The sequence below is a fragment of the Helianthus annuus genome, chromosome 17 (genome assembly GCF_002127325.2).
Source record: "Helianthus annuus cultivar XRQ/B chromosome 17, HanXRQr2.0-SUNRISE, whole genome shotgun sequence".
Lineage (NCBI taxonomy): Eukaryota > Viridiplantae > Streptophyta > Magnoliopsida > Asterales > Asteraceae > Helianthus > Helianthus annuus.
The window spans coordinates 16,385,511-16,457,599 of NC_035449.2; the positions used below are offsets into that span (position 1 = coordinate 16,385,511).

General features: G+C 38.1%; 5 protein-coding genes, 1 long non-coding RNA gene and 1 other non-coding gene across 7 annotated transcripts; 3 read left to right on the forward strand and 4 right to left on the reverse strand.

Annotated features, from left to right (window-relative positions):
• Nucleotides 1-6,725: 6,725 nt before the first annotated feature.
• Nucleotides 6,726-11,553, forward strand: LOC110923435 (protein NRT1/ PTR FAMILY 5.4). Its single transcript, XM_022167527.2, has 4 exons — nucleotides 6,726-6,846; nucleotides 6,942-7,159; nucleotides 9,992-10,500; nucleotides 10,578-11,553. The coding sequence occupies exons 1-4, from the start codon at nucleotides 6,756-6,758 to the stop codon at nucleotides 11,419-11,421; spliced, it is 1,662 nt and encodes a 553-aa protein (XP_022023219.1). The 5' UTR covers nucleotides 6,726-6,755; the 3' UTR covers nucleotides 11,422-11,553.
• A 4,205-nt stretch (nucleotides 11,554-15,758) lies between these two features.
• Nucleotides 15,759-20,148, forward strand: LOC110923009 (protein SIEVE ELEMENT OCCLUSION C). Its single transcript, XM_022167206.2, has 7 exons — nucleotides 15,759-16,018; nucleotides 16,130-16,216; nucleotides 16,306-16,757; nucleotides 17,316-17,428; nucleotides 17,533-17,663; nucleotides 18,591-19,079; nucleotides 19,383-20,148. The coding sequence occupies exons 1-7, from the start codon at nucleotides 15,836-15,838 to the stop codon at nucleotides 20,007-20,009; spliced, it is 2,082 nt and encodes a 693-aa protein (XP_022022898.1). The 5' UTR covers nucleotides 15,759-15,835; the 3' UTR covers nucleotides 20,010-20,148.
• A 479-nt stretch (nucleotides 20,149-20,627) lies between these two features.
• On the forward strand, nucleotides 20,628-20,699 carry TRNAT-UGU. The gene has a single exon. It is a non-coding gene; the product is annotated as a tRNA-Thr (tRNA).
• A 4,176-nt stretch (nucleotides 20,700-24,875) lies between these two features.
• Nucleotides 24,876-27,472, reverse strand: LOC110921914 (protein terminal ear1 homolog). The gene is made up of 5 exons (XM_022166240.2): nucleotides 26,819-27,472; nucleotides 25,667-26,075; nucleotides 25,457-25,585; nucleotides 25,230-25,371; nucleotides 24,876-25,156 (listed from the first exon to the last, which is right to left on the reverse strand). Exons 1-5 carry the CDS (start codon nucleotides 27,384-27,386, stop codon nucleotides 24,914-24,916), a joined length of 1,491 nt encoding a protein of 496 aa, XP_022021932.1. The 5' UTR covers nucleotides 27,387-27,472; the 3' UTR covers nucleotides 24,876-24,913.
• A 4,218-nt stretch (nucleotides 27,473-31,690) lies between these two features.
• LOC110923777 (uncharacterized mitochondrial protein AtMg00810-like) lies at nucleotides 31,691-32,863 on the reverse strand. The gene has a single exon (XM_022167837.1). The coding sequence runs from the start codon at nucleotides 32,861-32,863 to the stop codon at nucleotides 31,691-31,693; it is 1,173 nt and encodes a 390-aa protein (XP_022023529.1).
• A 2,175-nt stretch (nucleotides 32,864-35,038) lies between these two features.
• On the reverse strand, nucleotides 35,039-36,474 carry LOC110922640. Its single transcript, XR_002583324.2, has 3 exons — nucleotides 36,314-36,474; nucleotides 35,725-35,778; nucleotides 35,039-35,362 (listed from the first exon to the last, which is right to left on the reverse strand). It is a non-coding gene; the product is annotated as an uncharacterized LOC110922640 (long non-coding RNA).
• A 23,942-nt stretch (nucleotides 36,475-60,416) lies between these two features.
• On the reverse strand, nucleotides 60,417-61,363 carry LOC110921533 (photosystem II core complex proteins psbY, chloroplastic). Its single transcript, XM_022165869.2, has one exon. The coding sequence runs from the start codon at nucleotides 61,237-61,239 to the stop codon at nucleotides 60,559-60,561; it is 681 nt and encodes a 226-aa protein (XP_022021561.1). The 5' UTR covers nucleotides 61,240-61,363; the 3' UTR covers nucleotides 60,417-60,558.
• Between the last annotated feature and the right edge of the window lie 10,726 nt (nucleotides 61,364-72,089).

Here is a 72,089-nt window from a genome sequence, read left to right on the forward strand (position 1 = left end):
TAGTTGGGTTTTGAAACCCTGAAAGGATTATTGTATAGGAATGACGTGCGTGATTATAACGAATCACATCTGCCATGAATGTTAACATGCGTACAGAGGTTAACAGGGAATCAGAATCTTTTCAGTTAGGTCGTACCATCTTGACTAGATCTTAACAGACCCCAAGCTAGGTTTCACCTTTTAAGATTCTTTATTTAGGCAGATCAATATAAAAGGAATGGTTTTGATTTATTTTTATATATTAAAACAAAACTCATAACATACACTCCAAAATCTCAAATACAATTACATATTGCCCTAAACGGGTCTTTCAAATAATACATATCTCCATAGAGGTTTTAAAATAAGTGACAAGTCCACGCAGGGACTAATATAAGATAAGTGTCCATGCAAGGACTAAAGATAAGTCCACGTAGGGACTGAAATATGATAAGTTGTCCACACAGGGACTTATTTCAAAATAGAAATTACATTCGTACTACTATTAAGGGCTAGTGGTCACGTTTCTTCTTTTTGCCCTTTAGTAGATTCGCCAAGCCCTTGAGAAATCCTCGGTGGCTTTTCTTTTCTTCCTCGAACTCTCTCTCCACACGATCTAGTCGATGGAGTATTTCTTCCTGTTCAGGAGGGGAAAAACGTGGTTGCGGCGCTTGATGCGGAACTGGGGGTCTGGGAGGTATTGGATACCCATGAGCTGAGTAGTCCGGTGGTCCCATGTTTCCATGTGCTCCGTCAGGGTAGCGCGCATTATATCTAGCCGACACCACATATGGGTCGCGCTCATAGCCGTAGTTGTATTGTGCTTGTGACGGTTCAAACGGGTTGTAAGCCGTTGGACCTGTGTAAGCTGGTATAGGTTGGTCATACCCAAATGGTGGCGAATTTCGTGCAGTAGGTGCGGAGTTCGCTTCTTGTATAGGACTTGAAGGTCCTTCTTCATGTAGTGGCGGATAGTGGCTACTACTAGAATGTCGAGGAGTGCTGAAGTGGTTACCCCCTCCTCCTCGTGTAGACATACGAGCATTGGTCCTCCTACGCCTCGGCGGATCAGGTATTACTGGTTGTGCCGGTGGCGGAGGTGGTGGCGTAACTGCCTCAAAGCGTGAATCCTCAGAGGGATCCTGTGGATGTCTCGGTTGTTGTGTCTGATGAGATGGTGTGTTGTACCACTCATGTCGGTCAAACAAGGCCATAAAGCTATCTGGGCCTTGATACTGCGGACCATGATATGAAGATCCATCAGATACTTCTATCGGATGCGTGGGCGTACCACGAGCTGGTTCAGTTGGATCCTCATCTTCCTCCATGGGATCTTCAGAAAAATGGTCTTGTGGTCCTAGTGGAACAAAACCTGAAGGTTCCTGTATGTAGTCAGCCGGATTAAACTGAGCTACGTAGTATGGAGTAGGGTCGTCATAATTCCGGTGCGAAACCGAACGTTGCAGAGGTATGAAGGAAGGTTGTGGGTTGTTGGGATTATTTTCTGAATCTGGCCCAAAGGAGTGTCGGTAGGATGGCGTCGAGCTGTGCGAAGTGGAATGCCTTGCGGGTTCGTAAAGATCTCTTCGTCGTTGTGGCTCTTCGCTCCTTGTCATCGAAGGATGTCTTGTACCAGATGGTCCAGCTTCTTGATCGTGATGTGTCACGATTTCTCCTCGGCCTCTACGTCCCCTTCCTCTTCCTCGGAATATAACAGGTGGCATTTTCCTGCTCCAAAACTTATTAAAAATCAAATCGAAAATAAAGACAAAAAGGAGTATCAATCCGAATTTGTCCTAAGTTCTTGTCTAGACTCAAGTATGTGCAATTGTGTCATTGAGATTAAACACAATAGGATAGTGTTTAATTCACTCAATGTTGGCTCTGATACCAACCTGTCACACCCCGATTTCCACGTGTCTCACCGGTGGGCCCGGTGGGGGATTACCGTGACGATGTTGGCAACAATATAGTCAAACCACACAATTATATAATGCACAGCGGAAGCATAAGATAAATATATAAATTTCAACCTCTGATCGTAATATCAAAAAGTATTACAGGGGTTGAATATATCCACAGTGGATCGTAAATAAAAGTAAAGTATTGTTCCATTAGATACTGCCATCAAGCTTGCGAGGCTTATCCCGACGCTAGGGAGCTAATACCAGCCAATTACGTTTAGGTACCTGCACTTAATCTTTTTGGGGAAAATACGTCAGTTTACACTGGTAAATACATTCAACTGACACATTTGAAAATGTTTATTAAAATTGATTTGAATGCACAAGGCACAAACTCTTTTATAACTTGGGAAATTCATAATGATCTTGTGAACGTTTTACATGTTCTTTTATGCGTTCAGTAGCCCGGGTCGTGCCGGGTTAAAGATTTATAGACACACCACGTTTGCGTAAAACCGTAGTACAGAAACCAACGGCTACGTCTTTTAGTTTTATTGTCGACACTTTATACCGGGTGTACGCCTACACCGGGATGTCGATGGTCGTGGCCATTTCGTAAAATGATGCCAAGGATATCCGGGACAACGGTCATTAAACCCCCCAAAGGCTTTTAAGCAACAAAACTGTTTAAATGAGCCAATCATATTTAATCAATTAACCACCTAAGCGATGGAATTATATAATGCTCAATCAAGCGGTATTAATATACCGTAACCCAAGCCCATATAGGGGAAATAAGTTAAAGTATTTACCTTTGCAAGTATTAATCCTTAATTTAGATCAAGTCACCGATAGCTTTTACTGGGGCTCCTAATCTGGAACGAAGGTTTTAATTAACCTCTTAGAATCCTAACGGGTCGTTATATTGGCCGTAGCCTAGACCGGTTGATTCCGATATTTAGATATGGTTAATTCGCACGAAAAGGCGAAAACCGAGAATGGAGTATGATTTGGACCCAACAAGTTCAGAGACTTGTTTTATATGGGTTTATAGTTCATACTCTGGATTTTGGGGTTCAAATAGTATACTTTGACCCATATCGGCTATTGCACGAAAACTAGTTCCGTGGGCCGTACCGTGTGCGCAAATAGGCGAAACGGTTAACCATAAGAGTCGTACGCTTATTTCCTAAGTCAATATGCCTTAAAGGTATTTTGGTATCAGTAGGATACCTTCCGTAATGCCCGTAACGAGTTTAAGTTTATATTATGCCCCGTAGGGGCTTTTCGGTCATTTTAAAGACTTTAAAAGGGATTTTCGAGTTCTACAGGAAATCTGAGTTTCCCGAACAGTTTATAAAGCTTAAAATACTTTATTTATTATTTAAAACCAGTAGCAACTGGAATCGGGTCAAGAGGCCTTGTAGAACTCCCGTTTTGGCCAAAAAGGGCATATTCGGTATTTACCGAACCGTAGCCATAACCGCAGGTTATGAGCAAGGTAAAAATTATTAAAAATCTTTAAAATTCCCAAAATATTATTTTACCACAGTGGGTAAGAGTTTTGGTGACGAAAACTTGGGTTAGATGGGCGTTATGCTAATTGCGCCGTTAATTACAAAAACTTTCTTAAAAGTGCGCCTTTTAGCATAACTCTCATTCTAGACCTCGGATTGACGTGAAACTTCAGGGACATGCTTATAATTTAACAAGCAGGGTTTTGGTCCGTTCACGTGTTCGAAATACTCGTTTTAATTTTAAAAGTCCGTTACGGTCAACTTTTAGGCGAATGACGGAAATACATAAAAGACTCGGGTAACTCATGAACCGACCACAGAGGCGTATACCAACATGTGACCTGGTCCTAAAAGAGTCCTAAGGTATATTTATACCTCACTAAAACGGGTCAGAACTGAAGTCAAAGCAAAAGTCAAACTTTTGCGATATTCGGCTCCGAACCGGTTCTATATAGTAAATGATCGATTCAAACGAGCGCAAACATGTTTATATACTTATTATCATGTTTTATGATTGTCAAAACAGGTTCCATAACATATACATTACAGATTATGCTTAAATCGCTAAAATAGCTTTCTGTTGACTTTTTAACCGCACGTTTGACTCGATAATTGACATAGTTAGAGTGGTGAGCAGGGGGAACCATTTTAGAGGTTTAATACCCACATAAATACCAACTCATAACCATTTTTGATTCGTCATAAGACTGAACCATTTGCAAGATATTGCAATGACAACCGTTAGTTACGACGGTTGCGTTTATGAGCTATAACTATGGAAATGCAAGACCAAATTGATTGTGAACGACTTACAGAAGTGTGTTCTTGTTTATAGAGCAGAAGAGAATGCTTGGGAGCACTTAGAATGATCAGAGAAGTGAGTTTTGATGTTGTGAATGTTATGAGCACAATGGTGCTATTTATAGCCAAGATCAAGGCCTAAAATCATTACACAACATGCTACTACTGATCATGATGATGGGTAGATGTCCCCTGAGTGATATGGGTCAATGGTAGGGTGCCCATGCCTCTTTGATTAAGGTTTGATCGTTCAAATGGTCCAAAAGCCAAGTAGTTACAAAGTTTCTGCATCTGGGCACTTTACGCGGCCCGCATGGACATTCCATGCTTCTTTTACGCGGGTCGCCTAAAGTTCATATAACAGACGCGTTATTTAAGAGGCTCGCGGCCCGCCTCAACTAATGCTTTAAACTTCACGCGGGTCGCCTAAGGTTAAGATTTCAGGATTTTAAATCTTTTTGTAATGATTACTGAATCTGGCCATTAATAACGAAATCTTTCGTAATGATTCACCTGACCTTTCGGTTTTGAAGGGGTAACTTTTGCGGTTTGGCCCTCGGTTATTTACCGATAGGGGCCTCGTGTTAATTACCCGCATTATTAAGTCCCCGGTTTATTTATTAATTATATTGGAAAGCCTTAACTTTCACTGTTGGCGCTTTTAACCCTTCTTCTACGAATTCGATCGTAACTTTCTCGTCTCATATCGAAACTTCGCGAAATTCATATATATTATTTTAGTGAGGGTATAATACCGTTACAAAGTCTTTGGGACGTTAAAGGGTCACTCAGAGGTATTATTAAACATGTTGACACAGTTAACCCCTGTAGTTTGTAATTTCTCACTTTCTTCCGCGTTTTGTTTTTGTACAATCTATAATTTATTCGTTTGAAGGTTTAAGCATTATTTAGGGATACTATACAGTATATTTACCCTTGTTGACATTTATAACCCTCGAATTTATATAATTTCAAGGTTTGTCAAAATTAGTCCTTTATTTATTATAGATGCCATGTGTAAACAAATGACACGTGTTAACACATCATTGGACACAAAAATTCGAGGTGTTACAGGAATGCTATGTCTGGAGGGGAATCTAAGGGGAATGTTGTGTCTGGAGGGGATGCGTAGAAGGGGAAGGGGAGCTAGGGTTTTGGTCGAGTAAGAGAGTATGTTAGGGAAGGAATGGGTTTATGTTTGTTTTTTTTTTCTAAGTTAATTGTTATCATAACAGTACGTATGTTAGAAATTGATTTTAAGACGGGGTTATTAAAATAACACCGTCTAAACCATGAGTATATAAGATGGTGTTCAAAGGGAACACCGTCTAAAGGGTGCGTATATAAACATAAGACGGGTTTGAGCATAAGACGGTGTTGTATGAATTTTGTTGAATATTTTAATTGGATTTGCACAATGGTCATGTGAGGAATTGATTTTAAGACGGGGTTATTAAAATAACACCGTCTAAACCATATATTGAACACCGTCTAATGCTTGATATTGTAGTAGTGAAAATGTCCGCAGTCTGCGGATCACATCTGTAGACATCTGTAGAAGAAGAGGTGAACCAAACATTTGCAGTATTCAAGAAGAAGACAATTTGTTTTTTTTAACGTATGTAGACTTCTAAAATAAACTGGTGTTGGTGGACGGTGGTGGTGGGTGGTGGACGGTGGTGGTGATGGACGATGGTGGTGGACGGTGGTGGTAATGGACGATGATGGTGGAGGGTGGTGTTGGTAGATGGTGGTGGTGATGGAAGGTGGTGGGTGGTGGACGATGGTGGTGTTTAACCCTTTGCAGACCTTAGAAGATCTTAAAAGTGGTTTGGCCAAGTTTGCACCAAGAAAAGCTCATGCAGACTTTTTTAATGAAACGTCTTCGAAAAAACAAACAGTTTAGAGATGACAATGTTTGCGCGACCCAGAAAAAAGAGTCTTCAAATATCTTTTTTAAAAAAACAATCTGACCAATCTCTTTCTATGAGTGTCTTAGGGATCAGCTAAGACCTATGAGTGTTCATAGTCAGCTCAATATTTATTTTATGAATATTATGGGTCTTGCACTTCAAAAAGTGGAGACAATTTATTATCACAAGTTTTTGTCCACCTCAATAAATAAAAGGACATGGAACAAATTCATATTACGATATATGTAGACAAGGGATGCGTCTCCGTGCTAATTAATACGTACATAGATTTATCTAATTGTAAAGCAGTACATAGATTTATAAAGCTGTACAACCACTATATCACAATTATATGAAAATTTAAAAAAAAAAAAAAACTAGCATTTAAGCAGTACAACCACTATATCACAATTATATGAAAATTTAAAATAAAAAAAAACTAGCATTTATAAAGAAATACATTTTAAAAAGAAGTGTATACATGAGATATATCTACAAAATATCAGTTAGAAATTGTACAGTGCTATATACAAGAGGAATCATAAAAGCTTTTAATTTCCCTCTATATATATGTGTATATATATTATATATGTGTGTATATATATTAAAGCTTGAGATTGAATCTTAAAAGCTTTTCCCATATGGAGACTTCCGTGGTTTTCACCAAACGTGATGTCACTTGCTCCAAAAAAGCAATGAAGGGTGGTTGGAAATCAGCCATTTTTATCATTTGTAAGCTCTATATATAATTTTCTCTTCATCATATGTATATATCCATCCATACACACATATAATAAGAATAATAATAAGTAATTTGAAGCATGCAGTTGTGGAATTTGGAGAGCGATTTGCATACTATGGAGTGTCAGGAAATCTGATCACGTATCTGACGGTGGTTCTGAAGCAGCCTTTGTCCACCGCAGCCAAAAATGTGAATTTGTGGCACGGCGTTTCCGCCATCTTCCCCATCCTTGGTGGTTTCCTTGCCGACTCTTTTTTTGGACGATTCAATACCATTGTGTTCTCATCCCTCACGTATCTCTTGGTAATCTTATCAAACTACTTACTTCTTACTTTTTTTTTTTTTTTCCCAAAGGTGTCTCCACCTCATCTCAACTTAATTTGCTTCTTTATCTTAACACGGTTCTACATATTTATTTATTTTTTATAATTTTCATATGTTATAATACATATATCTTCATTTTCTATTATAATTAAGCTTTATAAAAACAAATGATAGGCTCATTTAAAGTATTTTAGGATCAACTTTAAATAGCTATTGATGTATACGTCATTAGTTTGTCCAATTTAGAATTTACTAAATTAAGTTCACCTTGTTTACGTGAATACTTTTTTTCATATATATATATATATATATATATATATATATATATATATATATATATATATATATATATAGGGTAATGCTAGACAAAAAACCCTAAAAATTTTAGGAAACTCTGTAAACTCAAAGCTCCCGACTTTTTTTTTTGAAAAAAATAACACATGTAATATACATGTTTTTAAGAGTTTTGGGCAAAAAAAAAGCGCCGGGTACTTTTTTTAAAAAAAAATAAACAAGTTTCAAAAACTTCGTTGACTAACATGTGTTAGACAAAAAATGCTGAAAGTTGCTGAAATTTGTTTTTTTTTTAAAAAAAACCCTTCGTCGCTTTTTTTGATTTTTTTGGCCCAAAACTCTTAAAAACATGTATATTACATGTGTTATTTTTTTCAAAAAAAAAAAAAAGTCGGGAGCTTTGAGTTTCCCGGGTTTCCTAAATATTTAGGGTTTTCTATATAGCCCAACCCTATATATATATATATATATATATATATATATATATATATATATATATATATATGTATATAGGGTAATGCTAGACAGAAAACCCTTAAATTCTTCGGAAACTCTGGAAACTCAAAGCTCCCGACTTTTTTTTTTTTTGAAAAAAATAACACATGTAATATACATGTTTTTAAGAGTTTTGGGCCAAAAAAATCAAAAAAGTGCCGAGTACTTTTTTTTTTAAAAATAAACAAGTTCCAAAAACTTCGTTGTCTAACATGTGTTAGACAAAAAATGCTGAAAGTTGCTGAAATTTGTTTTTTTTTTAAAACAAACCCTTCGGCGTTTTTTTGGCCCAAAACTCTTAAAAACATGTATATTACATGTGTTATTTTTTTCAAAAAAAAAAAAAGTCGGGAGCTTTGAGTTTCCCGGGTTTCCTAAATATTTAGGGTTTTCTATATAGCCCAACCTATATATATATATATATATATATATATATATATATGTATGTATTTAGGGAAAAGTTATAATGAGAACCATCTTGAGTTGTAAGAACCATAAGAACTAGGTCTTTCAAAAAAATTTCTAATTTTTTTCTCATAAATCTTAAAAAAAATCACTTGTTTCAACAAAAAATAAAAAATAAAAATAAATGTTGCATGCAAAATTTTACTTCAGGTGTGAAAAAAATTTCACGCCGTAACAAAATTTACATCAGGTGTAAACAAAAATTACATCAGATGTAACTAACGACTCGACAATTTTTTTGCAGATGTGTTTATAATATTTTCATCTACATTTGTGCAAAAAATTATGGCAATATTCGCAAATCTCCTTACATTCAAATAAATAAAGTTTACACAGTAATTTCTAAACATTGGCAAATTGTACCGTAAAATCACATATCTAAAATTCTGAAAAGGCCCAACAACGTTTTTGATTAAAAAATACAGACCCTTTAAATTTTTTTCGAGCCCTATACCTGACACTTGCTCTGGGCCGGCCCTAATATATAAATGTAAAACATGATGATTCATTACCGAATTTTTTATGTAATCATCAAATAATTTAAATAAAATTCACTAACCACCAAATCTTTTTTTTTTTATAAATTAATTGGGATTCATTAACCACCAAATCTTTTTTTAATACAATACATTTTATGTTATTATTATTATTTTCCAAAATAAAATTCATGTCTTCTAATAGTAATAATTCAAAGTGCTACACTATGTATAAAAGAGATCGAGATCCAAGTAGAGTAGCTGAGGAAGAAAATATAACATGATACATGCTTAATGTTTTAATGGAAAGATATATGAATAAAGTCCAGAAAATTTGTTAAGTTACAGCAAAACAGAAGATAGACGGGCAACAAGCTGCGCCGTCAATCATTAACAGACATGAGGAAGAAAATATAACATGATACATACATACATACATATAACTTAATGTTTTGATTGCAGTATATAATAGTTTTTTCAAGTATCTTTTGTTAAAATTCATTGACAGTACTCAAATTTATGTTACGTGGGCCATCAGTACGTGCCATGATATTTTCAGTATCATTTGTTACTTTCTTATTTAGCCAAGTTGGGTGACCAAAGTATATTTTTAAAATGAACATCACGATGATAATTGATAATCACTTTATCATTGTAACATCACAAATAATAGATATAAAATATGTAAAGTGCTTTAAAATATGTACAAGTGAAAACATTAGATTACTAACTAACAATAATAACTTAGAATTTACATAACTTTATTTGAATCGTCATGGAAGTACACAAGTTCATAGAAATATATTGACAAATGTGGTTTTTAGATGTATTTATGACAAATGTTATCATATTTAATTTATTTGATACCTTCACAAAATTGAAAATTTAATTATTAAAAATATTTTGATCTATTTATGTAAACCACTAGTTATCAAATTTAGATATAGTAAATTCTAGACTTGAAATAAAACTAACTACAGTGTTATAGACTATAGTAACACATATAAATAGTTTTACAACCGTAGTTGAACAATAGCGTATTCATTCATGGATTACTTATTATGGTAATTTTTTATAACAGGGATTGGTATTGTTAGTCATATCTGTAGAAGCAATACCTTTGAACCATCGCATGCTACCCTTTTTTGTGGCACTTTACGTTATCAACATCGGGGAAGGTGGTCACCGTCCCTGCATCCAGACCTTCGCCGCCGACCAATTCGACAACAGTCACTCTGAGGAGAAAGCAGCCAAGAGTTCGTTTTTCAACTGGTGGTACTTGGGCATTGTGATCGGAGCCACTACCTCCACACTTATTGTCATTTACGTTCAAGACAATGTCGGATGGGGTTGGGGGTTTGCGATTCCTGCCATAGTGGTGGCGTTGGCGCTGGGAGTGTTTCTTTTTAGAAAAAATACCTATCGCCGTGAGGATCCAGTTGGTAGCCCATTTACAAAGGTGGCTCATGTGATGGTGGCGGCGTTTAGGAAGCGACGCTTGTTGCCGGAAAACAGTCAGGGTATGTGTGTCAATGAAGAAGAAAGCGGTGACACAACGATTCATCCCTTGACTCATACCAACCAATTCAGGTATTATTATGACATTGTTCATTATCCTGCTTAGTGCTGTTAATTACCCACCATTAACACTTGAAAACAATCGACAGGTTTTTGGACAAGGCAGCTATTATAACTGAAACCGATGTATCGTCAGGAAAACGCAACCACTGGAGACTTTGCACTGTGAACCAGGTGGAACAGGTGAAGCTCCTCTTGCGGCTGGTCCCAATATGGCTATCTTGCTTGATGTTTGCGGTAGTCATAGCGCAACTTAGCACCTTCTACACAAAACAAGGCAGCACCTTAGTCCGCACAATCGGTTCCACCAACTTCCAACTCCCACCCGCATCTCTTCAAGTCCTCCCAGGCCTAACCATCCTAACCGCTGTCCCCCTTTATGAGCGCCTCCTCATCCCCACTGCCAGGCGCCTCACCGGCCACCCCTCTGGAATTACAATGCTCCAACGAATCGGATTTGGGATTCTCTTCTCAATCTTGACCATGATCGTATCAGCCTTGGTTGAATCAAAAAGGGTTAGAATCGCCACAGAGCATGGATTACTCGATAATCCAAATATAACAGTTCCAATGAGCGTATGGTGGCTGGTACCACAATATGTATTGATGGGTATCTCAGACATGTTTACGATCGTGGGGTTGCAGGAGTTGTTCTACGATCAAGTGCCGGACGAGATGAGGAGCATGGGGGCTGCTGCTTATTTAAGTATTCTCGGTGTCGGAAGCTTTATGAGCAGCGCATTGATATCTATGATACAAGGAATTACAGCCGGGCACGGTGATGAATGGCTAAAGGGGGATAATTTGAACAGGGCGCACCTTGATTGCTTTTACTGGGTTTTGGCATGTTTAAGTGGGTTAAGTTTGATTTTGTATGTGGTTTTGGCAAAGGGTTATGTTTATAAGGAGGCTCAGAGGGATGGTGAGGTTTAGTGTGAGTGGTGGACTGTAATAGCTGGTCTAATATTTGTCGGAAACTGTTACTCCGACAAATAATAGTTAGTTGCCAGATTTTATAACGTTCATACAAAAAATAAAATTGTTTGATAATCGTTTTTCTTAAAACATTCTCAAAACATTAATTCCACAATAGACAAATAATAGTTAGTCGTGAGACTTAACGTTAATACAAAAAATAAAATTGTTTGATAATGAATTTTCTCAAAACATTAAGTCCATAAAAGACAAATAATAGTTAGTCGGTTTTTCTTAGTAAAAGAAGTTGCCGAAATTCAGAAACGGCGAAAACAACTAAGGAGGGGAAAAGATCAAATAGGAAGTTAATTTTCGCTAGAAAGGATAGGAAGCTATAGGACTATGACATGTGACAAATTTTAAAATAAAGAGAAAGGGTATTTTAGTCAATCCAACTCCTTCTTCTTCCTTTTTCAAAACCCAGTAACTTCAAAACCCACCATCTTCAACCATTTCTTCACTTTCTATCTCAATAATCACTACATTATAGTGCGATTTTCATCACCAATCAATGATTCAAAACCCGATCAACGTGTTCTTCAGCTTTTTTGAAGAAAACCCAGTTTAATTTAATAAAAAAAATCTCGTTTTTTCCGGTGATTTTGGAGATAATCACTCGATTCGTTCGATTCGAGCGTTAATAAGTGTTTCTATCATTCAAATTTTGTCAATTGATGAAGAAACCGGCGCTCGATCCATGTAAGAAATTCTTTAATTTCATTTTCACGATCTGGGTTTTTGATTTAGTCATTGCGTTTTACGATATTTGCGGGGGTCCGGGGGCGGCAGCCCCTGGTAGCGAGGTCCCAGGGGCGGCAGCCCCTGGCGGGGTCCAAGGGGCAGAGCCCCTGGCTGGGGTTGACAGTGACAGACAGTTTTATGTGTCTATTGCGTTTTAGAAATAAGAGTTTTATGTGGTTTCTGGCTATTGCGTTTTAGAAAAAAACACATTTTTAAGTGTTTTTAGTCATTGCGTTTTAGGTAAAACACATTTTTTAGGTGTTTTCACTCCATTGCGTTTTAGAATGAGTCATTTTTAAGTGTTTTCTGGCCATTGCGTTTTACATATAAGGCATTTCTTTGTGTTTTTGGTGCATTGCGTTTTAGGTAAAACACTTTTTTATGTGTTTTCTGGTCATTGCGTTTTACAAATAAGACATTTCTTTTTGTTTTTGGTGCATTGCGTTTTAGGTAAAACACATTTTTATGTGTTTTCTGGCCATTGCGTTTTACAAATAAGACATTTCTGTGTGTTTTCTGGCCATTGCGTTTTACAAATAAGTCATTTCTTTGTGTTTTTTGTGCATTGCGTTTTAGAAAAATGTCATTTTTTAGGTTTTTTTTCATTGCATTTTACGTAACTGGTGGTTTTTTTATTGCGTTTTACACAACTGGGTTTTAATTTTTTTTTTAAAATATAGCAATAGTATACTCGTTTTAAAGATAAAAAAACGCTCGTTTTTTTCGTGCAATTTTTATAAAAAAATAATGTCGTATGAAAGAGTTATTAACGTTTAAAAAATGGGGGGGAATTGGAGGAGAGAGAAACTATTGGCTTTGATTGACTAGAATGCCCTTGAAAAAACTCACGCGCCTCTTTTCTTCCTTTCAGTTTCCCTGATTTAATCTTAGCCCTTGATTAACTTAATGGATGATCAAGATCACTTCCTAGCCTTTCTAGCCAAATAAACTTCCTATTGTATCTCCACCCACAACTAGGAATAACAAAACAATTTTTAAGGGCAAGCGGGGCACAATCGGTGACCCCATGCGGGGACCGATTTTGCCGAGAGGGAAGGTGCCGCCATTCAGGCGGGGAGTGAAATAGGGGACCAATTTCGGGGAGGAGGCACCGAATAGGGGAGGAGAGAGAAGGTGGGCCCCCCATTCAATCAACCAATGAAAACTTTTTTTTTTTAATAAAAAAACAAGTCACCTAAGAGAGGAGTGCCGCCATCAAATTGAGGTGTGAGGGGAGTTTAAGATGGGAGTTGACGTGACACTAGCTGATTGGTGGTGCGTAAGAGAGGGAACTCCCATCTTAAGGGAGTGCCCCTCTCACCCTAAGATTTGAGTTTGGTGGGTAATTGTCCTTTCACCTTATCATTTGATCAAGTAGGCAAAGAATGCTCAGTTGGTAGATGCAATTAATTAATCATTCAAGAAAAGACAATCACAACGGTTAAACATTTGATTTTATATGATTGATATAAATTGATAATCACGACAAAGGTTGATTGAGCAATTTTGCAAGAATTATTTACAATCAAGCTTGTCACAAGGATATGGGGTACCAACAACAATACAATACGATACAATTTCAGTTCACTAATCACTAGATAGGTTTGTTTACCGTTGATGACAGAATTTCATGTTGACTGTTTATGGCTGAATTCAAAGTTGAACGTCCATTTTTTTCATTGTTAAATTGATTGTTCGTACTATTAACTCACTAAATGTAATGTATGTATTGATTGTATATTTGTTTCAACTCTTAGATAAAAATAAGTATTATAGTTACCCCTTCCCGTCCTAAGTCTAGGAAAATGGTGGGTCAAGGTCGTGCAATGTGTTAAAATAGGTAGGGGTCAAACCGAATTCTATGTAAAAAATAGTTTGGGTCAAAAGACTCAAAACGATTATAACAAATTTGGATCAAAATTGACTCGGGTTGAAATCAATTTTTAGATTAAAAAAACTATCAAAATGGGTTTAACCTATTTTTTTTATGGCGGATGACAATGGGGAGGTGACGATCTAGGTAGCGGAGAAAGAGGTCCATTCCATTCTTAACAAAACAAGTCCGGTACAAGATCAATTTTTATTTCCAAACATAAATCCTTGCAGGAACGTGTAGACATTCCCACTAGCATAAATATATAATTACTAATAACTTATGAAAGAAATTTATATATAATCAACCTACCTACGGTACTTAAACTTAAACGAGAAATTTTGTTTGGGACCCCTTTAGAATATGGGCCCCATACAGTTACTCACCCTTTGAGATGTCCCCAGGAAATTTCATATGCTTTACCCATTTGAACATGCAAGGTGGATTTTATCATGATGTTTTCAAGGGGTATTTAGGATTTTTTTTTATTACAACTATTTATACGTTTATCACATTTTAATATAACAATAAGTAGTAGTAAGAGTGTTTGTAATTGTTTTTATGAACATAAATTAGTAAAATAAGTGGTTTGAATCTACTTCTCGAGCCATTTTTGGGAAGACAAGATTGTTAGTGCTCACCTTAGGGTGGGCATTGCTCGCCTATGGATACTGGCATGCTTAATTTACCCATTTTGATCTATACGCGTATAACTGCATCGATCATCATGTCTTTATACAACCATAATATGTAAGATAGGCACGATTTTTTGAAAGACCATGTATGCATCAATATATTAGTTACTTTGAATCTTTGATATGGTCTCATGAAATTTCTTTACAAAAAGAAGTGGGGAAAGAAAGTGTTTAATATATTTAATTTTTTCTGTTCACAGGAATAAAGAAGAAATGACTTCTTTTGCCCCCCTTTTTTTCTTTCTTATCTTGTTTCATTTCATGTGGTTTGAATTTTCTTTAGCCTTACAATTTGATTACAGAGTTATGTAAAAGTTATTCCACAAGTGTTGTATATTTTAGTTAAGTTTAACTATTAAATTCAATTCAACATTTTTATACTTTTTTAATAACCAACATTTTTAATAACTTATAATTTTTAAAATTTAATAGTTTAATATTTGAAGTGTAAAATGTATAAATACATATATTTGGACATTTCCATTATAGTTTACTTATAAAAACATGTCTTTATCCCTTTTGCCTTTGATACTTTTGGCTCCCTAGCGCCAGAAGCTATCTTCAACGGGTTATCCACAACAATTGTTCGACCCCAGGGGGGCAGGGGTTTGTGTTCGGGAGGTTGGGGTTTGCAATTCAGAAAGGATTGGCGGCGCAGCTTGTTGCCCGTCTACCTTCTGTTTTGATGTAACTTAACAAGTTTTCTGGACTTAAAAAAAATTGTAAAAACAAATTTAATGGTTAAGGGTTTAAGATGAGGTATATATTTTCTTAGATTTTTTTTGTCTAGTTCAAACTTCAAAGGACATTTATTTTACTATTCATGCCTTAGTTTGCTTTTTGAATGTCTTCCTAGTTCAAACTATTACATGCTTACAAGAAGGTTTAAGAACCTCCACCTGCTTTTCCTTTTTCTTTATATGCATCACATTTTGCTTTTTGGAATATCTCCCATGTATAAAAATGGACCACAGTCAAGTGCACATGGAGATGTTGTACCCATGCAATATTATAATTCATAAAGAGAAATGTAGGAGTTGAGTTCATTTGAATTAATTCAACAATGGAGTTAAGTGGAAATGACAGTTTCACCCCTCAGTCTTCTTCTACACAACTATCTATTGAACAAGAATTCATCATAAGCAAGACTCTACTCACTCATGAATCCGACATGATTCGTGTGGATTGCAAGATTTTGTTTCAAGCCATGGAAAATGTCATGTCATATGCGTCTAATTCAAACAACGTATATATATATATCACCCCTTGATTCATTCGGTCATCTTCACTAATATTGTTGTCTTGATTCATTTGATCATCTTTATAACAAAAGTGTCATTTTTTTTTATCTTTTCAGACTGTTGAAGTGCATACTCTTGATAGTATTGAGAGCTTCGCAACAAAAGAAACTTTGGAGCATGCCATTTATAAGTTGTCACGCGCGGTATTCTATGAAGAACTCACAAACGCAAATGTTTATTGCCGATTTGATCTTTTTTATTATCCTAATACAATGCTAGTGTCTTGTTGCAGATACTGTGTGAGTGTCATAACACGACAGATATGCACGCTCAAACTATAGTTTTACTAGAGATGTTAGGGAACTACAGATGGGATGCAAAAGTGGTTTTGATACTCACGGCATTTGCAATAAGTTATGGCGAATTTCGGCTCATTCTTGAGGTTTATTCACACAATGCATTAGCAGCGTCACTTGCGGTACTCAAGAACTTGTGTTGGAGAAATTCCGAAGCGTTGAGACCCCAGTTTAAGGCTATGGAAATGCTAATAAAGGAAATGGTGGAACTCGCTAAGTGTGTAGTGAGATTCGAAGGGCTGCCTCTACAACTTGTACTTCATGATGATCACGCTTGTACGCTTATGGCCGGTGCGAAGTCTAAGATCTATTTGGCCACTTATTGGATCTTTAGAAGCACACTCACATCTGCTTCTCAGATCACAGACTTGATTGCCATGAATCAGGAGCAAGTGCCTTTTCTTTTCTTTTCTTTTTTTTTTTTTTTTTCCTTTTTCACTTTTATTATTTATTGATTAATTCATCAAGATTAAGTCCATGGTTGTAAAAATCACGCCTAGCCTCCGATTAGTCGCCGATTAATCGCTAGTCTTAGGTTCCCGAGCAATTTTCATCTAATCGACCAATTAATCGCTAGGTGGTTAACAGTGGTCAACTCCGGTCCTAATCGGTGGCAATCTAGCAATTCCGGCCAGATTCCGGCCAAAACCAGTAAATTCTGGCAATTAATCCTATCTACTTCAAAATATGGGTCGAAGATGATGTTAAAACATGTCTACTTAGAAAAATGACATATGAAGATGTGTGTATGTACTTACAAAACTCAAAATTACATATAAAATTCTAATTCGATTAATCCCTACTAATCCTGATTAATCGCTAGTTGGTACCCCGCCGTCCAACTCGCGTCAAGCTATTCTTATAACACTGAGATTAACTATTTGAACTTATGTGTATTTATTTTTGAATTTATTATCGATGATTAAAGATTGAAACTTTTATGCAGGAATTCGAATACAACCGTGAATGCAGCATGGGGTTTGTCTAGTTTGGCTCTTAGGTTGAGCAGATTATGCAGTAGCCTCAGAATGCAGGTTGATGCATATCAAGAACAGATAGGTAGAACCTCTAGGTTATAACGAGATAGAGTATACGACTATACCCACCAAATCGAACCTTGAATCTTCTCATCAAGGATAGATTTTTCTATTTATTGTTTGCAGAGCCGAAGTTGTATGAAAAGCTGACGGTTCTTCTTGAGGATCACACAAAAGTTGATAATCAAGAATTGCTTCACTTATTCTTTTCTTTGAATGATGATTTGCCGCTAAAAGATTCTTCTTCTCAAGAAAAGGTAAGTTTTTACTTTACAAAAATCATCTATAGCTAGATAGAGGCACAATGCATTAAAGAGTACCTACACATACATATACATGCACTTATAAATTATTAGACTATAGGCCCACGGGCTCAGTTAGGTTTGGTATCAGAGCCAACCTAGGCTCTATATCGTTTCCGCCGCGTCACATACAAATAACAAAACCCTAGCCGTCACCACTTGAGAAAAAAAACCCTAGACAGGGCGGCGTGCCGCCACTGCCGCCCTGTCCGGTCCCTGTTCATTTTCCGTTTCCGTTTTTTTTTTCAGTTTTGTCTTCAAATAAAGCTTCGTCTTCGGTTCTAGATTCACCGGTCTTCTTACGGTTTCTTACCACACAGATGATGCTACGGCTCATCTTGTTGATTTCGCATCTCCATCAAGCCGCCCCTTGTCGCCGTGCCGCCGCCGCTCATCAGACTACGGTCTTCCGCCGCGCCGCCTGCAGGATTACGATCCACCGCCGCTGCACTGTCGTATTGGTTGCCTCTTATAGGATTACGAGATCATTCAAAATTGTGGATCGAAGATTATGGATTGAAGATTGCAAGATTATGGAATTTTGACCGAAATCGAAGACAATTTTTTAGGGTTTATTATTGTTTTTGTTTTCAGTCTAAGCTTCTAGTTCCATCCGCTACGACTGCGGGGGAGTATTAGACTATAGGCTCACGGGCTCAGTTAGGTTTCTAGGGTTACTCGTAGTCCCTATATATTGTAACCTACTCATTCAATAATGATCAATCAGTCTTTAATAATCTTACATAAATAAGGATATGAACTTTTTTTTTTTGAAGGGTGACTTTCAATATGTATATAGACCATTGATCACTCATAACAAACTGTTGCTCTTCTATATTTTAGTGAAACTAAAAACTAAAAAAACTTGTTATTGTAAAACAGGTTGGTATATCAACATTGAAACACAAGGTAGTTATGCTTTTGGTTTCAAAGCCAGATCTTTTGCCGATCGAACAAACTCTATTGCTACTACACCAAACTCATGAGCATCCCGACAACAAGAACATAGAACATGATTATGAAATCATGTGGGTCCCAATCTCGTCTTCAGAAACATGGACTCTTGATGAACACATAAGTTTTGATTACTTATCAAACTCGTTACCGTGGTTGTCAATCAGGCAACCATGGTTGCTAAACTCAGCAATAGTCAAAATGATTAGACACGAATGGAAGTTTGAAGAGAGGCCTTTGTTGGTAGTATTAGATCCGCTTGGATCGGTTTCAAATTATAATGCGATTGATATGGTGTTGATTTGGGGACCGAAAGCTTTTCCATTTTCGGATTCACGAGAGAAAGAACTTTGGGAGGAAGAAAACTGGAATCTGAAGCTTATGTTAGGTGGAACAGATCACTTCCTAACCAAGATGGTAAGATTCTTGAAATTGGTAAGCTTATATTGTAGTTTTGATGTTTCTTTAAATGTATTTTATATTTGATCTTTTATTAAATAAAAATAAATAATTGAATAATTATTGTTAAATGATTGCAGTGTAGTTAACCCACGACACCTAGTTAACGGACAGTTTAGTTAATGGCACTTTGCTGAGATGGCGCTGATGTGGCAACACTTTTTGTTAGTTAATGGAAAACTTAGTTAACCCACAATACATAGTCTAAAGGCTGCTGCGTTTTCGGGTTTGGACATGCTTACTCATTAGTCTTGTTTTCAGGTGGAAGGAGGCGAAAATATTTGCATATGTGGAAGTGGTAACCTAGAATGGATCAACGAATTTGATTCGAGAATCAAGAAACTAAAAAACGCACGGTTGCAGCTTCAAGTGATCTACGTTGGAAGCAGAAACTCGGTTGAAAATGAAAGCATGAGGACAACATTAGCCGATATCAACAAAGACAGTTTGTTCACTCCGATAAAAGTTCAGTTTTTCTGGCTAAGGTTAGAGAAGATTAAAGATTCAATTCTTCGGGCCGGCCAAATTCAAACGTTTGCAAACTATGAAACCATGTTGGAACGAGTCTCGGAGTTGCTAGACACCGATGATGATAACACCAATTGGGCGGTTTTTGGATGTGGGAATTCTAGTGATTTTGTGATGTTAAAAGGAAACAAAATCGCGGAGTTCTTTGACCGGGTTCCTGACTGGGCCAAAAAGGTTGCAACATTGGGGTTTGTGGGTGCGATCAGAAGCGTTGATGATGAAGTTAACGGTGCGGTCGCTTGTGATCACACAACCGAGGTTCCTTATGATGAAGGAATGGTTCAAGGAACTGTGGTTTGTGAGAAATGTAAGCGTGTGATGAGGCGTTCTATAGTTTATAAATGTGATGGATCCAAGTAGAATGTCATAAGGTTAGAAAAGATGATTTTATTTTCTTGAAAAGCATAAAAAATAAGTTTAGTTTTTGTATAACAATATCAATAATGGGGTCCAAATATTTTGGATTTTGAAGACAAACACTTGGATGAGATTTCAATTCGATTTGACCTACATTCAGGGCTGCAAGGGTAATTCTTTTATTGCTCTACCTCATTCATGAGAAATTAAAAAATATAAGACCAGGATAATAACTTAGCGCACAAGATAAGATAAATGGGTCTAAATAAAAGAATTAGGGCCAACTCCAAAACCTCCTTACCGATCTTCATTAAGCGTGTTGCCTTGTCTTTTTATTAAACCGAGCCCAATCAAGACTCCACTAACCCAACAACACGTGTATAAAGAACAAACAATACAAATAGCAAAGTAAACAGCAACAACAACTACAACTACAACCATACGCAATTATGAACTAACACCGAAAACATAAATACAAATAAGACAATCATATAACATTACATTACATTTTGGTTTTAAAGCTATAAGTGCTTATTTCTAAAGATGTAACATAATCATATTTTTAGATAATTTTTCATTTGTTTAAGATTATTTGATTTACAGTTGTTGCTTGTTCAAAAAGCCCCTATAGCTCAGTGGTAGAGCGCCAGTCTTGTAAACTGGAGGTCTGTAGTTCGATCCTGCATGGGGGCAACATTCTCAGTTTTTAACATTTTCTTAACCTTTTTGCCCTCACCAATCTCAAACCCATCTCCTTTTTATCTTTGTTTCTCCCAAAACACCCACAAAATAAAAAAAATGTCTCTACTTTTTCATAAGATCCTACGCAAACCCATCAATGGAAACACAATTCGAGCTTTAATTACCCATCAAAACCCAACACAATCATCAATTCCTCATCTTGTTCATCAACCCCAACCCAACACCCAAAACCCTTTTCTTGAATCTTTTTCTGATGACAAATCGACCCTTTTCAATCGGCTCCATATTTACCCTAGTTTTTCATTTGGGTATTTCTTGAATCCGATTTCTTCAACTGGGTCACCGGATTTTAAGACCGAGGAGGGTCCGGACACTGATGGGTTGGGTTCGAGTACTGGGATGATCTGGGCGGATAGTGTGAAGAAGAAAAGAAAGAAGAAGATGAATAAGCATAAGTTAAAGAAGCTGAAAAAGCGTCTTCGTCACTGCTCTTAAACTAAGGTGGTTCTTTTGGGCAATAAAGATTTTATTTTTCTTGATCTGGTATTGACGATTGAGATGATTCTAGCAATTTATTTCATAAGAAAATTGAGATGTTTGATGCTGTTTTTTGATACATGTGACTGAAATTATGCAATTGAATAATTGCTCAACTGTGAAATTTATGATTATTGCTACTGATTTATTAATCAGGTTGTTCTTTCAGTGAACTGTTTATTCAACTTTACATTATATTGCTTAGTGAAATGCAAGGTTTTGAGTAACTAGTGATAATCCGCGTAGGACTCAGGTTTTTGCTTTGTTTATAGGTTGAGCCCAGTTCAATGGAATTAGTTTGTTGGAGGTTATGATCAGTTGATCATGTATAATTCTTAACCATGTAGGTTCGATTTACCGAACAGCCTCGGGCTTCTGTGTCAAGTTCCTTACCAAATTCAACGATGATTCATTCCTTTCCTACTTGAATGATTTACCAACCAACCTCTAGTTTATCGACAGTGGTATCGATATGCATGTAGATGGGCTGGATTGATCCGGTCGTATTATCTTATTTGATCCATGGTTTAGTCAAATTGATAGTGTTTGATCATTTAGGTGAATGTTTAGATCCATAGTATGTTGTTATTCACCTTTTTGTAATTATGTTGTTGAAGTTGTAGTGTAAAAAGTGTATGTATCATATCATATTATGTTTACAGATTTGCATGGTTCCAAATGTCACGCATAAGAAAATTAAGGTTTATTTGAATTTTGAAGTGTTGTATTGTTTTGTTTAATTGACCTGATACAAACGGGTGTTGGTCGTTCCAAAACATGTAGGAGGTTGTATGCATTTTAATACCTTTTGAAGATATATAACCGATTAACCGGTTTGAACAATTTGATGGTTTTATTTTTAGCTATTTTTTAGTTTGCCCCGTAAAAGATAAAACATATTTGGCAATGGGCTTTTTTTTTTTTTTTTTTTTTTTTTGTAATTTATGGATTGATATGTTAATTCCGGTATTTGTTTCTTTGTAAATCTGACACTCATCCAACTATGCAAATTATTCTCTGACATTTGGCATTAGCTTCCCTATTGGTTAGATTTATTGAATGATCGTTGGTTTAGTTAGTCTCAAATAACCGCAGTTAGGATTGTGCAGTTCACGGATTGGACCCATGAGAAGTTCAGAACCGCATAACCGACCCGTGTGCTGTTATAAGGGTCGGTCCTGCTTCCTGCTTTTGTAGCTATCTGGTTTCATTGTGGTTCTTAATATGTATGTTGAGATATGCATAGATTCGGATTGTACTTTTCAATCTTCATCCTCTTGACCTCTTCATAGTTCATCATCTGCCTAAAGTCCTAAACCATGGACCCATGGAACCAGACCGTGAAAACCTGCATCTAATCGACCTGTGTATATGTGATAAGGGTCGGTCCTAGTTTTGACTACACGCTCAATACAGTTTCGGTCCTGGGTCCGGTTTGATGGGTTTGAACAGATGATCACCCCTGACCGCTGTAATCAAGTCTGTTCAATCCCAGACGATATCAAGTTTGTTTGAGACCGTATAACAAATCCGTATGAGATACGATCCTTCAAATAACTCCTTTAGTAAGTTCGTTCAAGTCAGCGTATTACTTCTCTTTAACAAATTGACAGATTCCAAGAAGTCCGTTTGTTTCTCACATGTCAGCAAACTTGTAAACAACTCCAAACATACCTGTAGACCAAGTCGCTAATCAAGTTCGTCCGGCACAACCCCATACGAATTTTAGACCAAGTTGCTCATCAAGTTCGTATGACATTAATGTCGTTCCACACTAACTCCGCTGATAGAAGTCCGTTCACAAACTCCGTTCCAAACGAAGTTAATGTCTGTTCAATATGATAAGTTCCACAGTTGACACACAAGTCCGTTGATGTAAGTTCGTTCAAAGTATAAGAGTGTGGAAACAAATAAGTCCGTACTGAAGTCCGTGTACTTATCAATCTATCAAGATTGATAATACGGAGTTATTAGATGTACGGATTCTATAACAATCTCAAATAGGTCCATTCATAAACGAAAAACTAAATGTCTTAAAGGACTACAAAGCAAATAAGTAGGAACACTACTAAAGAACATGAGTAGTGTGGCATCCCTTTGTTAAGCCACTCATTAACTTAAAACAAACGCATGGGCATATATGTATACATCAATCCACCCCGCTTCAATTTACCTTGTCCTCAAGGTGAGAATTAGGATACTCCCGCATTTGTTTCCCATGTTGCATACTTCCGAGGGTGACCGACCCATTTCACCAAAGGCAACTCGGGTGAAGTAGGCACTGATACGGCATTGTCTTTGGTAAACTGGCGTGAAGAACATCGTGGACAAGAGCCTCGGGTGGTAATTCCGACCGGTAAGCCACATATTGTAAAAGCTTTGTAATCATTTAATGTTTTTTTATAGTTTACACCCAAAAATTGGGTTTTGGTGATTTTTTTTAATGGAAATCAGTAAGGTTTTCGTTCTATTGTGAAGAAAAAATCGGCTATGTACAACGTGAACCACATTTACAAATTGAACCAGATGGACACACCGTACAAGCTGAGCTGATTCATTTATAGTATGACTAGACAAAGGTTATCACTTGGCAATTTTATATTTTATTGTACATTTTAACACTTAAAACACTTTAGTTGATTCCTTTATATGTTACTTTAAGAATATATTACAAATATTTTCATCGAAACTCATTGCTACAATCTGAGAATAATAATGATAACCGTCCACGTGTCAAAACCCCAGACAAAGCACCAAAAGGGTTTACCAGAAAGCAAAATGCACTCCTACTGGCCCCCTCTTTCGCCTGTTCTCATGTAATAAAATGACAAAGAGGGATCTCAGTAGACTGTACGGCACAAAGTCAAACCCCTTTATTTTGTCATCTCCCTCCAAATTATAATTAATATTTTTTTTAACATGAATAAATCAAGATTTCAAACATTTGACACTCATGCTAAAATCATAACGAAACCTTTTTAATTATCAAACAAAGTTCATATTTAAAACAATGAAATCACTTATTATTTCTTTTAAATGGCTAAGATTCTATGATTATAGAATAGGGTAGTATATGCTCTAAAAACCCGACAAAGTACAAGTAAAAAGAAAATTACAACAAAACTTTATGTTTACATCTCTTATATTAAAGTCGCTCCATCTCTCCCCCTCCAAGCTTTGCATCTTACTTCTACATTTAATCCAAAGAAACGAATCTTAGTCTTGATATCTTCCATCATTCTGTCATCCAGTTTGTTTATTCCGTTGAACTTTATCATTCCGTGCTCTCCAGATATGCCACATTGTAGTTTGATAAACCGCTCCTATTACTTTCTTCCAGCCTCTCGAACCCGCCAACGTGTCTATACTTGCCATGATTTCTTTACATGAATTGAAAGATGTTACTGAAAGTTTTCGCCACACTTTAACAAGATAAATATTATACCAAATTATCATATTTCTTTCTACATGTCAAAAGAGTTATCTTCTTGAAAAATGTTGTACCAAGAGCAAGTAGGCCGACAGTGAGCTACTAAGCTCTGGTTTCTCTGGTGCAATGCATAGTATAAACTAAAAAAAAAAATATTAAATAAATAACATGCAAAAGGAGAGAAAAAATATACTCATCAGTCCACATTAAATTAACCAAATTTTTAAAACACATGGAATTAACAGCCGGTGTTGTTAGTATCATCGGAATCTACATCTCCTACAACTGTCAAATTACTACTACTATTACAACATTCGTTATCCGTCAAGCACAACCGTGTTATCAAGCTCTGTCCAACGATCGGCATTGGCTTAGTTAGCCTCTGGCCATCTCGTGGCGGATCAAACACCACTGGCATGTACTCCTCCTCCTCGCATAGAAACCTAGAGTTCTTGAAATGCTCCTTCAATGCGTCCACACCCTTTCAAAATTTTATTGATATAAGATTTGTGTCAATGAGAATAATATATGAAACTCGATTAGTCTGAAAGAACCTGCAATCTGGCGTAAGAAACTTCGCAGATCTTTTTGGAGTTAAAGACCTCCCAATTTTGTTGGTGAAACGCCTTGTAGAACCTCATTGTTGCCTCTGGCGACGTCATGTTTACGAACCCATATCCTACGTTACACTTGTTCCTGTATTTTAATGATTCAACAAATATGTTAGGATCCTTCATGATTAAGCATAATCAATTTGAGTTAGAAGATAAGCAAGACATACATGAAATCAATAGGGAGGTAGACGAAATCATAGGAAGACAATGGTTGCTCTACGCCACCGCCATCGTTGGTTATCTGCTCGTTGCACTGAATGCAATGACTATCGAGCATGTTTAACAAAAGTTTCTGACTGCACCATCCAAGAAAACAAAACTCAAATTTTCCATTCTAAATCTATAAATTCAATAACACGATTAAATAACGAATCGACCTGTATTTATTTGGAATGTTCTTGATCATAACCGTAGTTCTAGAATCCGAAATACTCGATTCAGAAATAACCTCATCTTCCTTGATAAAATACCTTGGATCATACTTATTTCTCGCTTGTCTCAAACCCTTCCTTTGTTTAGTCCAAGCACCACCACCGGTTTGCTCTAGTGGTTTTGCTTCGGTCTTCTTTAACTGAGGTGAAGATGGCGGAGGTGGACGGTGATAAGCACGTGATTCCAGCGTAAATTTGTGACCACTGGGACGGCTAAACTCCACGACCACCGTTTTGCCGTTAATTTCTTTGCCGTTAAGGCCATTACGAGCTTTAGCAGCATCTCTAGTGTCGTAAAACTCGACATACTTGCGGTTCTTTTCCAATCGCGTCCCTCGCAATTCCTTTACACATCCTTCAAATGTACAACTAGATTAGAAATTAACTAGGAACTAAACAAAATTATTAATTAGTCAAAGAAAAACATCAAAATGACAAAAGTAGAGACAAAAGGGAAACATAAACATCAAATCAGATTGATCCCAAAATAGTTCAAGAAAGCGACCTATCATGATATTATCCCTAAATAACTATAAATTTATGCAAAACCGACATGAGAATATTGTATTAACATAAATTAAGATGTGATAATTGTTATTATTTTCTACACATACATACATAGAGTAGATTATTCTGCAAAAACTCCTGAAAATAAAAACTGTACAAAGATACAATAAATCGTAAAATATAACACAATGTCGAGCAAAATATAACAGAATGACGAAAAATATAATACAATGTCAAAGAAGAAAAACACAATGTCACAAAAATTACACAATGACACAAATATAGAAAAGACACAATGATGTAAAAAAAGTCTTCTGCAAGCTAAACACCTGAATCTTATATCGTAGAGTTCGACGAGATATATAGTTTCTAATACCGCTTGACTTGGGTCAATCGAATCCGTTCGTTTAATACCTTTTTTACGAATTCTTATTTTTTATAAGAATTTGTATTTGATTTTAACTCCATGTACACACATGATGCATCCACTTTCGGAAAATGTTTGAATAAAAAGACTGACACGAATGTAACGCAAACATTAATATATAAAACAATATATAACTAGAATAAAATTTTCTAATTAATATTTACCAAAAGCTCCAAAAGTCTCTCTAAGGCTTCTAGCATCAGAGTTGAAGTTACAAACAACAAGGGTCCCTTGGTTGTAGCCATCAGGAAGTTCAGCCGCAACCACCGGGAAGGTGAACTGAGCCCAGACAGCACAACCGGCGATCAGGCCAGGGCCGGCCGGCGGAGGGACCGGAACCAACGAGTAACAGCTAGCATGGTACACCACCAGTGCATCAAAGTGTTTCCGTAGACGATACTGCTGCTGCATGTGTTGCAACTGGATCACGTGCAACGCATTTGTCGATTGCCGGATATTGTAAAAATGTACGGTAACTAATCCTTCTCTTACCCTTTCCATTTGTACGGCTCTTACATCTCCAAAAACTTCTAAATCTCTCCGAACTATCAGTTCGGTCACGTGAGATGGGACTGAGCTTAGAAGTAGAGTTCTTGTTGGAGTGGGTGATGGTGGTGGGAGTTGTGGTGGTGGTGGCAAAGGGTTGCTGAAGAAGTTGTAAGGGTAGGAGTATGTGTGTGAATAGTAATCTGGCCGGAATTCTGGTGCAGTTGGGTTTAAAGTGGTTTTCATGGCCGGAAAAGTGAAAATGTGAATAATAATAATTTAGATGTTGATAGGTGGTTGTTTTTTGTTTGTAAAGTGTAGGGAGGTTTGAGTTTGTAGGGTTTAGTGTGTGTGGAATATATGGATGTGAAGGGAAGGTTGGGTGTTTCGATAGAGGTTATATAAGTGGAAATGTTCGTCCAAAAGTGTGACTGGTTTGACAACCCCCAGAAAACAAAAGCATGAAAAACCAAGCATTAAATACCAAATGTTATTTATGTCAGAATTTGACCAAATAAGTATTTGAGTTCCATTTAAAAGTTTTCATCTCAACTATTCAAAATGTTTTCCTACATCATGTAGAAAAACCAGTTTTATAACGTATTTTCTACGAAAACTGGTATAAAAAATTTCAGATTTCTTAATAGTGTACACACATTAAAGAAATTAAAAGGATTAGGAAAAAGAATATTACACACGTGCTATAAAATAATGTTGAAAATAAATCACTAAGTACGGAGATAATATCGGTTTCTGGTGTTTTAAGATACTTGTAAATAAAGTTTAACACCATGAATCTTAAAAACAAGATTATACATTAAAAGTCCGATTATAGTACATGTGATTATACATATTAAGGTATAATCTAAAAAGGCAATGAGTTGTGGAAAAGGCGAAAGCAATAAAGTGAAATCACAACATAAAATGTCACCTTATCTCGACTATGATCACGGATGCTTTGTTAAAAAATGACCATGGATGAAAATGGTATATATGAAATTAATCTTCTATACAATATACATGTTTATAACTTTCTCTATTTCGTATTTAATTAACTTATATTCATATTATTCTTTTACATGGGATTCATGGATCATCCATACACAACTACAAAAAGAATAGTAATAGCAAAAGGCCACATTCACTGCTAACTTTGTGATGGTCTTGCAATGGAAATAGTTCGCCCAAAATCTTGCAATGAAATTTGTGACTTATCTTACAGTAGAGTCGACTCCTTCAGTCGATAGCTAGTTTAAGTTTGATTTACAGCCAAATGACCAATATTTTCCTTCATAATAATAATGACGAGATTTATGATGGAAATCATTTGCCATGGACAACAACGAAATAAGCCATCACAAAATAGCATTAATTTGTCGGAAATAGCTTCACTAATTTTGCAACAAAAACTACTTGTCTCAGATTTCATAGCCATCGTTTGATCAAAGATGATTAATCATGGTCATGACTAGTGAAGATATGGGATTATGGTCAAATTTGGTTAACACAAAACCATGCCTCATCAATAGGGTAAATCTTTGGCCTACTTGCTCATTCTTAGTCAAAAACAAGATCATACTTAGCCACAACCCATAGATGGTCTAATTGGTAATCTTTGTACGACAATGGGTTAAACATAGCCTTACTTTATGAAAACATGAACAATCCTAGTAAAAGTTAAAACATAATTAACTACAAGTGGCCAAACATGGTCATGACTTGTGGTTAGTCAAAGTGAGCCATATATGGTAAAATATTGTTAGTATTGGTCAAACAAAGCTATAAGTGGTGAAACATGGTCATAATTGGTTAACAATGGTCAACCTTGACAAATCATTAATATAATTAGTTATAACTGACCTATTTTAATTGTCTTTAGCCAATTAGTAACGGTTATTTAGGGTGTAGGGAGTGGTTAGACATTTGAGAGTGACAAACTAAAAAATCAACCAATGAGAATGTGCCATGTCAAAGTGGTAAACTATGCTAAAAATGTTGGCAATGGTTTAGACAATGGTGAAGTGGTAAACTATTTTTTTTTTTTAAAAAAGAAAAAATATTGTGATTGGTTGAGATTGGAATGGACCCCACCATAAACTACCCTCTCTCTCTCACCAACTCTCTTCACCGAATCGGTGTTCCCTCACCGCTCTCTCCCTCTTTTTCGGTAAACTTCATGCGGCAAAATCACCGGCAATGGTTGCCGATCCGTGCCGGGTGGGTTTGCCGCCCCCACTCCGGACACCCTTATGTTTGTCTCTAAACGTTAAGGGGACTAAAACTTGTAACAACTAGATTGTTGGGACAAGGACAAATTTATATGTAGTACAAAAGGTCTTTATTATCGGATTCTAAGCTTTAGGTTGCCCAACCCACACGGCAAGTGTTCGGTAGCAGCGGCAAGGTGGCAAGTGAGGTAAGTGGGTTAATCATTCCCTCCACGCTTACAATCCGTAGAAGACATAGGTTGTCGAGTATTTGTTAACATAAAAACTCTTCTTCAGTGCATCATTTTTGAGTGATTGATGATGTTAAGAGTAAAATGTTCTCCGGATTATTTAGGTTCTTTATGTATTATCTTGTCTTGTTGGTTGATGCGTGCACACACTCGAATATCATTTCTTTTTTATAGAATAGCTTCTCGCGATTAGGACATAATTGAATCACATGCACTTTGTTATAGTTATAAGTTATAACACCTGTTAATTTTAGAACTGCTAGCTATATATAAATAAAATGTGACAAAAATCGAAATATAGTATTGACATTATAGCTACTCAACGTACGTGGACAGATTTTCTTAATGTGTGATAGTTATTAAACATATATAAAAGTGTGGAAGCACCATCTCTAACTATGGGCGGCACTATATACTAATATTATAGATTTGTGTTCCTTCATTTTGTCTTACTTGTGAACTACATATTTTAATAAATAGGTTCTACCCTCGTGTTTGCCTTTTCCCTTGCACACATTGTGGGTGATCTCTGTGTATTATTATATTCAGAATAGTGAGATCGCATAAATACGTATTCATAGCCCTCAAGTAGAAAAGGTTAAATTACGTATTTATAGCGATTAAATATAAAAGATTAAAAGATGCGCATACGTATAGTGTATGCATTTAGAAAAAAGGCTATCAATATCATGTTTTAATAAAATTAATATTAAAAAACTGAAATATATATGCATTCTGGTCAATTTATATAATAAATATTATAATAGATAAAACAATTTTTGTATCCGCCAACAATCTTTTTAGAGTAAACTGTAATTTTACCCCTGAGGTTTGGGTACGCTGACACTCTTACCATCTAATTCTATTTTCAAATTTTTATTGTTTTACCCCTATCAAGTTCTAACTACATCAATCTTATACCTAGACCTAAATTCTGTTAAAGTCTAAGTGTATATATGAGTTGTGTGTGAAGGATAACAAGAAAACTTAAAAAATAATTAAGAAAAACAGGAAAACTCTAAATAATCAATTACATAATTTATAAATAACAACTCTTTTCTGTTTATTATAAACACTAAATAGTACTATGTAAAATTGAACATCTTATTTTTTAGCTATTTGTTCATTTTAATTCAAATTCCTTTTTTTTAACTATATATTTCCCTCATAAATCCTTACAAACAATTGTTACTGAAATTATTGGCTTAAAGAGTTGGTTAAATACTAAAAGATTTTAGTGTAGTACTATTGTGTTGTAAAAATATATTTTTTTAAGTGGTAAAGATTCAATTCTCGTGATGAACCAAAGATGAAAAGTTAATAGTAAGTTTTAAGATGTTTGAGTTTGCCATTAAAAAGAGAAGTAAATTAAATATAATATTTTAACTAGAATAATTGATAGTGTGATGAGACACTCATCCATGAGGCCATCCTTGTTTGTTCCCCCTTGTTACATGGATTAGTGTCCACACTCTAGTGGAAGTGGAGCACCATGGGCCCAATCTTCATCCTACGTGTCGTGTGTTGGATTATATTGAAATAATTGAAGATTTTATATATGAGTTTACTAGGTTATAATTTCGTGTGTTACACGAATTTAACAATTTAAATTGTATAAATTAAAAATCTATAAAAAAATATAAATGACATTACATGTTACATTAAATAATAAAAAGAAAGAAAAAAATACAATTATAATTCAAGAACCTATAAATTATTCATGTCTCTAGTATCAACTATCAAGTACAACTCGTTCTTTATGACTACTTCAAAACACTAACAGACTCAAAAAAAAAACACGTGGGCTAAATGAGCAACAGTGGGCTCACCTGCTTGACTCAAACGGGCTCAAAACCCATTATTCAATGAAAAGACCCAGATCCAATATTTCCTTTCCTTAAACTCAAATGATTTTATTAAATCACAATGGTTGAATTTGAATTTACATTCTCTACAAACTCTTTAAATAGAGATACAAGACAACTATTGAGGAGAGAATTACACCTCTATACAAGAATACAAATTGACTAAATAAATACACATTAAAGAATATAATGGAGGGAGGATATTTCTTCATGAGATATGACCTTTCCTAATACCCCCCGTCAATGCAAGTTGGAGGTGGTCCAAGACGAAGCATTGTTCTAAATTTTTCGAACAACGGTTTTGGTAAACTCTTGGTAAAAATATCTGCGACTTGTTTATCTGTTGAGATGAATTTTGTGTGAAGCTTCCCGGCGGTTACTAATTCATGAACGAAATGATAATCGATGTCAATGTGTTTCGCTCTTTTGTGTGAGATCGGATTTTGACTTAAGAACAACGCACTTTTGTTATCACATAATAGAGTCGGTCGCCCAGGTGGAAGAGCATGAAGTTCCCGAAGTAGGTTAGTTAGCCAAACAATTTCTGCTGTCGTGTTCGCCATTGCTCGATATTCTGACTCACAACTGGATCGTGACACCGTTGGTTGCTTTTTAGCGTTCCAAGACACTAAGTTTCCTCCTAAGTAGATGCAATAGCCGTAGGTGGACCTTCGAGTGTCGATACAGCGAGCCCAATCTGCATCTGAAAAACCTAATAAAGTAGTGTTAGGTGGACGATCAAATGTTAAACCATGTGATAAAGTGCCCTTAACATAACGAAGAATCCTTTTTACTAGCTGGAAATGATTGGTTGTGGGATTTTGAAGGATTTGGCTAACTTGGTTGACGGCATAGGAGAGATCGGGACGAGTGACTGTGAGATATTGGAGAGCGCCTACAAGGGAACGATACAGAGTAGGATCATGAAACGGTTGGCCTTGGGAAGTGAAGACATCTTTGGATGTGAGAGGAGTGGCAACCGGTTTGGAGTCCAGTAAACCGGCTCGAGTGAGAATGTCATGAGCATATTTTAATTGATTTAGGAAAAGACCCGATTTGGTGTGGTGGACTTCGAGACCGAGAAAAAAATTTAGCAAGCCAAGGTCTTTTATTTTAAATTCCTTGTTTAGAGAAGCTGTGAAGTTGTTGATGAAAATGTCATTATTTCCAGTAATAATGATGTCGTCAACATAAACAAGGAGATAAATTAAGATGCCTTGGTGTTTGTAAACAAACAAGGATGTATCGGCTCGACTGTTGACAAAGCCGCGATTAAGAAGAAAGGAGCTTAATCGTTGGAACCAAGCACGTGGTGCTTGTTTTAAGCCGTAGTGAGCACAATTGAGTTGACACACATAGTTGGGTCTGTTGGAATCTTCAAAACCAGGAGGTTGTTCCATGAAGATGGTTTCGGTTAAATGACCATTTAGATACGCCTTATTGACGTCTAATTGACGGAGATTCCATTTATGGATCGTAGCGAGACTGAGAACAACTCGGATGGTGGAAGATTTGACAACGGGACTAAAGGTATGAGAGAAATCAAGCCCCGGTATTTGTGTGAATCCTTAAGCCACAAGGCGTGCTTTGTAGCGGTTGATGGATCCGTTAGATTTATATTTGATTCTATAGATCCATTTAGATCCAATGACGTTGGTGTTAGCGGGACGCGAAACAAGAGTCCAAGTTTGGTTTTCATGAAGAGCTTTGAGTTCGTCATGCATGGCTTGAACCCATTTAGGATTTTTTTAGAGCGGTTTTGATGCCTTTTTGGATATGAGAAGAAAATAACAAGTGATGTAAAGGAGAGGTGGTGAGTTGTGAAAGGTGAGAGAGGTGTTTCGGTTTAAAGATCCCATCCTTTGATCGGGTGGTCATGGGATGAGAGTTTATGGTTTGGTTATTTAATGAGGGTGCGAAAGTTGACTGATGTTGCGGTGGGGAGGGATTTTGGTGCGAGGGAGTTGGGATGAGGGAGCCGGTTGGTGGGTTTGGGTTAGTGGTGTCAACAGAAAAGGTGGGTGGGTCGGACGGTTGAGAGATAGATGGGCTCGAGGGAGTGGTGGGTATGTGGGCCATAGTAGGGGTATCGGTTTGTGGGGTGTGAGAAGTGGAGGTGGATGGGCTTGAGGCGTTTGGAGTGGGTGGGCTTTGGATTTGGCTGTTAAGATGAACAGGTAATTGTTGAGAGTTTGGGGCGATGGGAACATCACAGAAAGGAAAGCACATGTTGTGTTGGTTAGATGTTGGTGTGATATTTGGTGAGTGGTAATGGCGGGTATGTTTTCTTCAAAATTGGTGATAGGTAAATTGGTAGTATTGGTGGATGTGGAGTTGTCATGAAAAGGTAAGATGTCTTCGTTAAATTTTGCATGTCGAGTTGTGTAGACACGACCCGATGTTGGTTCGAGACATCGAAAGCCTTTATACTTAGGACTATAGCCAATGAATATGCAAGGAGCACTTCTTGGTTGGAGTTTGTTTTTTGTATAGTCTCTAAGGTAAGGAAAGACTAGACAACCAAAAATACGCATGTTGGAGTAAGTGGGTGGTTGGTTAAATAGAACTTCAAACGGAGATTTGTTGTCTAGAAGTTTTGTGTGTGGACGATTTATAATGTAGGTAGCGAAAGTGAAAGCATCAAACCAAAGATTGGGTGGGGCATTGGCATTGACCATCATGGCTAGACCGGTTTCAGTTATATGACGGTGCTTTCGCTCGGCTCTCCCATTTTGTTCAGGTGTGTGAGGGCACGATAATCTATGATGGATGCCTTGTTTTTGAAAACATGTTTGCACTTGGTGATTGGTGAATTCGGTGCCACCATCACTTTGAAAAACCTTAACATTTGATGAGAATTGATTTTGAACAAAGGTTAAAAAAGTGGTGAGTATGGCAAAGAATTTCGATTTGGCTTTTAAAGGATAGAACCAAGTGAAACGGGAATAGTCATCGATGAAAATGACATATCCTTGGAATGCACGGGTGCGGGTCCCCAAAGATCACAATGGATTAAGTCTAAGGCATGTTGTGCGCGTTTTGGATTTTCAATAAATGGTAGACGTTTTGCTTTTGATAATTCACAAGATTCACATAATCCTGGTTTGGGTAATATAGATGTAACAAAAAGACGACCAAGTTTATTCAAAGTAGAAATTGTATCAAAAGAAACATGTCCTAATCGACTGTGCCATTTATTAGATGATGCACGCAAGTGCGATGCAGAAAGCGCAGCAACTAGATACTTGTGACCTTGGGTGAGAACATAGATACCATTTTCGCACGTGCCTTTAGCTAGAACCTCCGTCGTTTTTCGGTCCTGAATTTGGAAAAAATCATTAGAAAATAAAACATCAACCAGAGAATCATTCGTTAATCTACTAATTGATAGAAGATTTTTTGTTAAATTAGGAACTACTGAGACATTTTGTAAAGTTATAGATTAATTTAATTTAGTGTTCCCAATATGAGTAACGAAAGATGATTTTTCGTTCCCAAACGTAACACGAAGGCTACCATTGTGTGTAACACCCACTAATTTGGTACTTGAAAGTCACAAGAACGACACATAGTGTAATCACCTAAAAATTTAAAATTTGGGCATGACCCATTCGTAACTTGGACAAATTCCCTGCTTATACTTTATCAAAATACTCAAACTACGACACTTTCCCTAAAACACCAAAAGAACATAACATTTTCAACCACCATTTCAAACATTGAGTTCTAAGTACTAAATACTTGCAAACGACTAGTTAAAGATTAAAGACTTCAACACAACTAGACATTACAAAACTATTAACATTTGAAATTACTACAAAAGAGGCGGAAGCGCATCACGGGTGATCAAGGTGTGTTCATATCCGAGTGACGCAACGACGATTAAACTTGTGCTTTACCTACAACCATTCAATAAAACATATACATTAGCGTAGTGCACTTAACATTTTCATTCGCTTGTAATACATGTTCACGGGTTTACGAGATATCTTACCAATCATTCTTATTATATTTCAAATCATTCTAGTTGAATAAGTATACTATCTCTCATAAGTCCCCAATAACCCGTTTTGTACGGATTAAGGAGAAAACTTCCATTTAATTCCCTTCCATTCGAACCCGAACCGAGCCAATCACTATGGTTCGCTACGGATTCTCACTTTCACATTCTTGTTTGAAACGAGCACATTAAATTGTAAATCAAATAATCAAAGGAGGCGATTGATTAAACTCATAACTAAAATGTAAGTAACGAACTTACCTCGATCTTGTGCCTTTGTTTGTGATCCGGAACTAGCTCCTTCTTCCTTCGATCCTACATGAATTCGTTCTTATTTAGACCATAGTTCTTACATTCTTAATCACACTTTCAAGTATCAATGTTACTCATATAACAATTGACAATACTTTAATTTCATCATACAAATCCATTCACAATGATTTATTTAGACTACTTAGATTTTCATTGAGGCATTTCATCAAACACCTAACATGCGTACTACTTATCAAGCCTTATGTACATGTATCTTATGCATAAATTCACTAGAATACATCACCTTTCACATAATCAATCACTCATTTTCAAATATTCATTCTACACAATATAATCTACCAACACTCTATCATTCATACAATTTTATTTGAAGATTTACTCACTAATCAACAATCTATTCACTATCATGCTAGAACAAGTGGGTTTTCCCCCAAACTCTTTAGTAAATCGAATTCATGCACAATATACCTTCTACATGATGATTCTAACTCACATACAATCTAATTTCATACTAATTCACGAATTGGTATAAACCCTAGTTCATCAACAAACATCAAATTGTGAGATTTTATCTTACCTTATGTTCAAAACACTTGGATTAGAGAGTATTTAGACACTAGCATGCGATTTATGACTCTAATCCTTCACAATCTTGCTGAATTTTGAGGTTGAATCATGCAATTAGGGTTTCCCCCTTTTTCCCTTCTCTGGTCGCGACCAACACCCCCAGAACATTCTGGGATTTTAATTTTACTAAATGATTTAATATAAAATGTTACATTCTTAACCCTCCATGTTGGTTTATTGTTTCATTAATACCCCTCTACATTTTAGTAAACTTCCTTTAAGTTATTTACAAAATAATCATAACTAATCATAAACTTTTAAATATTAAAGTATCTAACCTTATAAATTATGGGATGTTACAAATCTACCCCCCTTAAAAGAGGTTTCGTCCCCGAAACCTTAATACGTACCAAAAAGAGACGGGTAGTGCTTTCGCATTTCATCTTCAGATTCCCAGGTTAGATCCGATCCCTTCCGATGCTGCCATTGCACTAAAACTTGTCGAATGGCCTTGTTTCGTAAATGCTTTATTTTGGAATCTTTGATAGCTACCGGCTTTTCAATATAACTCATTTTATCATCCAATTCAATGTCATCAAGTGACACATGCGCTGTATCATCCGCGAGGCACTTTCTTAGTTGAGACACGTGAAACGTGTTATGGATTCCATCCAGAGCTGGAGGTAATTCTAGCCGATATGCCACTTTACCAATACGGGCCACTATTCTGAACGGTCCGATGTATCGAGGGCCCAACTTTCCTCGTTTGCGGAACCGTATTATTCCCTTCCACGGCGAAACCTTTAAAAATACACGATCACCTTCTTGAAATTCTATAGGGCGCCTTCTTTTATCTGCATAGGATTTTTGCCTGTCTTGCGCCGCCTTCAAACGAGCCCGGACTTGATCAATCTTTTCATTCGTTATTGCCACAACATCTTTAGGCGCAAGTTCCCGTTGCCCGACTTCTCCCCAACATACAGGTGTTCTACACTTTCTACCGTACAACATTTCATATGGCGCCATTTTGATACTACTTTGATAACTATTGTTGTACGCGAACTCCACCAACGGTAAATGGTTATCCCAATTACCCCCAAGGTCTATGACACAAGCCCTCAACATATCAAGCAACGTTTGTGTAGTTCTTTCCGATTGTCCATCCGTCTGCGGATGGTACGCGGTACTTAGTCGCAAGTTTGTGCCCACATCTTCATGAAATTTTCGCCAAAAACGAGACGTGAATCTTGTGTCACGATCCGACACAATAGACACGGGTACTCCGTGACGAGCAATTATTTCATTCATATAAATTTCCGCCAATTTTTCGGATGAAATAGATTCTCGTATTGGTAGAAAGTGAGCACTCTTTGTAAGTCGGTCGACAATAACCCAAATAGCATCGTGACCTCGTTTCGTTCTGGGTAGCTTTGTAATAAGGTCCATGGTTATATCTTCCCACTTCCAAACTGGTATTTCTAAGGACTGTAATTTACCATACGGTTTTTGGTGCTCCGCCTTCACTTGGGAACATGTCAAGCACTTAGCCACATACTTAACAATGTCTCGTTTCATTCCAGGCCACCAATACCCTTTCTTTAAATCTTGATACATTTTTGTAGCCCCCGGGTGTACCGTATAGCGGGATTTGTGAGCCTCCTCTAGCAACAATGATTTCACCTCGGATAACCATGGTACCCAGATTCGGTCATACCTGGTCATAACGCCGTCGGCATTCATCTTTAATTCTCCAATTAGGCCTTTCATTCTTTCCTTCTTTGGATCACCATTTAAGGATTTTATTTGTGCTTCCTTGATCAACTCCAAAAGTTTAGGGGTGACAGTCATTTTCATTGACTTAACTTGTATGGGTGATGGGTATTCCTTCCGGCTTAACGCATCTGCTACAACGTTGGCTTTCCCCGGATGATAAAGGATTTCACAATCATAATCCTTAATTAATTCCAACCACCTTCGTTGTCTCATATTCAATTCTTTTTGTTCGAAGAAATACTTGAGACTTTTGTGATCCGAATATATGGTACATTTAGTTCCGTACAAATAATGTCGCCACAGTTTCAACGCAAATACTACTGCAGCCAACTCTAAATCGTGTGTTGGGTAGTTACTTTCATGTGGTTTAAGCTGCCTTGAAGCATATGCTATCACTTTACCCCGTTGCATTAAAACAGCCCCCAAGCCCTGATGTGAAGCATCAGTATATACTACCAAGTCTTCTGAACCTTCGGGTAAGGTTAGAATTGGGGCGTCAGACAGCTTATCCTTCAAGGTTTGGAATGCCTTCTCTTGCTCAACTTCCCACACAAACTTCTCATTCTTCTTAGTTAGTCTGGTTAAAGGTAACGCTATTTTGGAAAAATCCTGTATAAACCTTCGGTAATACCCAGCCAATCCCAGAAAACTTCTCACTTCACTCGGGTTCTTAGGAGGAACCCAGTTCACAACAGCCTCTACTTTAGTTGGGTCTACCAAGACACCATCTTTATTAATGACGTGGCCAAGAAATTGCACCTCTCTAAGCCAGAAGGCACATTTGGAAAACTTAGCATATAACTTCTCTTTCCGAAGAATCTCTAACACTTCACGCAAATGATTTACATGTTCGGCTCTACTGCGAGAGTACACAAGGATATCATCTATAAATACTATAACAGACTTATCCAGCATGGGCCGACATACTCTATTCATCAAATCCATGAAAGCGGCCGGGGCGTTAGTCAGTCCGAATGGCATTACTAAAAACTCGTAATGCCCGTATCGGGTCCTGAACGCAGTTTTCGCAACATCTTCTTCCCGTACCCGAAGTTGGTGATACCCCGAACGCAAATCGATCTTTGAAAACCAACTTGCTCCTTGCAGTTGGTCAAAAAGATCATCTATTCGAGGTAAAGGGTATTTATTCTTCACGGTCAACTTGTTCAAATCTCGATAATCTATACACATGCGCATCGTGCCGTCTTTCTTTTTCACAAAGAGTACCGGGGCTCCCCAAGGCGACACACTCGGGCGTACGAAACCCTTATCGAGTAATTCCTGTATCTGTGTCATTAGCTCTCGCATCTCAGTGGGAGCTAATCTATAAGGAGCTTTAGCCACTGGCTTGGCACCCGGGTTTAATTCGATTCGGAATTCCACCTCTCGCTCAGGTGGCAATCCCGGTAATTCATCCGGAAACACATCCGCATATTCATTCACCACTTCTACTTCTCCAATTTCAGGCACCTTCTGTCTTGTATCCACTACATAAACCAAGTAAACCTTACCCTCATTCCTTGCGTGCTTCACCGCCTCGACAATCGTGCACAGTTTTGTCTCTAACTTTCTTTCCCCACAAATGCTTATTCGAGCCCCACTAGGTGAGAATACATGAATAACTTTCGCCTCGCATCGAATTTCCGCGTGATAGCGGGATAACCAATCCATCCCTACTACCACCTTGAATTCCCCCAAAGTCATAGGAATGAGATCTATTTCAAATTCTTCGTTTTCTATGGTTATCTTACAATTCTTACAAATTTCACATAACAAATAACTTTTACTATCCGCTACTTCTACTTCTAAGGGTACAGACATTCGTTCCTTTCTAAAAGAGGGATAACACATAAGTTCGTCTGATACGAAAGATTTGCTAGCACCAGAATCGAATAACACATTCACGGGTATTTGGTTGATTAAGAAAATACCTGACACGACATTCGGTGAGGCCTTGGCTTCCTCGGTAGTAATCTGAAACATTCTTCCCCGAGCCTTCTGATTTTCATTCTTCTTTTCATCCTTCTGCCCTTGTTGTTTAAGCTTTGGACAGTCAGCTTTTACATGACCGGGAGTGAAACAATTGAAACACGTCCTCACGGGACTAGGGCACTTAAAGTAAGGATGTCCCTCCTGACCACAGTTGTAGCACCCTTTCTTTCCCATTAAACATTCTTCGGTGTGAAGCTTTCCACAAGTTTTGCATGGGGGAATACTACTTTTTGATCCTCCTTTACTTCTAGTGTCGTGTTGCTTAGGCTTCTTGGAGGGGCTCGTAGTTGATGGCTTTTCAGCAGGCCGTTTCTCTCCTCTTTCCACTTGTCGCTTCAGTTCTATCTCTCTATCCCGGGCTAGATTGATGAGTTCACCCAGAGTTTCACACTTTGAAGGAGTAATGAACTCCCTATACTCAGCCTTCAACATTCCATAGTACCTATTGATCTTCATCCTTTCAGATTTGACGAAATCATCACAGAACTTCAACTTATCGTAGAATATATTGGTAATTTCATCAATAGACTCATTCTGTTGACGAAGATGCAAGAACTCATCTTGTATTCTATCAATTGCCGATTGCGGGCAATGATGTTTCAGGAACAATTCTTTGAACTCTTGCCATGTTAAAGTTTGGAGTCCTTCTTCCCCTATCTCTTTACATTTAGTATCCCACCAATCCTTGGCTTGTTGCTGAAGTTGACCCGTAGCAAACATTACTTGATCTTCCTTCTCACATCGACTACGCACAAATACAGCTTCAACATTGGCTATCCATCTTTGACACTTTATTGGATCCACCTCCCCTTTATATGAAAAGGGATTACACGCCATAAAATCCTTATATGTACACCTTCGTTCCTTACTTCTAGTTCTGGATCCTTCAATCATTTCCTTTAACTCCTCAATCTTGCTAGCCATCAACTCATCAACAATCCCTAAAACTCGGCTCTCAACTTCTTGAGCTAGCTTGGGAAGGTTGGCATTCATTACTTTTTCTGCCGCTTCCATCATCTTATCATTAAGTGCTTCTTGACGGGCTATTTCAGCATCATCTATGTTACGTGCGTCCGTCATCTACATAAAACATCCATTCTATACATTAAAATTCCTCTTTCGTACATCCCTCTAACACATACATACTCATTCTATCATATACTTCATTCTATTTGTAATTCATACTTTAAACGTCATCATCATTGATGATAATGTCGTGTTGTTAAACCATTCTTATATCAAGTCGTACTTTCTTTCTTATTAAATAACGTCTTTCAACTTTCTTGGTGTAAAAATGACCTTAACAAGGGATTACGGGGTCTTAGGAACTAATTAAATCAATCCCCATAATCAAACAAACAACATAAAAGAAATTCAGCAACTTTGATAGTCACCGTAAGCTACGGTGAGCACCGTAGCTTACGGTGCTGAGTTATGCTTTACGGTGCTTCTCTCCTGTCTTACGGCAGCATTATTTTTGCCCAGTACCTACCGTAGCTTACGGTGGCCACCGTAAGCTACGGTAGCGCCCAACGAAATTCACCCCAAAATTCATGTTTTTGACCATTCCGAACCGTTTTCGCACACGGTTTCAATTCTACTAACCCCCAAGTATTCTAATGCACCATTTATCACTATTACTACATTCAAAACTTCTTTCTAACACTTTATAACTTGTAACATTAATTACTATAAAGCTTTCTTAAAAGTTTTACCTCTATTTGCGTCTCGGAGCGAACACACCCATCCTTGCGAGCTTTCGGTTTGAGTTCGGGCACTACAATGTGTTCGAATCCCTCAAACCTAGGCTCTGATACCAACTTGTAACACCCACTAATTTGGTACTTGAAAGTCACAAGAACGACACATAGTGTAATCACCTAAAAATTTAAAATTTGGGCATGACCCATTCGTAACTTGGACAAATTCCCTGCTTATACTTTATCAAAATACTCAAACTACGACACTTTCCCTAAAACACCAAAAGAACATAACATTTTCAACCACCATTTCAAACATTGAGTTCTAAGTACTAAATACTTGCAAACGACTAGTTAAAGATTAAAGACTTCAACACAACTAGACATTACAAAACTATTAACATTTGAAATTACTACAAAAGAGGCGGAAGCGCATCACGGGTGATCAAGGTGTGTTCATATCCGAGTGACGCAACGACGATTAAACTTGTGCTTTACCTACAACCATTCAATAAAACATATACATTAGCGTAGTGCACTTAACATTTTCATTCGCTTGTAATACATGTTCACGGGTTTACGAGATATCTTACCAATCATTCTTATTATATTTCAAATCATTCTAGTTGAATAAGCATACTATCTCTCATAAGTCCCCAATAACCCGTTTTGTACGGATTAAGGAGAAAACTTCCATTTAATTCCCTTCCATTCGAACCCGAACCGAGCCAATCACTATGGTTCGCTACGGATTCTGACTTTCACATTCTTGTTTGAAACGAGCACATTAAATTGTAAATCAAATAATCAAAGGAGGCGATTGATTAAACTCATAACTAAAATGTAAGTAACGAACTTACCTCGATCTTGTGCTATTGTTTCTGATCCGGAACTAGCTCCTTCTTCCTTCGATCCTACATGAATTCGTTCTTATTTAGACCATAGTTCTTACATTCTTAATCACACTTTCAAGTATCAATGTTACTCATATAACAATTGACAATACTTTAATTTCATCATACAAATCCATTCACAATGATTTATTTAGACTACTTAGATTTTCATTGAGGCATTTCATCAAACACCTAACATGCGTACTACTTATCAAGCCTTATGTACATGTATCTTATGCATAAATTCACTAGAATACATCACCTTTCACATAATCAATCACTCATTTTCAAATATTCATTCTACACAATATAATCTACCAACACTCTATCATTCATACAATTTTATTTGAAGATTTACTCACTAATCAACAATCTATTCACTATCATGCTAGAACAAGTGGGTTTTTCCCCCAAACTCTTTAGTAAATCGAATTCATGCACAATATACCTTCTACATGATGATTCTAACTCACATACAATCTAATTTCATACTAATTCACGAATTGGTATAAACCCTAGTTCATCAACAAACATCAAATTGTGAGATTTTATCTTACCTTATGTTCAAAACACTTGGATTAGAGAGTATTTAGACACTAGCATGCGATTTATGACTCTAGTCCTTCACAATCTTGCTGAATTTTGAGGTTGAATCATGCAATTAGGGTTTCCCCCTTTTTCCCTTCTCTGGTCGCGACCAACACCCCCAGAACATTCTGGGATTTTAATTTTACTAAATGATTTAATATAAAATTTTACATTCTTAACCCTCCATGTTGGTTTATTGTTTCATTAATACCCCTCTACATTTTAGTAAACTTCCTTTAAGTTATTTACAAAATAATCATAACTAATCATAAACTTTTAAATATTAAAGTATCTAACCTTATAAATTATGGGATGTTACATTGTGGGATTTAGAATTATGTAAAACCATGATTTGAGGGTAACATATGTGTTGTAGCACCTGAGTCGGCGGTCCAATCAGGAGAGTCGGGGGTTATGTTACATTGAGCATGAAAAGCATCGGCAAGATTGGCATCAAGGGGAACCTATTTTTGGGCGAAAGAGGCGAGTTGAGGACATGAACTCGCATAGTGACCAGTTTGGCGACAAAGTTGGCAATGTGGAGGTTTTTTGGTGTAGGAAGAAGTACGACCGCGTGAAGAAGAGGTGCGACCTCTTCCACGAGAAGAAGAAGGACGAGTGTGAGAAGTTTTGTTTGGGTGGGCATAGAACGCGACCTGAGGTGGTTGAGAACCATGCAATTGTTGAACAAACATCTCTTGATTCTCAGCATTAGCCAAGAGATCACGAAATGAAGGAGCCGGGCGAATGGTTCGTTGAGAAGTGGAAAAATTTTCAAACGAAGCGCCTAGTCCACAAAGGAACCAATGGCGTTTGTGCTCAACACTTATCGGATGGCCTATAGCCGCAAGTTGGTCGGCGATGGCTTTGAATTTTCGACCAAATTCCAAGACCGAAGATGTTCCTTTTTGAAGTGTTCGAAGGGAGTCTTTGAGAGTGTGGATTCGTTCAATAGAGGAGTGGCTATAGGTATCGGCTAGAGCCTTCCAGACGGCTTTAGCCGTGGTGTGACCGATAGATTCGGCCATTGCTTCTTCGGTTAGGGTAGAGTTAATAAGAAGTAGGACTTTCTGATCAGCTATTTGTCAATCAATAAAGTCGGGATTTGGCACGGTTTTGTTATCGGTGGTGGTAGTTTCGGGTGGAGATGGGGTGGTTCCGGTTACGTGGCCGACAAGTTTGAGATAAGAAAGAACAAGAGTAATTTGTTTCTCCCATGTGAGGTAATTGGTGGAGGTTAGCTTGATGTGGACAAGGTGACTGAGAGAATGGAGAGGAAAAGAAGCAGGATCGGCAGCCATGGAGGGATGGCGACAGGAAGAGAAAAAAATGAGAAGAAAGAGGTGTTTGCTAGAAAGAAATGGATCTTGAATGTTGTTAGGCTGATACCATATTAAATCACAATGGTTCAACTTGAATTTACATTCTCTACAAACTCTTTAAATAGAGATACAAGGCAACTATTGATGAGAGAATTACTCCTCTATACAAAAATACAAATTGACTAAATAAATACACATTAAAGAATATAATGGAGGGAGGATATTTCTCCATGAGATATGACCTTTCCTAATAGCTATAAACAGCAAACATGAGTTTAACTTGTAGTTCCTGCCTGTAAATCCTGCACTCTAAGTAGCCTTCTTAATTTCACAAAAGTATCCAGCTTCACAGGTTTGGTCATGATGTCAGCGCGTTGTTCTTCAGAATTACAAAATTCTAACTTCACCACACCTTGATTTACCAGATCTCTTAAGTAATGAGATTGTACATTAATGTGTTTCGTCCTTCGGTGCATCACTGGATTTTTTGACAGCTTGATCGTGGAACTGTTGTCACATAAGACTTCAATAATACCATCTAGTTTGTTGGTTAGATATTCCAAAAGACCCTTTTAGCCAAACACAATGGCATGCACAGTATGTTGAAGCCATATATTCTGCCTTTGTCGATGATAAAGTCACAATTTCTTGCTTCCTGGAACTCCAACAAATTGCTGCATTACCGAGCATACACACATATACTGATGTACAATGTCTATCTTCTACATCCCTTGCATAATCACTATCAGTATATACTCCAAGTGTTGCAGTTGAACTCTTCTCGTACATCAGACCATAAGTAAATGTACCTCTCGAATACCTTAGTACCCATTTAGCAATCTGCATATGTTTCTCCTTTGGTTGTGCCATAAACCGGATATCAAACATACAACATATGTCATGTCAGCCCCGTGTAACTGTGAGGTACATCAAGAATTTCCTTTGTGTATTTCTTTTGACATAGACTAATCCCCGCAGCACTTCGGTTTACTTCTACTACAAGAAAAAACCTCATTTTACCTAAATCAGTCATCTCAAACTCTTGTTGCATTAACCTTTCAAAACTCTCACACATCATAACATCATTGCTAATATATATTAAATCATCAACATATAAACTAACAATGATTACCTTGTTCCAAACCTTCTTAATTTAGTGTCTGATCGTATTTGCTTTGCTTGAACCCTTCCCTTTTGAAATAGCCATCTATTTTGTTGAATCAGGCTCTTGGGGCCTGCTTCAATCCGTACAACGCCTTCTTTAATCGATACACCTCTATTTCTTCTCCCGTTTTCACAAACCCTTGAGGCTGAGTCACATAAACTACCTCCTTGAGCTCCCATGTAAGAAAGCACTTTTCACATCTAATTAGAACACGACCCAATTATTTTGTGCTGCTACAGCAATTAAAGCTCTAATAGTATCCCATCGAGCCACTGGAGCAAAGACCTCGTCATAATCGAATCCTTTCTTTTGATCATACCCTTTCACTACCAACCGTGCTTTGTATTTATCAACCTTTCCATCTTCATTCAGGTTTGTTTGAAAGACCCATTTAACTCCAACTGGTTTTATCCCAATCGGAGCTTCAATGGGGTTTTGCTCGATGGCCTGAATTTCAGACTCCATAGCTTTGACCCATTTTGTTTCCGTACATGCTTCTTCATAGCTGACCGGTTCATCTAAAGAGCTAAACATGGCAAATTCAGCCTTTTCATCAGACAATCCTTCCCCACTTTGATAATCATTTAACCATGTTGGAGCTTTTTTGATTCTGCCTAACAGCTCTGTTGTAGTTGGGTTTCGAAGTGCTGCAGATGGACCAACTAATTCTTCCTTGTGACTTGTTTGTCTCTTACAACCTGGTGCATCATTATGTTCAGCCGCTAGTGTATCATTGTGTTCGGTTGCCGGGATAGGAGCTGCTTGATTCACTATATTAAATTCATCTTGTACCTCTTCCTCCAGCATTTGTTCTTCATCAATGACCAATTCTTCTTGACCAATTTCATCCTTGGCCCAGTTCCATCTTGCATCTTCCTCAAATCCAACATCTCTGGTAACTACAATTTTCTTTTTAATTGGATCATAAAGTCGATAAGCTTAAGATTCGAGACTTACCCCAAGGAAGATGAACTTGTGACCGCGATCCTCTAAATTTGTTCTCATTTGAGCTGGTATATGCACATGCCCAATACATCCAAAGACCTGAAAGTGAGTTACATTTGGTTTGTTCCCTGTCCACCCTTCTTCGGGAACCATGCTGTTTAATGCCCTTGTAACACATCTGTTTAGAACATGTCAGGCCCACGTAGCAGCTTCTGGCCAAAAATACTTTGGCATCGCCTTTTCAACTAATAGGCATTGTACCATGTTCATGATTGTTCGGTTCCGTCGTTCTGCTACGCCGTTCTGTTGTGGTGTATAACTTGCTGTCAGTTGCCTTTTAATTCCACTTAGTTCACAAAAATCATTAAAAGACTTTGATGGGAACTCACCACCCCTATCATTTCTCAAACCTTTAATCTTCAATCTAGTTTCCGTTTCTACCATGATCTTGAATCGTTTGAAGATTTCAAAGCTATCTGCTTTATTGGACAAGAAATACACCCATGTTTTTCGAGTATAGTCATCAGTGAAAACAAGAGTATACCTTTTTCCACCTTGAGACATGGGTGATATCGGTCCACACAAGTCAATGTGAATTAATTCCAATTTCTTTGTGGCTATCCAGAGGCTCCTTTTAGGAATTGATACTCTTTGCTGCTTGCCCACATTACATACTTCACATACTTTAGTTGCCCTGTTACCTGTGATAAACCCTTGACTATCTTTCTGTACTGCATAATTCGAATGGATTTGTGGTTGACATGCCCATATCTTCTGTGCCAGATTTGAGTGGTATTTTGTTCATCAACTTGTAAACACCTAGCTTCGAAAGGCTTCATTGTAGCACTTATAACAAACATCCTATTACGTGTCATGTTAGAGGTAATAATCTGTCACACCCTCAAAATCCACGAGCGGAGTATCACCGCTGGAGGCGTGACATGACCAGGATCTGGCCACCAATCACATTGAACTCATAGGTATATTTAAATAAAACTTTCATTTATTAACATTAAGTCTAATCAAAGAAAGATAGTGAATTCTAATCTTGTGACTTAGAATAAATGGTTCTCTGTGAAGGAACGAAATGACAATGTATTCCTATTTATTCCTATAGAACAAGACGATTGAGTTGGAAATATCGATAAATTCTTGCGGAGTCCAAAGAAATGAAAATATTACAATGTTACAAATAATTCATAGTAAACAGCGGAAGCATAATTCATTCGTTAAGTGTTTATAAACCACATGTAAAAACCATTAGTCTTGTGTTGCGATTCCATGTATCTCGACCCACGACCACTCCAGCCTCCCAGACAGCAAGTTCCAGCAATATGCACCTAAAGGCCTGCAAGGCATGTAACAACGAATCAACAACAAAGTTGAGCGAGTTCACAGTTGGTTGTTCATTTTAAAGTTGTTCCAAAAACCATAAGTTCTTTCGTAAACCATGAGTTAACCAATCGTTTGTTTCCCAAACCATAACCACTAGACCGTTACCATATCGACAACTGACTGAGAAAGTTGTGCCCTACGTCAATGTCTATCATCATTGACTAAGTGCCCAGATCCATTAGTACACGTCCGTCCTACCAGCACGGTGTGAGGCTTGTCAACCCTAATAGCGCTATTAACTAATGACCCGCTCGCCATTGGCCCGGCGATTAAGTCGATACAAAAATGAGGGACTTCATGATAGAGTTTTGTCTAGTAAGTTATATGTTGTAGTCCTTCCCAACCGAGGACGGAGGTACGTAATCTTTGCAAGGAGAATACGTAGGTTAAATGTTGTCGTCCTTCCCAACCGAGGACGGAGGTACATATTCTGTTAGAGGTGAATATGTAGGTTTAGTTTTAGCTTCTTAACCCATTCCCAACCACCGGGAATCCCATGCCTTGTAGAAAGTGTGAACTCACCTTGGTTTGCTCGGATTGTTATTTTACTTTACCCGTTCCAAGTTGGTCAACCATTCCCTACCGTGGTTACCAAAGTCAGTCAATTTCGTATACACATAAAACATGAGTTCTTTGTATTCATTACATAGGTTGCAAGTAAGCAGAACACATATCATTACGCAAATCATAGCAAGTGTTTGGGTCCTAGTTTCAATCACAACATAAGTTATCACACCATGGTACATGTCAAGTGGTTCGGTTCACATTCAGGTAAACATATTAGTTGTGACAAGAAATCATGCAACGTAATTAGTCGATTATCATCGCGTATTCATCTAGCAAGTATTTGGGCCTCACACGAGTCTACATTGCAACTTCATGTCTTAATAAATAATTTGCAAACCAATACATATTTCCTAAAAATGGGCGGCTCAATTATCATGCAGGACCCGACTAAAGCCAGCCCCTCCCTAAAACTTGTGTGACTGGGCTTCTGTGAAAGGAGCTGGACCCGCGGCCCAGACGAGCCCTAGGCCCATGAGTGACGTGCGACTAGCTGAGGGTGTGCAACCTAATCCCAGACCTGGCCCAATTGGCCCAGCAGTCCGCATAGGACTGTGTGGCTGACTTGTGGTTTACGGCCCAAACTAAGTTGATGTAAAGCCCAAGTGTTTAACCAGTTTATCAAATCAAATCGATGTATAATATTTGTGAACATGTGTGATCAATTCCCCTAGGACATAATTCACGAAGTCAGTTTCATGTTGCCTAATTACTCAATTCAATTATATAATACATCACGTGAATTACTTGTTCAAAAAGTCGAGGCCCAATAGGATTGTGATTTGTGTTAATGTTGTCAGTCGTACTTTGACAAAAGAGTTAGTCATTTAGTACAATCACATGTGATCTGATAAAATTCATCATTGCATTCAATCAAATAGTGTACATGTGAAATTGCTTGAAATACCATGTGCTATGTCAGCCCAATAAGATCAAGTGGTCCAATAAAAGGAATTGCCTAATCTAAGTTGTATGCCACTTATCTTTTATTTCATTCACAATTGTCAAAACCCATGTGATTTCTCTTGTTTATAAACATAACCCAAATCGGATCAGTCATATTATATCACATAATCAAACTGTTTCATCATCAACATTAAAATCGAACATTTAACTCATGAGCATTAATATCCTTATTAACCATTTAAATCAGGTTTATGAACATTCACCCCACATCGACCATCTTAACATGCAACCCTAAGCACAACATAACATGCAAGAATACGATTAACACAACATCAATTAGTTGAATGGGTCTAACCTAGTAATCATAAGCAATCTTCCAAGAAATCAAGTCATCTTTTAAACATGCACATTGAATCATCAGTTCATCAACAAACAATTTTGCTACCAAGTCTTTATAACACCAAAACACGTATGGGTTCGGTTACACACTCCCGCGAGTCACAAATCATACTATCACGTGCCCTAGTTATGCATTATTAATCAATCATCATGCAATAATAAAAACTAGTAATCATAATCTTATCATTTACTTCGTATGCACCCATAATAGTCACATAACATAATCATCATAGAACATTCATACACACTTTTGTAAATCAAGTACACACATAAAAAAGATCAAACAAATCAGATTTAACACGAATACGAAGTTACTAACCAGGAACTCGACCAAGAGAACTAATGCTTCGAAGAGAGTGAGGCTGCCAACGTCTTCAATGAACGAGAGGGGGAGAGTGTTTAGGGTTTGTATGTGTTTGTGTTATCTTGTTACGTGACTTATGTATGTATACATGTTAAACCAATAGCCGGCCCCAATATAATGATCTACTTGGGCTTTCCCAGGCCCAATCATGAATACGGCGCATACTTGTGTTCTGGTCTCTTTCTTGTGTTCAATATAGTGCATGGAATCATATTAGATCGGAAGAAGGGTCGTCGAACTCACTTGGGTTGGTTATGTTGTGATGATGAGAGGTTACGTATACTCCACTTATAGTGCCAAAACCTAATAAGTGGGCCGATCCATTACATATTTGGTTACAACTACCAGGCCGAGTTACCCAAGGCATGCGAGGGGTGGGTTGGGCTCAGTGATCATCATGGGCCGATATGAGGTATAGTTTTAAGGTGTTGACAAGATGCCCAACACACGCGTGGCCCAAATAATATTAATATGTCCATTAACTAGGGGTGTTCAAGATCGGATAATCCGGTTTTCGGATATCCGAAATTTCGAATAGTGAAATATTGACATCCGAACCCGAATCCCAAATTTCGGATATCCGAAATTTCGGATTCGGGTTCGGATATCCGAATATCCAATTTTTTATTTAATTTTTATTTTTTTATTATTTTTTAATATTTGGAACCAGATTTTTCGGATAGTTTCGAATATCCGAATATAAATTTCGGATATTTTTCGGATATTTCAGATATTTTTTCGGATATTTCGGATACTTCGGATATTTTCGGATATTCGGATATCCGAAAAAATAGAAATTAAATTTTCGGATATTTTCGGATAATCCGATTATCCGAAAAATCTCAAAATCACTATCCGAATCCGAATCCGAATTCTCGGATTATCCGATTTTCGGATATCCGAAAATTCGGATATCCGAAAATTCGGATATTTCGGATACGGGTTTTCGGATATTTCGGATTCGGTTTCGGATTCGGATTTTTTTGAACACCCCTACCATTAACAAGGTTATCTTACGTTAACGTTTAACAGAATAGAGCGTTTTAATACATAGGAGCGGGATAACGAGAGTTAAGATCACAAGATGAAATGTTACTAACCTTGAAAGTTCGGGTTGTCACATAATCAAACCTCTTAGTGGGTGATAAATCTGTTGGTTCAGGCCCCTTTCACACTCTACACAAACTCACGTATGTATGTAAAATTGCAGAGAAGAGGAAATATAAAAGAAGGAAAAATTGATTGCTTTATTCATTATCCAAATAAGCCTTATATAGGCATTACACTTCAACGTAAACAATGACTCTTTCAATAAAACAATAAAATACTACTTTTCTCCTAAAGAACCAGTATTCATGATGACCAACTCTTATTCCAACGTGCAGCTTTCCAACGTGCACTTGCATGTGAATCGGTCAAAGTCCAACCCATCCATTCTAAATAAAACATGCAAAAACTGACTAACTAAACCTATCGATTTTACTTGTCCTACAACATGCTGACCCGAGTTGAAACCCGTAACCGTGAACTAATTAACCATTTTAACCGTGACCCGATAACGTGCCGACCCATGTGACCCGCGAACCAAACCCGATACCCAACAATCACCCCCTTAATCCGTGTTTGTTCGCACCGCTCGTTCGCGACACCCGAATCACCGTCTCCTCTCGAACCATCTCAACTTCTACCGGACACCCGATCTTCACCTCGATCACGTCCAAAGTTGTCTCGGTTCAACCCGAATAAATTCACCATACGTGTAACATCTCACATGGCATCACGCTTTGTTCACTAACATCTTGACTCATCACGGATCAACAACCTCTACCTGGTCACATCCGAGTCACCCGATTGAACTCCAACGCCATAATGTCACCACTGTGTTCTTCCTTTTTTTTCAACAACCTTTTTCCGATCACCCTTGTTCAAGAGGCTCTCCACCGACTAAGAAAACAAGCCACCCGCTTCTTCCGTTTTCTCACCTTGCCAAACGAGACGAATCCAAAGCCACCTGCTTTGACGGATCCATTCTGCCCGCTTTTCACGCACTACGCTGGTCTCCTCTTATCACGAACAATCCGATCAAGGCTTCCGCAAAATATTTCTTCCTTTCAGAAGAGCCACCCGCAAACAACTTACTGTTGGTTTTCACGCAGGAACCACTGCTCTGGAATAACCCCTTTCTTTGTTTTGATCACGACTAACAGCCACATAAAAATACCGATGTTCATCACCGGTCACCCCCTGTCATCGCACCCGACAATGACCGAACCGAAAACACCTCTCGATCTCCATCTTCTGCTGTATAACAGTCCCAAAACAGCACCAAAAAACTGATGTTTAAATTACCGGTGATACTGTTGTTTTAAACGGTACTTTCCGCAACAACGGTAGATCCGAAACACCCTTCTGTTTCTGTTTAATACTGCAAAACAATACGAAAACAACCACCTGCTGTCTCGAACACTTCTTTACGACTGCCCTCCACCGACCGACACATCCGCCGGCGGCGGAGGCTTCTCGATGCGAGCCCTAGGCTCTGATACAAAATGTTGGTTCAGGCCCTTTTCATACTCTACACAAACTCACGTATGTATGTAAAATTGCAGAGAATAGGAAATATAAAAGAAAGAAAAATTGATTGCTTTATTCATTATCCAAATAAGCCTTATATAGGCATTACATTTCAACGTAAACAATGACTCTTTCAAAAAAAAAAAAAAACAGTAAAATACTACTTTTCTCCTAAAGAACTGGTATTCATGATGACCAACTCTTATTCCAACGTGCAGCTTTCCAACGTGCACTTCTAACCCATCCATTCTAAATAAAACATGCAGAAACTGACTAATTAAACCTATTGATTTTACTTGTCCCGCAACATGCGGACCCGAGTTGAAACCCATAACCGTGAACTAATTAACCATTTTAACCGTGACCCGATAACGTGCTGACCCATGTGACCTGCGAACCAAACCCGATTAACCCAACAAAATCTTGCATTTATCCTCCCTGATAACTATGGTTAACCCCTTTGCTTGAAGCTGCCCAGCACTAAAAAGATTTGAGGTTAATTCTGGGACATAATAGACATTTGAAATAACCTGGATTATGCCTTCTACTTCCAATTGAATGTCACCTATGACTTTTAGGCTTAGTCGAAGATCATTGCCCAACTTGACAGTGTGTTGGAAACTTAACGAACCACCCTCTCGTACTCGTCATATGATTTGAGCATCCAGAATCAAGTAACCAATTACCTTTGTTATTGTCAGCATTAATCTCTGTACGAGCCATGCGCAACAAGTTTCCCCCTTCATCGAATTCGGCATAATTAGCAGCTCGTTCCAATTGGAGGCATTCAAATTGGAAATGTCCCGTTTGACGACATTTGTAACACTCAATTGTCGCCTTATCAAAATCTGCACGTCCTTGACCTCTCTCGCGGCCTCGACCCCTGTTGAATTGACTCCTACCTCGCCCTCGACCACGTCCAGAACTAGACTCCTGGTCCACCTTTAGGACCTGCTCTTCAGGTACCAACCCAACAATCTTCTGTTCGTGAACGAGCAAAGAACTTTGTAATTCATCGATGGAGAGGAGGTCAGTATCTTTGGATTCTTCAATTGAGCAAACAACAGAGCTGAAGTTTTTTGTCATGCTTCTAAGTATCTTCTCTACAATTTTCACATCAGGACGTCTTCACCACAATTCCGCATGTCATACGTCGTCATCATAACTCTGCCAAAATAGGATGCCATAGTTTCCCTAATTTGCATTTCTAGGGTTTCAAAAACTCTGCGATGTCGTTACAATTTAGCCCGCTTAACCCTAGCATTGCCCTGATATTTCACCCCTATGGCCTCCCAAATCAGTTTCGCCGTGTTTTTCTGCGTAATAGTCTTCAGAATGCTCTTATCAATGGACTGAAATAGGTAATTCCTGACTTTCAAGTCTTTGAGCCGCATCTCCTCCAGGTTCTTGCGCTGAATTGGCGTCAATTGCTCACCCTCTTTGGGTTTAACGTAACCCTCTTCAATGACTCGCCAATACTCCTTTGAGCGAAGCAGGTTCTCCATAACCAGGCTCCAATACTCATAATCACCATCGAATTTTGGAACACTCGGGACTTGGAAGTTGTTTGCTTCTTCCTCCATCACTCTCTTGATCAATGTTCCTATCACACTTTCTCTCTCTCTCAGTAATTCGCTCTGATACCGCTTGAAAGAGCTCAAGAAGTATCAATAGAAACTCATAAATTATCTGATATCTTATTCAATCGAGAAGAAGAGCTATAAATAGCTTACAAGATAACGTAAACAAACATGAAATACGGAACGACTCCGACTCGAGTTAACGTAAACAAACATGAAATACGAAACGACTCCAACTCGTTCAATAGGACTACTTCAAAACACTAACAGACTCAAAAAAAACACGTGAGCTAAATGAGCTACAGTGGGCTCACCTGCTGGACTCAAACATACACTCAAACTTGGGCTCAAAACCCATTATTCAATGAACAGACCCAGATCCAACAGAATTGAGGTGTGACAAGCTTGTACAAGGTCTTCTATTTTCGAGATAATAGGTTTAACGAATAGATGCAAATCTCAGCAAATCACAGGATAATTTTGGTGGTATCGGATTTGTGTTATGTGTTGATAAGAATTTGTCGCATAAAACAGATCAAAAGATCGGATTTTGGGATGTTCCAGAGTGGTTGAAATTTACGTCGGACTAGCCGAAGAAGGAAGCCAGAATGTCGGATAGGATAATTTTGGTGGTATGAGATTGTTTTTTTTTTAACAGCGAAAACTTCTATATATAGAGAGAGAATTCAGCAAGAAGTCGAGGGAAACAAACAAAGAGAAAGAAAAAAGACAACAAAACACGACACTAACTTGACATCACATTACAACATGGAAGTAACATCGAAATTTATCTAGTTCTCCCAAGAGGTAACATTGATTTTTGAGCGATGCATTGCCCACGTGTAGCTATCCCCCTTTATTAGGTCAACCGTAGCCTAAATGGAAGTGTTCTTCCCCTTGAAGATTTTTGAATTTTGCGTGCTCCATAATCTCCATACTGTGTTGGTTCAGACCCCTTCTAACTCACACTCTAACTCACGTATGTATATGAAAGAAGAGAAAGAAAACCTTTTGTTACTATAATATCGAAAAGAAGTGGTACATCAACAAACCTATTCACTATTCTATTTATAATTGAAAAGAACACATGCTAAAAACAATCTGCACGTTCACTTCCATTCCACGTCCCTTTGCATGAAACTCGGTCAACACCGTTCCCTCCGATCTCGGTCAAACTGACCATTTCACTTTAACATGCAGCATCTTGTAAAACATGGGTAAATCCCTTTTAAACGTGCAGCTTATTATTGAGCCTTTTCATAACCCGTAAACGAACACGTGACTCGATAACGTGCCGAACCAATGACCCGTAAACTGAACCGATTAACCCAACATTCACCCCCTTAATCGGTTTATTTACACCCCTCGTTCGCGACACCCGAATCGCTCCACCACACTTGCAACTTGCTACGAACCACACCTGGTTCGGATCTTGCTCTTGTTAAACGAACCATATAGATTCTTCTTCTATCGGACTCAATGAATCAAGGAGATTCTTGGTACGGCTCATGCAGAAGATATTTGACGTGACCGAGTGATGGTTCGAGAAAGCGATCCGGCGCTGCAGTGAATGAGGGCTATGAACTAACCGATTAAGGGGGTGATTGTTGGGTTAATCGGTTTTGTTTATGGATTGCGGGTCAAGGGTAAATGGGTCATCCATCAGCTAATGGGTCATGGGTAAGAAGCTGTCAAAAGTTGACCGGGTTTACAGGAGTAACTCTGAAAAGATGGACGTTCATGGCTCCTGAATAAAAGGATTTTGATTGGAATATTCTGTTTGCATGTGCTTTGTATTTTCGATATAAATAGTTTGGTTTTATTCTTTTAATATTGTACCCTCTTTAAAATAATAGTAGAAAGTTCTCCATTTTTATCTCCTGCAAGTTTTGTGTGTATATTGAGAGTGTTGAGAGGGGCCTGAAACCAACATACTGTAGCCTGAGCAACTATATTAACCAGCTTCTTCCATCTTTTTGAGCCCGGGTTCTTTGTAACAGCATCCATTATATCCTTTAGAGAGCTAGTGTCAGGCGTAATAGGTATCCTTAGTCACACACAAACATGCCACCAAACACTTCTGGCCAGCAAGCAATATGCGAATAAATGGTCAACAGTTTCAACTCCGTACCCGCATCTGGAACATACCAGATCCTCGATGTTCACGCCTCTCTTGTGCAGCTCATTCTTCGTAGCCACTTTCCCCATCATGGCTCTCCATACTAGGTAGTTAACCTTTAAAGGAGCCCATGAATTCAAAAAAAAAAAATTTGCCCCATCGTCATACGCCTGGCCCGCATTTGCAATTTCCCTACGTATGTTCTTCACAGAGAAATCAGTGCCCGCTTCACTTTCCCATACCCACATATCATTAACATCTGACATATTTACCTGAGACAACCTTGACATCAATTCCCTGATGTGTTCCCATTCGTTAACCGAGGACAGATCTTTGCTCCAATCCCAGCTCCACCAAGTATTATCGCCCAAACCAGTCCGGATTTCCACCACCGTGTGTTCTTATTTCTAGCCAACAAATATATATTCGGATACGTCTCTATTAGCAGCACACTTGTTAACCAAGGGTCTTTCCAAAATCGGATGTTTTGGCCATTTCCCACCTTTGCTTTGAGATCATGGGCGGACCCAAGCTCACCCTAAGGTGGGCGGGCGCACCCCCAGGGAAAAAAAATTTAGTGCTAAGTTTCTTCGAAAATCCCGTCCGCACCCCTTGGAATTTTTCGTCCGCACCCCTTGGAATTTTTCGACCACACCCTTGAAATTTTTCGTCCGCACCCCTTAGGTAAAAAGTGTTATCAATTTATATTTTAATTTTTTTAGTAAACTCTTATTTTAAAAAAATACTACCTAAATTATATAACTTTTAATACCTTCTAACTAAACCCAAATACTCATACCTTTACCCACTTATAAATCCTAACTAGCTAGCCCACTAAGTCTTAGCCCATTAACCAAACTCAACAATATTTCAAACTATAATAAAATAATTAAAGCCCAAAACCTTTAGAAATTCTCTCCCGCTCTCTCTCTCTCTCTTGCGTCCCTGCACTGCCAACGAGCAACATCACCCAGCGACAACAGTCCAGCAGCCGGCGACCACTGTAATTAGCCACCATACCACCGTCGTTTGACACCAAATCTAACCGGAATCCGAATACGGGTAAGTTTCTTTGTTATTTTGATGATTTTGGTTGATACTATAGGAGAAAAAAGGGTAATAAAGTTGTTAAATAGGTTTGAAATTTTGTGTGTTTTGACGTTTATGGTTGTTTAGATGATTTTTAGGGTGATTATGTTGTTTATATATTTTTAGGGTGATTACAACTTACGTTATGATTTCTAGGGCTTGAATATTTGAAAATTAAAATTAAAATTGAAACATTATGTTATGGAGCGATGAACTTATGTTATATAGAGAAAGAATTGCTTAAGAAATTAGTTTTAGATGATATTTTGGATAGATTTCAAAAAATGAAAACCCGTAGGGCGTCGACGTTTTAATTATGTTTGTAACAAGGTTTGACATGTTTTTGATGATTATATAAATTTAGTTTGATGTTCGTTTGTTTTACATGACCCAACCCGACCCGATACGAACCGATTTTTTTACTTATATACCTAGGGGCCTAAAATTTTTAAAAATGTTCCGCACCCCCATGAAAAAATTCCTGAGTCCGCCACTGTTTGAGATTGTCTTTCAGGTTGAGACCAACCCTTAGCAAGGCTTCGTCGACGCTTCCAATGTCCTTCCAAGTTCCCGGTAGGGTCTTCTTGACCGGGATCAATTTTTTATCCGAACCGTGACCGTGTATGGCCCTTATAACCGTAGCCCACCATTAGCTTTTGGTTTCATCATCTTACCCCATCGAACCCATTTTATCTTGCTGCCCAAAGCCGTTCTTCCCCAGACAAACGCCCTCCTTATACTTTCAAGTTTCTATATAATGGCATTAGGCATGAGATAGATGGATAAGTAGTAAGAAGGGAGGCTACCGCTTTAGCTAAAGTAACACGTCCCCGGAAAGACATATTATGTGGAGATAAGCATTTATCGCAGAAGACGGACCAAAAGATCAGATTTTGGGGTGTTACGAAGTGCCCGGGATTTTCTCTGAACTAGCCGGAGAAGGAAGCCGGAATGGCGGGTTTGGAGTTTGGTTTGATTTGAAAGTCTTGTGATTTTTGCTCCCTTGGTCCCTGTGGTTTGCTTGTTTACAAAACAAACTAAAAACCTTGATTTCTTTTATTTTTTAAAATTGTGAAATTTCAAAATTTCTTTTACTTTCTAACCCAGTTAGAGGTTTAGATAAAAATGACAAAAAATGCCAAACGTGAAGGGCAATATGACACAAAAAAAAAGTTATTTTGGATGAAACTGGCAAAAAGACCCGAACCTCAGGGACGATTTTGGCAATTTACTCTTCTATTTTCTTTATAGTAAATTACTTGGAATCTTGGATGTTTTCTCCGGTTATCTCATATTTCACCTATAATCTTTACTATTCTAAAATTATATATTTTATCCATATAGTTTAAAAGCGGGTAACACTGATACTTCCAACGTGGATAAACGTTAGTTTTTAGCACCAACAAACGCTAGTTTTAGAGAACCAACAAACGCACTTATGACCTCCATGGAGATTACGACTCATCGTACATGAGTAAACAAACAACATGTTTCATCAATTTTGTGGAATTTATCATTGACATACAAAGGATTCGTTGGAGAAGAAGCCGATTTGGTGGCCCGAAGAATGGAGAAAGGTGGGGATGGTTTAGGGTGGAGAAGATAAAGTGGCAGGGTGGGTCCCACTCTTTTAATAATTATTTTTTAATAGTAAGTGTAGTTTAGTCATTTCAAATGTACTTAACTAAAAAAGCTAACGTCCATTCATGTTGGAGAGCACTAGCATTACCAGTTTGTAAACCATAGGGATAAAACATGTAGTTTTAAAAATGAGAACTATAGGTGGAATATGAGACAACCTCGGACAGTGGCAGAGCTTGAACAAATAAATACATAGGGTAGCCAAACTCAAGAAAATTAAGGGGCGAGAATTTTTAGACAAAATCAATTCAGGGAGGAGGCGGACTCAATACGTATATACAAATTTTCGGACGAAATACGTGTAAATTTACACTACGGAGTAAAAAAAGGGACGGGGAGGCTCTTAAAACCTTCGCCTATGCCCCAAAAGCATTCGAGTAATTTACTCATATTTTTATTAATCTCTTTATTTGGAGGATTTTTAGCCATTTAGGTTTAACCATATATATATAGCTGGACACCTTTACATTTTAATGAAACATCCGATGCACCACACTTGGTCTTAATAGGCTACATTATGGGCCTAAACCCAATCAAGTATAAATCCAGTTCATGGTGGAAAAGTATACACAAAGCCACAATGACAAAGGTAAGCCAATTGTCTGTTTTAGCGATTCAATCCTGCTGTATATCAATTGAAGTTCACATGTTGTATGCTAGTAAACAATTTGTAATCCTTGTTTATTTAGTATACATAAGAGTTTTAGATGATCCAAAACTTAAACCCTAACTTTTCAAGTCCAAACCGATTCAATTAAATCACGAACAACAACCACCATGGAATAAGCTCTCCGAATTATTAATCCAATAAACTAACTCTAAACTAGATTAAAATTCATAACCCTAGATCATTAACTCGATCAGGACTCGATTACAATTAGGCTATAGGGTGTGGTCATGACCCTCATGGTCACCATGATCATCCACATCAGTGTCAGGTCACTCATTTCTAATCCATCATCCAAACTACTAAGAGTGTGGTCATGACCCAATACCCATGTGCTAAGAACCAACTCACTATGTGCTCGAGTCCGGAATTAACCCAAATCGGTCAGCATAAACAAAGATACCTAAAATCAGTTTCAACATACCAAACGCTACAAATGACACAAACTTAAAATTGCAGTATCATTCAAATGCCAAACATCCCCACAATATATATTCCAACAAAAGTTGATTACCAATTACAACATTACTACTAGTCCAATGTACCAATATATAATATAATTCATATAAAAAAAACTAATCAAGATCTCATTTTATTGATCTGGTTAAGAGCAGGCTGTAAGATATTGTAAAGCACCCAAAGAATAGCAGGTGCAATAACAATCAACAAAAGCTGCCCTCTGTTGTCACTACTAGCAGCAGCCGCCTCAGCCACGGCGGCGAGTTCTCCGGCGGCGGCATCAGGGGTGGCAAAAAGCCCAGATGAAGCTGCAAGCCCACCACCAAGCCCAAGCCCAATAACTACTCCTTTGGTCCTCATCCTGTTGATCTGGTTAACAGCTGGTTGAAAAATGTTGTAGAGAACCCATGCAATGGCGGGAACGAGGGGAAGGAGAAGGGCGATGCCGCGGTTGTCTCCTTCGGCGATGTCGGCGAGTTGTTGGGCGGCGAAGGCTGCGTCGGAGGAGCTTAGGGTGGCGAAGATGGCTCCGGCGATGGTGGTTCCGGTGAAGGAGAGGGTGGTGGGTTGTTTTGAAGTGGTGAGGGTTTGGATGGTGGGGAGAGAGATGGGTTTGGTGAGTTTGGAGGATGTCATGCATTTGGCGTTGAGCATGGCCATGGTGGTTGATAGGGTGGCTGCCATTGGTGGTTGATGAAGATTATGGTGACAAAGTGGTGGAGAGAGTTGTGAAATTGGGATGTAAGAAGTGAGAGGGAATAGGAGGGTTATTGTATTGAAGATTGTGGTGGTCTTATCCATACAAGGATTGTGGGAGGATATGAGCCTCTCATTTTGTTGTTTTGAGCACCTACCTTACTTCTCTTATCACTAAATCATGAGAATAATAATAAAGCATCTCAAATAATCATCCTCCACATGCTCCTGTTGGTCAAGGGGTGTTTTGACAATTTGACATTCATACACCTTTTTTTTTAATAAACAACTAATCTTTAAGCCCTGCGTTGCGGGTTGGTGGCGTTAAACTGTGCTACTAGTGTGGGGTTGATGGAGCGTAAAATCACTGAACGACAACCAAAACCGGGGAAACGTAAAACAAATACACAAAGTTATAACACTAAGTGAACAACCAAAAACATACATAGAAATAAAGACGAAAACATATTGTATTTGACCCGACACATTTCAAGAGAAAACCTACGTCAAAACATAAACCGACGACGACCAAAACCGGGAAAAAAAGTAAAACAAATACACGAAGTTGTAACACCAAGTGAACAACTGAATACGTACATAAAAATAAAGACAAAAACATATTGTATTTGACCCGACATATTTCTAGAGAAATCTACGTCAAAATGTAAATCAATTTGTATTTATACCCACGCGTACATAAAAGAAAACACATAAAACTTCAGAGAGTAAAAATATCATTTTATAAAGTTTTTGAAAAGTTGAGGGGTTCTAAGTGTCAATATTAAAAGCTAAAGTAAAAAAACAACAATAAAGGACAAATAGACATCATTCATTTGGTACCTTATGAATTAAAATATATATATATATATATAGGATAAAGATCCGTTAGGAACCACCCTTTATTGCGAGAACCGCGAGAACCAATGTGAACACATGGCATTATTGTAAATATATTGAACTACAACACAAAACACACGGTGGCATATATTGTAAATATATTGAACTGTAACATCACGTCCCCTGTTTTAGGGTTTCTCCAGTTCAATTCATTCATTCCCAAACCACAATCTGCATCATCAGCAGCGACACATTGAGGGATCACGGCTGTTCACGGCGGCGTACAGGCGGCGCACAAGAGTGTAAGGTGGTTCTCACGGCAGTAAACAACGGTCGATCCCACAAATTTCACGGGTTCGTTCGTATCTCATCGGCCGTTCACGGATTTCACGATGGAGCGGCAGTCGGCGTTCACGGGTTCCACGGCGGGGCATAAGTCGGCGGTGGTGATGGTCTGGTGGTGATGACCATGACTACTGTGTGTCTAGGGTTCCGGCGAGGGTACCAGTGTCTCTCATAGTGTCTCTCATCGACCGATCTAGATACAGAATGGGACACTTGAATGTTATCTTGAACAACCGCAACGTCATTGACTTGAATCGACCGATCTAGATACAGAATGGGACACTTGAAGGTCTTGAAGTCAGAGACTTGAATCAGAGACTTGAATCGGTGTTCCAGCGAGAATTCAGGTAATCTCTTTTCGTTTGCATCTCTCCATTTTTATGCAGATCGGTTCATCGTGTAGTTAGTGGGCGAGCGTGAAGGAGATGGGAAGTGACTGTAGGTTCACCACCGTCAATCCAACATCGCGGTCACAACTACATCACCGGACCATCCCGGATGGGTCACTGCGGATTGGACATTTGTAAGTGTTTATTATTGTGTAAATCGGTGTTAATTTTAAGTTTTTTTTTTCTGTCCGTATGTTGCTTTTGAATTATTACATTTACTATATTTGAAGTGCTTATGTAAAAGTGAATAAAAATGACGTCAAGAGGAGATGAGATTGCTCTGATTGGCATAATTCAGTGTTTCTCATCTTTATAAGTTTTTTGTGACTGATATGCACATGTGCATTGCAGTTTATACGGTTTGAGACTAAAAGGTATTATACATCTATCCTTGTAAATTATCTATACTTGTGAATTATACTACTGCATTAAAATGATAAGCAATAAATTATACTGCATTGAATGATATGTAAATGTGCATTATGTTGATAAATACAATATGTCGTTATATATTAAATGATAATGCACATGTGCATTATGTGACAATTACACTATGCACATGTGCATTATGCAGACATTATTATGTTGACAACTACATTGTGCACATGTGCATTATTTTGACAATTAAACTATATAGACATTTAACGACAATCCGTAACCATCACAAATTAATCATCACATATAAACTTTTAGCCAACCCAACGGTACATAACTATACATATGTTTAAACATCACTAATACCACCTATTTATCATTAATAAACATCAAACAACTAACTTGTTGTTTTCTTACGTATATTACTTATCATGCACATGTGCATCCCATTACCACACCCTGTAATAATTACAAAATTTTAAACAACTTTTATTTGTTATTTACACAGGAACAGTACAGGAACAGTACGCCTATTGGCACCTAATGGCACCCCATATTGGATACCCGATGTTGACGATGATCCCGAAGAATCTGCATACATACAAGAATCTGAGCAAACTCTTAGACGTTCAACCAGACCAGAAGTCCGTAAATCAACCAACCCGACTTATTATTCTTGATTGAACTATTTACGACGATAAACGTTTTGCACTATATGTTTGTTTTCAAATGTTTATGATTATCATCGTTATATTTTGTTATCAATTACCTATTGTATGTGTTATACTTTGTTATCAATTACCTATTATATGTAATCGTTTCAAATTTTATTATTATCCATCTAACATATATGACCAAACTTACTATATTGACAGAAAAATGCACATGTGCATACATGTTTACTGTTTGACTCCATATGGTTACTGATATGAAAAAATGCACATGTGCATACACTTATTTAATTATGGTTACTCAATATTATATGCACATATATTATCTCCACTTTGGGGTTTCGGTAGTTCACCAGCACCAGTTCATGGTCTTCTCACTCGGCCGAGAGGCATTCACGGCGGTTCACGGCGGCGGAGAGCCGTGCACGGTGGTTTTCATGGCATATAGATAGTCGTGTTCATGTACTTCATGGCGGTTGCAGTCGGCACGATGTTTACAATGGCATATGGCGTCTTCGTGTCGATCCTCGTATATCCGATGAACCTCCTCATATATTGTCTGAAATATCATCATCATACAACATTTGATGCCGACTTTGGTGGTCCATCTGTTATCAATCCCGTTGATAGTCACAGAATTATGTCTAAAACTGTTGAAAGTCGACATACCCTTCATAGGTTTGAAATTGAGACTCTTGACTCTATGTATACATCACTTTGACAACACCTACAAATACAGATTATCAAGAGTTGCAATTCATTCGATTTGTGACTAAAGGTATTATGTTGACTGTAAACGATGTTTATACTTTTGTACATGATATTGTATTAAATGATGTGCACATGTGCATTATATTGACTGTAATGATGTTGTATTAAATTATATGCACATCTGCATCATGTTGATTGTAAATGATATTGTATTAACCTATATGCACATGTGCATTATGTTGAAAATTATACCATGTCGTTGATGTATGGATCCTGTTTATGTATGGATTCTGAACAGGTGCCTTATGGATGACTATCCAATTATGTACAGAATGGCATTAAACAAAGGGTCTTGGTGTTTTGGTTAAAAATCACACAAGGATAATGTAACCAAACTTTATGTAAACGGGGTATGATGCTTGGTTAATTATGAAAATTAAGGATCACTTCCGTGATAAAAGATGCAAAGACACAATGATTTATACGAGGAAAAAGCCCTTGATCAATGAATGATCTCCGGCATAAAAAACCTCGGGTGATGGTAACTACCGATCACCAATTTCAATATAACAAAAATATGATTACAACTTTGGATGGTAATGAGCTGAGTACAAGGATCACTATTGCTTTTGGTGTCTAAGTGTGTGAGAGTTGCGTTGTATGTCGTGTGTCCTCTTCCGAATGAGGAAGAATGGTATTTATACATGTGTTGGTGACCTATTTTAGGTAGCTAAACTAATATTCAGCTCATTACCCCTTTAGAAATGAGATACAATCTAGCCTAAATAGCCGCCCATAAATCAAGCCTAGTTTCCATATCCTGTGCAACGTCTTTCTTCGATTAAGCTCTTTCCATATTTGTGAAGACGCGTCCCTGGATCATGATGTCTAGAGCATATCCTGCTAGATGTTCCTGCAAAACAATATTGTATTAAGCGGAAGTGGCCGTTAGTATGAGGATCACCATAATGTCCCATGATCCTGATCCTGAAGTTCTGCTGAGGATCACTGTCTGCCAAAGAAACAAGGATCACTGGTTAGGATTATGTGTAAGGATCACCTATAATAAAAATCCAGCCCTAACAATTGCCCCCAAAATATAAGGAGTTAATTGTAAATAGACGAGTTATATTTTGTTTCGATCTTATCTCTAACGGGCGATTCCGAATAACTAGCCGTTACACATGGACTAGCCGTTGTGATCATTACGTCATAGATGTGACAATCCCTGCAAATCATCATTATAAATAGGAGATAGGGTCAGGATCAGTTTGTATTTAAATTCAAGATACACTCCCCTTATATTCTGCACCGAAGGTTGTTCAGGTATCCTCTTCTTCTCTCTTTCCCTTCTTCCTTTTCTTTGCTCTGTTTTCCGTTTCTACTTTGTTTCTGTTCCAAACATGTTGCTCCGGAATTCTCCGCACAAGGATTTCAAGAAGGATAGTCCCTTAAAAAGCCAGGGGATTATCAAGGATTCTCCTATGGAGAGGTGTTGCTTTAGTGATGCTCACGTAGACAAAATTCGTCATTGCTTTCCGGCGAATGCCGTTTTTAAATCCTTTGATCCTACTGCCTTGAGCGACTTTGTCTCAGATGTCTGGGTGGCTTTTCCTGCTACTCCATTCACCATAGGGTATTCATATCCTTTTCCATCCTTCACCCAATCCTTCTTTTCTCTAACCGGCATCTCTTACATCCAAGCTATGCCGATGATCTGGAGGGTTCTGTACACCTTCGAAAGGATCATTGAGCAGAGAGGGATTGATCTGGGGATGACGGAGTTGGCCGAGTTTTACGATCTTACTACTTTTGGTTCTTACCGGTATCTGCTGAAACGGAAAGCCGGTGAGGATCACCCTGTCTTCAAGGTCACCAAGAATGATACAAACTGGAAGCGTCGTTTTTTCTTCGTTAGAAGGGATTCCATCCCGGACGGGAAGGATTTGCCCAAAGAATGGGCCACTCATGGTAGGGTAGAGGATCCTCGAAGGATCACTATCAGTCCTGTCTTATATGATGAGGATCACTGATGTCTTTTTTCCTTTGTCTTTTATACAGCTATTTCTATTGCTCATCTCAAGTTAAGCCCTGCTGCAAAAGAGAGAGTTCTAGCTTTTAAAAAGCTTAAACCTGAAGTCAGAAGTTTCCAGGTCACCGTCCAAGATTCTCAAGAAGTATCCTCTGCATCTGCCACTATGTCAAGTAAGTATCCTTACAGAAAATAAATTATATGTAGGATTGTTTGATTAATAAAGCAACTTATCTTGTTTTTTGATTGTGTAGGTGCCGGAAAGTCTGCCAGGTCTGTTAAATCTGCCTCCATATTTGGGATAAGTGATCTTGCCAATGTCACGTCTTCAAAGAAGAAGAAGGCTCCTGCTGCCAGTCCTTCAGCATCAGCTCCCAAAGCGTCTATCCGGGGCAAGGGAAAAAAGAGGAAAACCTCTGAAGATCTCCAAGGATTTCCCCTCCTCCGTCAGCAATTCCTCGACTACGTGAATGAGGTAAGGATCACTGCCCCTGTTGGTTATCCGTCTCGCATATCCTGTTTGTATATTCTGCTTTTCTTGAGGATCATCTGATCCTAAGCTTATCTTTTTTCTCCTGTTGCAGAAACTTGCCGAGATTGAGACTTATCTTGGCCATGTTGAGGACCAGGAGAGCCAAATTGCCGATCTCCAGCAAATGGGTGTGTTAAAGGATCTCAAGATAGGAGATCTCGAGAAGGAACTCCGGGTCATGAAGGCTGAGGCTGCTCAGAGGTTGATCGATATGGACAACGAGAAGCAGGAGATCACCCAAGATGCTAAGGTGTCCGCGGCAATTGCTATGTATAAGATACAACTTCAGATGGCCGAGGAGGCTCAGGATCCTACCTTTGACAAAAGCTCGTGGGATGTTGAGGGTTGGAAGGCAAGGTTGGCAGACCTGGAGGACGAGGATGAGGCTGAAGATATCCCAATGCTGGAGGGAGGTGATGTTGAGAAGGATCAAGGTGGAGCAGCCGGTGGTGATGGAGCAGCAAAGGAGTAGGCTGCATGATTGGGCGATGATGGATATTGTTGACTAGGCCGGAGCCCAATTTTTTAGGTTTGGTAGTGTTTTTTTGTGGTTGTTGATGGTTTGAGACAATTTATGGTTTGTAATCTCTGAACAATAGTTTCTTAGGGTTAAGGATCCTGGATCCTTTGAACAATAGGTAGGATTACAAAAGGTGGAGGGATCCTCTGTTTGGGGGATGAAGCCTTTGTGATCCTGCCGCTTTAATTTTCCTGCATAATGCTAAGACCGCATAGACAATGGACACCCTTTGCCAACCCATGTGGACGGGCCACGTTTTGCTGGTAGAAACGTGGGTTGGCGATTTTGACAACTTTCTTGAAAGGGTTAATGATCCTTTTGTTTAATAATATAACTTTAACTTTTGTGGCTTATCTCGTGTTGTTATCCTTATCTTATTGTTTCTTAGTTGTCTTTGTAATATATTTGCAAGAGTTGAAAATATATTTAATAAATTTAGGATATGATCCTAGATCAAATATCCTGATATTTGAAATTATTCAAAGTATTTTAGTTCAAGGATCATAGGTTTGGTTGTCAAAGTATAAGGGTTGGTTAGGATAATGAATAATGAAATTAAAAATAGTTAAGGATCATACCTGAGGATCCAAGTTAGGATCCTAACCTTTAATCGGAATAACCATAGGTAAAACTTTAATGGATAATAAGGATTAAGGATCCTTAATTGTTTAACTTCGAAAACCTGAAAAAATGGAATATAACTTGGGACTAAGCCGATATAAAAGATAAGTTAGTAACTGGGGACAAGCCCAAAGGATAACTGAGAATGATCCCAGAGGATCACTGGGGACAAGCCCAAAGGATAACTGGGGATGATCCCGGAGGATCACTGGGGACAAGCCCAAAGGATAACTGGGGACAAGCCCAAAGGATCGTATGTAAACTGGAGTATGGCCCTTCTCTGGCAACTATCCAAACTTAGTGACATGAAAATGTCAAAACCTTAGCTAACGTGAAAACGTTAGAAACCTTAGGAACGGATGTATGGTACGTCTACCATTATACGTAGGATTCTAAATATAGCCAGTACAATGAGGTTGTCAGCCCCGAAAGTGGGTACTGGTCCCAAAGACGTGAACTATACCAGGATCATCGTGCGCTGCTGGCGGAAACTGGGGATAATCCCAAGGATAACTGGGGTTGGACCCAAGGATCTGTGGTGCTCTTGGAGATCTTTGACGATTTGCTGAAGATACCTGAACTATCATAACTCAAATGGTTTGTGAGTAGAGGATGAAGGATACATGATCCTTATCCTTAGGCAACAAGTAAGAAAATGCAATAGTTTTAGGATAAGCATATTACCAGAGTAAGGATCACTGATATCTCCGGGATCCTTCAAGGATACTTCAATGTAAGGATCACATGCATGAAGGATCATGTTCACATGAAATACTTCTTTAAGTGAACAGCATTCCAGGCTCTTGGTAACAAGTTTCCTTCCATGGTTAGCAACCTATATGCCCCCTTTCCTGCTTTAGCTTCAATCAAGTAGGGACCTTCCCATTTTGGTGCTAATTTCCCGTCAGCAGGATTGATAGTATTTTGAAATGCTTTTCTCAACACCATATCTCCGACTTGGAACTTCCTTATCCTGACATTTTTGTTGTAGGTACCAGCCATTCTTTGTTGGTAGCTTGCCATCCTTATTCTAGCTAGATCCCTGATTTCTTCAATAGTATCCAAATCCTGAGCTAGGATTGTAGCATTTTCTTCAGGATCACGAGCAATTGTTCTAGCAGTTGGGATCACCATCTCTGTTGGGATCACTGCTTCTGCCCCAAATACTAAAGAGAAAGGTGTTTGACCAGTGGCATTCTTGGGAGTTGTCCTATCAGCCCATAGCACATAAGGTAACTCCTCTGCCCATTTTCCTTTCTTGGATCCTAGCTTCTTCTTCAGATTGTTGATGATGATCTTGTTGGATGATTCTGCTTGACCATTGGCTTGTGGATGAACTGGTGTTGATGTTATCATCTTGATTCCCCAACTGTTACAAAAGTTAGTGGTTCTGCTTCCAATGAATTGGGAACCATTATCACATACAATTTCAGAGGGAATGCCAAATCTAGTTATAATATTTCTTTTGATAAAGGATATAACTTCTTTTTCTCTGACTTGAGCAAAGGCTTCAGCTTCTATCCATTTAGAGAAGTAGTCAGTCATGGCAAGCATAAATACTTTTCCACCAGGTGCTTTAGGGAGCTTGCCAACTATATCCATTCCCCATCTCATGAATGGCCAAGAGGATGGTATGGGGTGTAGTAATTCAGCTGGTTGGTGAAGGATATTGCTATGTCTTTGGCAAGGATCACATCTCTTAGCATACTCCACAGCATCCCTTTTCATGGTTGGCCAGTAGTATCCTGTTCTAAGGATCCTTGAAAATAATGCCCTGCCCCCAGTGTGGTTTCCACAATCTCCTTCATGGAAGTCTCTCAACACTTCTTCAATTTCAGGATCCTCAATACATCTCAAATATGGTCCTGCAAGGGATCGTTTATATAGCACATTATTTAAGATCGTAAATTGAGATACCTTGATCCTGAAAGCTCTAGGATTTTCTCCCATTGGGATCTCTCCGTTTTGCAAATATTTCACGATTGGTGGGATCCATGATCCTGAATAGGATTGAGCTTCTTCACTAGGGATTACTGCAGTATCCTCTTCTATTTCCATGGCTACTTGATTTTCAATAGCAGGAGCCAGGATATGGATGATAGGGATACTTATGTCTTCTGGAATTTTTAAGGATGATCCTAGGTTGGCCAATGCATCAGCTTCCGTGTTATCCTCCCTTGGTACCTGTGTTATGCTAAAAGAAACAAAAGAGAGTGCCAATTCTTTGACTATTTCTAAATATTTGGTTAGTTTTTCACCTTTAACAGCATAGGATCCATTAAAGTGATTGGTGATCAATAATGAGTCTACATATACTTCGAGATATCTTACCCCCATATCCTTAGCAATCTGTAAGCCAGCAATTAAGGCTTCATATTCAGCCTCATTGTTAGTTGCTTGGAACTCACAGGCTATGGAGTGGGGTATTATGTCCCCCTGTGGCGATTTTAGTAGGATCCCTAGCCCTGTGCCTTTGATATTTGAGGATCCGTCAGTGTGTAGTATCCAAGGATCCTTGGTTTCATCCAGCTGCTGGACCTCCAGTTCTGCTTCTTTTTGTAGATCACTACTGAAATCAGCCACAAAGTCAGCTAGTGCTTGAGATTTAATGGCTGTTTTTGGTTCGTATCTTATATCATGGGCACTAAGCTTCACTGCCCACTTAGCCATTCTCCCTGACATATCTGGTTTCCTGAGGACATTCTTAATTGGAAAATTAGTTCTAACAACAATAGTATGGGTTTGAAAATAGTGTCTTAACTTAGTTGATGCCATGATTAATGCAAGGATAAGTTTTTCGAGGTGTGAGTACCTGGATTCGGCATCAAGTAGACTTTTACTTACATAGTAGATAGGATATTGTGTACCTACGTGATCCTTAACAAGGACAGCACTTACAGCGGTTGAGGATACCGCCAGATATAAGGATAACACATCTCCTTTTTCCGGTTTTGCTAATGCTGGTGCTGAGGACATATACTCTTTTAGGGTTTGTAAAGCATTCTCATGTTTCTCAGTCCATTCAAACTTCTTATTCTTCCTTAGGATATCGTAGAATTCTTTGCATTTTTCTGAGGATTTCGATATGAACCTGTTCAATGCTGCTATCCTGCCTGTCAATCTTTGAACATCCTTGGCATTGGCAGGAGATTTGATATTTATTAATGCTTTGATTTGTTCCGGGCTTGCTTCAATGCCCCTCTGGGTTACCATGTATCCTAAGAACTTTCCTGCCTTAACACCAAAATGACATTTTGAAGGATTAAGTTTCATGTTGTAATTATCAAGGATATCGAATGCTTCTTCCAAGTCCCTTAGGTGATCCTCAGCTTTCTTTGACTTGACCACCATATCATCTATGTACACCTCCATAGTTTTTCCGATTTGATCTTTGAACATCATATTTACCAGCCTTTGATATGTTGCACCTGCATTTCTCAATCCAAAAGGCATGGCAATATAACAATACAAACCTGTTGGGGTCATAAAGGCTGTATCCTCTTGGTCCGATGGTTCCATCTGAATTTGTTGGAACCCGGATGATGCATCCATAAAGGTTAACAGTTCATGCCCCGCTGTTGCATCCACCATGGAGTCAATGTGGGGTAATGGGAAAGGATCCTTGGGACATGCCTTATTCAAATCAGTGAAATCGACACATACCCTCCACTTTCCGTTTTTCTTTTGGACAACAACCACATTGGCTAACCATTTTGGATACTTTACCTCTCTGATCATACCTGCTCGAAGTAATCTCTCTACTTCTTCTTGGATAATGGCATTCCTTTCTGGTGCAAACTTCCTCCTTTTTTGATGGATTGGTTTGATAGACCTGTCAATGCCAAGTTTGTGAGTAATAATATCCTTAGATATACCTGTCATATCTTCATGTTTCCAAGCAAAGGTAGATTTTCTTCTCTTG

Bases quoted from the DNA above. Each gene is read 5' to 3' on its own strand.
- LOC110923435 (XM_022167527.2), top strand. From the start codon at position 6,756: ATGGAGACTTCCGTGGTTTTCACCAAACGTGATGTCACTTGCTCCAAA. The intron at 6,847-6,941 runs GTAAGCTCTATA...TGAAGCATGCAG, and splicing joins ATCAGCCATTTTTATCATTT to TTGTGGAATTTGGAGAGCGA. The intron at 10,501-10,577 runs GTATTATTATGA...AACAATCGACAG, and splicing joins ACTCATACCAACCAATTCAG to GTTTTTGGACAAGGCAGCTA.
- LOC110923009 (XM_022167206.2), top strand. From the start codon at position 15,836: ATGGAGTTAAGTGGAAATGACAGTTTCACCCCTCAGTCTTCTTCTACA. The intron at 17,664-18,590 runs GTAAGTTTTTAC...ATTGTAAAACAG, and splicing joins ATTCTTCTTCTCAAGAAAAG to GTTGGTATATCAACATTGAA. The intron at 19,080-19,382 runs GTAAGATTCTTG...TCTTGTTTTCAG, and splicing joins ATCACTTCCTAACCAAGATG to GTGGAAGGAGGCGAAAATAT.
- LOC110921914 (XM_022166240.2), bottom strand. From the start codon at position 27,386: ATGAAAACCACTTTAAACCCAACTGCACCAGAATTCCGGCCAGATTAC. The intron at 26,076-26,818 runs GTAAATATTAAT...GTACATTTGAAG, and splicing joins AGAGACTTTTGGAGCTTTTG to GATGTGTAAAGGAATTGCGA. The intron at 25,586-25,666 runs GTCGATTCGTTA...TGGATGGTGCAG, and splicing joins AACATTCCAAATAAATACAG to TCAGAAACTTTTGTTAAACA.
- LOC110923777 (XM_022167837.1), bottom strand. From the start codon at position 32,863: ATGGAACAACCTCCTGGTTTTGAAGATTCCAACAGACCCAACTATGTG.
- LOC110921533 (XM_022165869.2), bottom strand. From the start codon at position 61,239: ATGGATAAGACCACCACAATCTTCAATACAATAACCCTCCTATTCCCT.